Source organism: Dysidea avara, chromosome 7 (assembly GCF_963678975.1).
Source record: "Dysidea avara chromosome 7, odDysAvar1.4, whole genome shotgun sequence".
NCBI lineage: Eukaryota > Metazoa > Porifera > Demospongiae > Dictyoceratida > Dysideidae > Dysidea > Dysidea avara.
In genome coordinates this window covers 31,255,110-31,327,198 of record NC_089278.1, presented here as the reverse complement: position 1 = coordinate 31,327,198, position 72,089 = coordinate 31,255,110, and the positions used below count along the sequence as shown (strand labels likewise).

Here is a 72,089-nt window from a genome sequence, read left to right as displayed (position 1 = left end):
TTCGCGATTAAGAAAAGGATACTACAGGCAACTGACGACAAACATTGACTCGTATAAATTTTCCTTTTTCCCCTCTGCAATTAAACTTTGGAACCCCCTTCCCCCCTACATAATTAATTCCCCTTCCCTGGATAATTTTTGTAACAACTTAAGTAATTATATCTGTGCATTATAATCATTTGTGATTTCTGCACAGTAAAAACAAATAATAATAATAATAATAATAATCTGAAAGCACTGCAAGACGGCACAACACTATATAGTATGAACAGTAACTATTGCAATTCAGCATCAATACACTGATTTTTAATATATTTGTAAATATCTGCACCGTAGTTAGCTATCTGAAAATTGCTATATGTGTTTGTTGAGTCCGTGTATAGTCAGTCCAGTATACATCACAGTGGCGGATCCAGGATGGGGCATTTGGGGCAAATGCCCCCCCCCCCCCCCTTCACGAAATTGCATACAAGATCGAGATACTCTAATAGAGCAGTCAATTACTCTAATAAAGTAGTCACAATGTTCATGAGGCAGTGTAGCTTACCTATGAAGCTATAAATAGGATTTTATTTTACGTAACAGACGTGATATAGTTGGTAAGGATAACTAGCTATTATTGTTGCGACCTTTTTTTTTTTTTTTTGGTCTTCAACTGGTTTTCAGTATGTTTTTTTGGTCTTCAACTGTTTTTGAGAAAGGTGCCCCCCCTCTTTCCAAACTCTGGATCCGCCCCTGCATCATGTGTTGTTTATCTGTTTTAATATGATGAAATTTTGTGAAGTGTTAAAATGTGCGATATACATGCATACATGGAGCTAACTCACGCCAAATAACAACTGCAAGCGGCAACCGACTGAGTTATTGCGATTATTATTATTATTATTGATTGTTGTGCAGACCTCAAAAGAGTATGGTGCACAAAAAGGGTACAATTGCTACTGTCAATTACAAAAGAAAAACAAACGGATCACAACAAAAGTTATACTCCCGGTTCATCATACAGTGTTAATACAAAATAGTATAGGGGCATGGATTTACTTAGTAATCACTTAAACTGTTTACATGATTTGAACACTCAGGTTTTATGACAGAGGCAGAGAAATAGGATGGGGGAAGGGAGGAAACACTTTGAAGAATGAAATACCCTGCATGTCCAGTAATCAAAAGTACAGTTACTATTGTAGCCAACTTACTTGGCCTTGATTAAATATGATTTGTGCTACAAGTTATGTAAAATGGACAATAACTGAATCAGTATTGGCAAGAGTACGTACACTGTAGCAGTAGAGGAAAATGTCTAACACTCAATATAACCAGTACAAAATCACTGCACTTCTCTACTGTGTAAAACATAATAAATCAACAATATCTTCAAGTAACAGAAGACTCGTTGATACCATCTAGTCGAAGCAGTACAAGTGCTGCAACCCTCTTTCACAGAGCAGCACACATATTATGAGTCTAAGGGCCAGGAACACTATTCTCAAACTCTGAACCAAATATATAACTCAATGAAGATGGAAGCATACAATGGGAATGCTATGATGGCAAAGTTGTAATGCATTTTTACACTGCCAACAAATTAAGATTGAAAGTTGAAATGAGCCTGGAAACTGTGCTACATGCTGACTTTTTTTTGGCAAAATTATATTATCTTCTATTGATGCCCACTGTGGTGCTCACAGTGTAGGATATTATGCAACTCTCCCACACCAAACCTCTTCAGAGGACTGCTCTTTGTCGTAAGAGTGTATGAGCCAAGCCATTTCTGCATGTGATGTGTTGGTTTTCATAAAATAATTATACCAAGTTAAGCATACTAAATTCTACATGGTGCATGCATGCATACATTTAAATCTTTTAGACTCCAATTGTCCAGCTAAGTCTGCAAGTAGAAAATCTTGAGCTGTATCTTCTGTATTCATACAATAGATGGTGCATAAAACCTTTACACAGAAGACAACAAGCTACATTATTGCAGATAGCATTGAATGTCTAGTGGAATAACCCTAACTAGCACTGGGTATTATTTCTTGACTGCATTTACACAATTTGACTTAATAGTGCACTCTGATTGGTGCCGCTAGCTGTAATGATTGAAATGCATTTGGATTCCACATTAATCCACTGTACTGTAACTGTTAAAAGAGGTTACCTTGTAGAGTGTTCAGCTATGAACAAACCATCATGTAAAAAGTTCAGCTGCAAACAAATCATCCTGCAGAGAGTTCAGCTGCCAGAAGATTGCCTGATAGAGAGTTCAGCTAGAAGAAGTCACCTTGTAGAGAATTCAGCCGCAAAGAAACCACCATGTAGATAATTCAACTGTAAACAAATCATCCTGTAGAGAGTTCAGCTATGAACAGATCACCCAGTAGAGTTCAGCTAGAAACAAGTCACCCTGCAGAGAGATCAGCTAGAAACAAGTCATCCTTTAGAGAGACCAGCTAGAACAAGTCACTTTGTATGTAGAAAGTTCAGCTACAAAAAAAATTACCCTGTAGAGTCAGCTAGAAACAATTCAACCTGCAGAGAGATCAGCTACAAACAAATCAGCTTGTAGAGAGATCAGTTACACACAAATCAACCTGTAGAGAGATAGCTAGAAACAAATAACCCTGTAGAGAGTTCAGCTAAAAAAAGCACCCTGTAGAGACATCAGCTAGAAACTAGACACAATGTAAGGAGTTCAGCTACAAGCAAATCGCCCTGTAGAGAGTTCAGCTAAAACAAATCAACCTGCAGAGAGATCGGCTACAAATAAATCACATTATAGAGAGTTCAGCTACAAACAAATTACCCTGTAGAGAGATTGGCTACAAACAAATCAACCTGCAGAAAGATCAGCTACACACAAATCAACTTGTAGAGAGATCAGCTACAAACAAATCACCCTGTAGAGAGATCAGCTAGAAGTTAGACACAATGTAAGGAGTTCAGCTACAAGTAAATCACCCTGTAGAGAGTTCAGCTAAAACAAATCAACCTGCAGTGAGATCACCTACAAAAACGCACCTTGTACAGAGTTCAGTTACAAACAAATTACCCTGTAGAGATCAGCTAGAAGAATTCACCTTGTAGAGAGTTCAGCTACAAAGAAACCACCATGTAGAGAATTCAGCTGCAAACAAATCACCCTGTAGAAACTTCAGTTACTAACAAATCACCCAGTAGAAAGATCAGCTAGAAGAAATTACCTTGTGGAGAGTTCAGCTACAAAGAAACCATCATGTAGAGAGTTCAGCTACAAATAAACCACCATGTAGAGTGTTTAGCTGCAAAAAATCACCTGTAGAGAGTTCAGCTAGAAACAAATCACGCTGTAGAGAGATCAGCTAGAAGAGGTCACCTTGTAGAGAGTTCAGCTACAAAGAAACCACCACATAAAGAGTTCAGCTGCAAATAAATCGCTTGTAGAGAGTTCAGCTACAAACAAATCCCCCTGTAGAGGAATCAGCTAGAAGAAGTCACCTTGTAGAGAGTTCAGCTACAAAGAAACCATCATGTAGAGAGTTCAGCTACAAACAAATCACCCTGTAGAGAGATCAGCTAGAAGAAGTTACCTTGTAGATAGTTCAGCTACAAAGAAACCGCCATGTAGGGAGTTCAGCCTCAAACAAACCACCTTGTAGAGAATTCAACTACAACAAATCACCCTGTAGAGAAGAAACTACCTTGTAGAGAGTTCAGCTACAAAGAAACCACCATGTAGAGAGTTTAGCTGCAAACAAATCACCTGTAGAGAGTTCAGCTAGAAACAAATCACCCTGTAGAGAGATCAGCTGGAAGAAGTAACCTTGTAGAGAGCTCAGCTACAATAAAACCATCATGGAGACAGTTCAGCTGCAAACAAATCACCCAGTAAAGAGTTCAGCTACAAAAAATCACCCTGTAGAGAGTTCAGCTAGATGAAGTCACCTTATAGAGAGTTCAGCTACAAAGAAACCATCATGTAGAGAGTTCAGCTACAAAGAAACCACCATTTAGAGAGTTTAGCTGCAAAGAAATCAACTGTAGAGAGTTCAGCTAGAAACAAATCACCCTGTAGAGAGACCAGCTAGAAGAGGTCACCTTGTAGAGAGTTCAGCTACAAAGAAACCATCCTGTAGATAGCTCAGCTACATTTCAAGTCACCTAGTAGAGAGATCAGCTGCAAAAAATATCCTGTGGGGAATAATGGGCATGTAATAATTATATGTATATAATTTGTATAATTACTAATAATATCAAAAATAATTGAAGTATTAAAAATCTTTAAGTTCTTTTCTTCTTCCTGTGGTAAAGAAAAAACACATGGATTAAAAAAGCCCCAAAGCCAGCCATAGGCCGGTTTTGCAGTATACAAATACAAAAAGAAGTGATATCTAATCAAAAACAGCCAAGCTGTAAAAAAGATGCAGCCCCCATGAAGGCCATGGTGAAAAAAGATGTGAAATCCAAGGTGGCGGCCAAGAAATGGCTGTGATGGTAGGTTAATGGTTAAATTTTAATAACGACAATTCAGGTGAATTTGGTGCCAAGACAAAGCGGCACAAAATTCACCTGAATTGTTGTTATTAAAATTTAACCATTAACCTACCATCACAGCCATTTCTTGGCCGCCACCTTGGATTTCACATCTTTTTTTCACCATGGCCTTTATGGGGGCCGCACCTTTTTTTACAGCTTGGCTGTTTTTGATTAGATTGATATAGTTAGAGTGCAAATTCAGTCTTTGTAATGTGTCTGATTTCATTCTTTCCTTTGACGCAGTATGCATTGCCATAAATCATGTTGCAACAAAGTAAACAAACAAGTGTAAAGAAAAACATTAAATTAGAAATATTACAATTAAGCATATGGATCAAAGAAGTAAAAAGTGATGAAGTAAGGGAGATTATCTACACATGTAACTCTACTAGTGGACATTTAATCCTTACTTCAGTCATACTGACAAGCTGAAGTAGGAAATATATGTCAGCTGGTATAGCTGCAGGTGTAGATGACCTCCCTTATTTCATTGCTTTTTGTTTTTGTGATCCCTAAAGTTGCTAATTTTTCATACTGTGTATTTAGATTTGCTGACTAGCTCATCATCAACAGGAAAACCAAAAGGAAGCAAAGCAAACAAGGTAGGAGTTTTTAATTGGCCAGGATATATAGTACCAATACATGTAGCACACATACATGCTGGATTGGTGACTTGAATGCAACTATATGACTATGCATTCACAGAGCTTAAATAAGAAGATGTGTGCACTAAAATCATTATATAATAACCTGTATGTGTGTAGCTGTCTAGAAACTATCTTTGTGGCTTAGACGTTAGTTAGGGCTTAGCATTTTAGTCCAATGTTAACATTATCTAACGTATAAACAAACCATTGTAGCTCCATAGTTATGTTAGGGAGATTAGTTGATTCATGCCCCACTTCACTCTCCAATATTTGGCAAAAATATATACAATATAGTCTTGAATACGTGCAAAAATATATATATATATATTTTTACATAAATCTGTCAATGGCTTAAGAATTGAGCAGAAATATTATCAATTGTAATTTCATGTCAAAATTTGTAGTGAGCAATAATTTGCTGTACCTTCAGTAAAATGCAGCTACTTAGGTTAGTGACATGAGTTATCATCATTTACAATATAAAATATCACTTATCTATGGGTGTAATTGTAAATTAGCTTGGCACACTTAGGTCACATACATATTAATAATTAATACTGTGAGTTATAATATTGGTTAAGCTGAATATAACAATGCAATTTTGTGTTTTAGTCACCAACGAAAGTTAAAGAAGACACTTGGGAAGTTTTAAGAGATAATTACATGATGGGTTCAAAGATGAAGGACTGGGATCAGATTAGTGACAATGACTCTGCAGCTGGACAATTTTCTGATTCTGATACTTAACAGATTATTTATAATAAATATTGCAATTGCCATTAGGTGTGTTGTGGTTTTGACAATGCATGGTGGATCCAGCATGGGGTAAATGACCTCTCATTTAGGATAAGCTATATCACTTTGATATGCCAGTAAAGCCAACATCAGTTTATTTACATATTGAATACTTTTAGTTTGAAAGGCAGACATGTATCTTGAGTCCTTTACTGCAAATTTACCTAAGTCCAAACTAAAACTGTCACCAAGCAACTTTGTGCATAGTAAGCACTTCTAAAAATAATGATCATTTGGTAGGTATTTAAGCCATTATAGCTTTTGTAACAACTTTTAAGACTTCACAACTTTCTGCAATAGTTTAAATGGTAAAATTCAACAGTGAAACGCTATTGACAGGTGATTGTGGTTGCTGTGTATACACCCAATTATAACAGATTGTATAGCTATATGCTAATTGCTCAGAGTGGCCTCCCTTTTACTGTGGAGTTTGGGCCACTCCCCTAGCCAGCTCTTGGATCTGCTCCTGGGTTGGCATAGAGTTCTAAATGTGTTAATGACTTGAATTGACCCAGTGCTGATTGTCACTAAATTCAACACCATGCAGCAGTATTATGTAACATTGCTAGACTGTAGGTGTTTTGTAATGGCTTCAAAATTATTTTGTCCCACTAACTTGTTTTTTGTTTGTTTGTTTTGTTAAACTTGTGTCATACTTGCTACACAATGCTGAGATCAGCAAACTTATCAAAATTAATGAGTTTGTAAATTTATACAGAATCTGTGTTCGCACACCAAGAAAAGCAGAAATACACAATTAGCTATGTAAAGAAATTTGCTCCATAGAATAGTTATGTAACATTAATTATCTTGCAGATCAACAAGTCACATGCATACGTATAGCATTTATGCCTTTAAAAGAAATGCTTCAAGATGTTAGCAGAGATAGTCACTTTGAACCTATAACTTTTTAAGATGTTCTGCCAGTCCACCATGCATGCAAGTGTACAACTCTCCAAAAGTTAGCTAGGACATGTTTACACTCCAGAATCGAACTGCCAACCAAATGAATGTCACAACAGATAACCAACTAGCTACCTATGTATTTGAATATTTTTGCTAGCTTTGAGGGATCAGGCACTTTTGTATTGCTGCGTCATATCTGTATGTAGCTATAGTTTATATTATACTAAACAGCATATACCTTCAGTATTCCTGGATTACTTTAATTTAACGTCTTTGCAAATTGTAACTATAATCATCCATGCATTCTGAGTAGCTATATAAAGTTACTTCCACAACACATGAGAAGGAATGACTGTAGTGGTTATATGTATTATGTAACTGCATTGTTTGCAATGCAAACAGCTAATTAACTTATAATAATTGTTGACTATATAAATATTATTTAAACAGTGACAAATTAAAGTGTACCACTGTCAGAACTCATTTGACAAGATAACTGATCAAACTTGCAGTATATACAGCAACTGACATGTCTAGTGGAATAGTTGAAATGCCCCTCAACTATAGTTAAGCACCAGTCTAATATGCTTTTAATTTTACATATCAAGCTATGCTGCAGTGCTCAAAATGTCAGCCTATTATGCTCATTATCATGTTCCATTTTTTGTTATATATATAGTTCTCATGTTGTGCTAACAAATTTGCACTTTCAAGTAGATAATGCTAAAGTTTGGATTATGGCAACTGGTTAAATGTTAAGTGTTAATGCTTGTAAAAATTATGAATTTGGCTGCTTTGTGAACTCTTTCATTAACACATTCTAATAAAGCGGTCATGTCAAAATAATAGCTACCTGACTGAGATACTGACCAGTTCATTACTGTAAGTCAACCTTTTTCTGTGACATGCGTTATCACTAACAAAGATTTACAATATGACATTATTATCCTGCCTATTATGCTGGCATTATGCTTGATGCTTTCAGGTACCTATTATGCTCAAAATTATGCTGGCATAATAGGCTGGTGCCTAACTATGGTTGAGAGGTTAAATTAATAATCAATCAATCAAAATCACACACTATGTCTATGCCACTGCTGCTCCCGCCAACCACTCCTAATCAACTGTGGTTTTAAGCACATGTAGTAGTTAGTATACTTGTGTAGTAATATTATATTTCACTGGCTGTGGGTGTAGGCTCTCAGCCTACATTAAAAATATTTAAGTAAATAAATAAATAGTGAAGAACCCATACTTTTGACTGTATCTTATTGACCAATAATGTTTTCTATAATTCCATTTCTTTGTCAGTGGGTATTGTAGAGTTATCCTGTCCACTTGGCTAAAAAACAACACATTGAATCTACGTATTTGTACATACTGTTGAACATAATACAAAACAAAATGTTTACACAACTACTTGCAATTGCTCATGATCATGAGTTAGACTGTTTGAACATTTCTCACTGCTACACGTTTGTATAGAAGAAGTCAGCGTGTAGTATTGGGTCACTATCATATTTTGTAACTCCATCAAAACAATAATGTTACGGATGTAATTAGCTTAATACAGAAAGATTATTGTATCATTTTTTGAAGCCAATGTTAGAGACCAAGACCTAAATTGAATGGAAAGAGCTTTGATTTCTACATTTGGGTGACTGTTTTATTAGGGTAAGTGAATGCTCTACTGAAGTATCTTAATCGATTTTATGCTAGCAGATTTTGAGAGATGTTTCCAAGAGGATATTATTATATTTTAAAATCATCTTATTGTTTTGTAACTATTCCTGATTCTTTTTGCCACCTATTATTCCCAAAACTTATTCTGACATTCTGAGGGTCCCAAGATACATTCCCACAACTGACCCACAGTGATTTGTGGTATTAACATACACAATGATAATTTCTCTCTAGAATTTGAAGCACAGCATTTAGTTCATCATGTAAATCATCTATAGTCATCAATGGCCACCTGCAGGTGAGTTGAGACAAATCATAATTGTTTTGTAGAAATTTCCACTTCCCCAATGTGTCACACACAACTTTGAACTTTGACATTTATGATAGTGTGTATATTAATTATAGCTACAAAAAAAATAAGGGTGCACAGGATAGGGGGCAGAGTGTTTCCATAGTATGATGCTGGTTTGTGGTATGGTTTCCACTCAAGTGTTCATACCAGTTACTGGGGTATGTATGGTTAATGATTTTAGTAAAGTACTGATGGAGACCAAATTAATTGATGCACTGTTTCTAGAGCCTGTGACAAACTACCTCACAAAAGACATGGTCACAAATTGGAAGAAAGAGTCATTTAGCTACTAGAATGGATCAAAATTTTATTGTCGGATAGCACAATAAAACTCAAGCAGCCAATGCATGGGAAAAGCCTTCTACAGTATTAACTATCTGGCACGCCTAAGACCACGTTAATATTCAGCAAGGATGTCACATAAAACTGGCATCATTAAACTTTTATGTAGATGGTATCTTAAATTACAACATTATCTGTTGAGAGAGAACAAAGCAGCTATATAGCAATATGAAGTTATATTATTCATCAACTTCATTGGCTTCCCAGCAATTGATGACCTGCATTTAAGCAATGGCTTAATTTTATAACCTTAATTTTAGCTACTTTATAGTATGATCATTGTTATATATACTCTGTATGGAAGCTTCTTCTGAACAGTTAAAAAATACAATACAATAATATAATGATGAAACTCAATAGCTTCCCCAATTCTTGTGATGGTTATACTAAGAAAATCCATAAAAATATCAAAACATAATTTCTTTTCAAGTTTGTAATTTTGTGTACCTATTAATTATGGTATGACATCCAGTAATAATAATATCTAATCCAAAACAGCCAAGCTGTAAAAAAAGTGTGCGGCCCTCAGAAAGGCTATGGTGAAAAAAGATGTGAAATCCAAGGTGGCGGCCAAGAAATGGCTGTGATGGTAGGTTAATGGTAAAAATTTTTAATAACAACAATTCAGGTGAATTTTTGTGCCGCTTCACAAAATTTACCTAAATTGTCATTATTAAAATTTTTACCATTAACCTACCATCACAGCCATTTCTTGGCCGCCACCTTGGATTTCACATCTTTTTTCACCATAGCTTTTCTGAGGGCCGCACACTTTTTTTACAGCTTGGCTGTTTTGGATTAGATTTCATTTCTTTTTGTATTTGTATACCCCAAAGCCGGCCTATGGCCAGCTTTAGGACTTTTTTAACCTATGTTTTTTTTCTTTACTACAGGAAGAAGAAAAGATGAAGTAGATGTACTTTAAATATTTTATCAGTAAATGTACAAATTATATATATAATACATATATATGTGACCGGATTTGCGAAAAGGGGTCTTCCACACACATCCAATTTGCCAACGTTGACAATTGATAACTTCAGATTGGAAAGAGCTATTGCCTTGAAATTTGGACAGTGGTGAGCACCACTATAGCGCAATACATGGTAAAAGTTTCAGGTTAATATGTTACTTGAACACTGAGTTATGGTCTCCAACGTTTACGGATTTGGATGTGTGTGGAAGACCTCTTTTCACAAATCCGGTCACATATATTGATTACAGAAATCTCCATGGTGGTTTCTTTGTAACTGAACACTCTACAAGGTGACTTCTTCTAATTGCTCTCTCTACAGGGTGAATTGTTTGTAGCTGAACGATCTACAAGGTAACTTCTTCTAGCTGATCTCTCGACAGGGTGATGTGTTTGTAGCTGAATTCTGTATAGGTGGTTTGTTTGAAGCTGAGCTCTTTACAGAATGGTTTCTTTGTAGCTGAACTCTCTAAAAGGTAACTTCTTCTAACTGATCTTTCTACAGGGCAATTTGTTTCTGGCAGAATTTTCTACAGGGTGATTTCTTTGCAGCTGAACTCTCTACATGGTGGTTTCTTTGTAGCTGAACTCTCTACAAGGTAATTTCTTCTAGCTGATCTTTCTACAGGGAGATTTGTTTGTAGCTGAACTATCTACAAGGTAACTTCTTATAGCTGATCTCTCTACAGGGTGATTTGTTCGTAGTTGAATTCTGTACAGGTGATTTGTTTGCAGCTGAGCTCTTTACAAAATGGTTTCTTTGTAGCTGAACTTTCTCCAAGGTAACTTCTTCTAACTGATCTTTCTACAGGGTGATTTGTTTGTAGCTGAACTATCTACAAGGTAATTTCTTCTAGCTGGTCTCTCTACAGGGTGATTTGTTTGTAGCTGAATTCTGTACAGGTGATTTGTTTGCAGCTGAGCTCTTTACAGAATGGTTTCTTTGTAGCTGAACTCTCTAGAGGGTGATTTGTTTGTAGCTGAAATCCCTACAAGGTAACTTCTTCTAGCTGATCTTTCTACAGGGCGATTTGTTTGTAGCTGAGTTCTCTACAGGGGGTTTGTTTGCAGCTGAATTCTCTACATGGTGGTTTCTTTATAGCTGAACTCTCTACAAGGTGACTTCTTCTAGCTGATCTCTCTACAGGGTGATTTGTTTGTAGCTGAACTCTCTACAGGTGATTTGTTTGTAGCTGAACTCTCTACTAGGCGATACTTCTAGATGATCTCTCTACAAAATTCTTTGTTTCTAACTGAACTCTCAACAGGGTGATCTGTTCATAGCTGAACTTTCTACTGGGTGATTTGTTTGCAGCTGAACTCTCTAAATGGTGGTTTCTTTGTAGCTGAACTCTCTACAAGGTAATTTCTTCTAGCTGAACTCTCTACAGGGTGACTTGTTTCTAGCTGATCTCTCTACAGGGTGATCTGTTCATAGCTGAACTTTCTACAGGGTTATTTGTTTGCAGCTGAACTCTCTACATGGTAGTTTCTTCGTAGCTGAACTCTCTACAATGTGACTTCTTCTAGCTGAACTCTCTACAAGGTGACTTGTTTCTAGCTGATCTCTCTACAGGGTGACTTGTTTCTAGATGAAATCTCTACAGGTGATTTGTTTGTAGCTGAACTCTCTACATGGTGGTTTCATTGTAGCTGAACTCTCTACAAGGTAACTTCTTTTAGCTGATCTTTTTACACTGCATATTTGTTTGTAGCTGAGTTCTTTACAGGGTGATTTGTTTGCAGCTGAACTCTCTACATGGGAGTTTCATTGTAGCTGAACTCTCTACAATGTGACTTCTTCTAGCTGAACTCTCTACAGGGTGACTTGATTTTAGCTGATCTCTCTACAGGGTGACTTGTTTCTAGCTGAACTTTCTACAGGTGATTTGTTTGCAGCTGAACTCTCTACATGGTGGTTTCTTTGTAGCTGAACTCTCTACAAGGTAACTTCTTCTAGCTGATCTTTCTACAGGGTGATTTTTTTGTAGCTGAATTCTCTACAGGGTGATTTATTTGCAGCTTAACTCTCTACATGGTGGTTTCTTTGTAGCTGAACTCTCTACAAGGTAACTTCTTCTAGCTGATCTTTCTACAGGGTGATTGATTTTTTTGTAGCTGAACTCTTTACATGGTGGTTGCTTTGTAGCTGAACTCTCTAAAAGGTGACTTCTTCTAGCAGAACTCTCTACAGGACGATTTGTTTGCAGCTGAACTCTCTACATGATGATTTCTTTGTAGCTGAACTCTCTACAGGGTGATTTGTTTGTAGCTGAAATCCCTACAAGGTAACTTCTTCTAGCTGATCTCTCTACAGGGTGATTTGTTTGTAGCTGAGTTCTCTACAGAGTGATTTGTTTGCAGCTGAACTCTCTACATGGTAGTTCCTTTGTAGCTGAACTCTCTACAATGTGAATTCTTCTAACTGAACTCTCTACAAGGTGACTTGTTTCTAGCTGATCTCTCTACAGGGTGACTTGTTTCTAGCTGAACTCTCTACAGGTGATTTGTTTGCAGCTGAACTCTCTACATGGTTTATTTTTTTGTAACTGAACTCCCTGCAAGGTGACTTCTTCTAGCTGATCTCTCTACAGGGAGATTTGTTTGTAGCTTAACTCTCTACAGGTGATTTGTTTGCAGCTGAACTCTCTACATGATGGTTTCTTTGTAGCTGAACTCTCTACAAGGTAATTTCTTCTAGCTGATCTCTATACAGGCCGATTTGTTTGTAGCTGAACTCTCTACATGATGGTTGCTTTGTAGCTGAACTCTCTACAAGGTGATTTCTTCTATAGCTGATCTTTCTACAGGGTGATTTGTTTGTAGTTGAACTCTCTACATGATAGTTTCCTTGTAGCTGAACTCTCTACAAGGTAATTTCTTCTAGCTGATCTCTCTACAGGCCGATTTGTTTGTAGCTGAACTCTCTACATGATGGTTGCTTTGTAGCTGAACTCTCTACAAGGTGATTTCTTCTATAGCTGATCTTTCTACAGGGTGATTTGTTTGTAGTTGAACTCTCTACATGATAGTTTCTTTGTAGCTGAACTCTCTACAAGGTGATTTCTTCTATAGCTGATCTTTCTACAGGGTGATTTGTTTGTACCTGAACTATCTATATGATGGTTTCTTTGTAGCTGAACTCTCTACAAGGTAACTTCTTCTAGCTGATCTCTCTACAGGACAATTTGTTTGTACCTGAACTCTCACATGATTGTTTCTTTGAAACTGAACTCTCTACAAGGTGATTTCTTCTAGCTGATCTTCCTACAGGGAGATTTGATTGTAGCTGAACTCTCTACACATGATTTGTTTGCGGCTGAATTCTCTACATGATGGTTTCTTTGTAGCTGAACTCTCTACAAGGTAACTTCTTCTAGCTGATCTCTTTACAGGGTGAATTGTTTGTAGCTGAACGATCTACAAGGTAACTTCTTCTAACTGATCTCTCTACAGGGTGATTTGTCTGTATCTGAAGTCTCTACAAGGAAACCTCTTTTAACTGAGCTCTGTACAGGGTGAATTGTTTGTAGCTGAACTATCTACAAGGTAACTTCTTCTAGCTGATCTCTCTACAGGATGATTTCTTTGTAGCTGAACTCTCTACAAGGTAACTTCTTCTAGCTGATCTCTTTACAGGGTGAATTGTTTGTAGCTGAACGATCTACAAGGTAACTTCTTCTAACTGATCTCTCTACAGGGTGATTTGTCTGTATCTGAAGTCTCTACAAGGAAACCTCTTTTAACTGAGCTCTGTACAGGGTGAATTGTTTGCAGCTGAACTATCTACAAGGTAACTTCTTCTAGCTGATCTCTCTACAGGGTGATTTGTTTGTAGCTGAATTCTGTATAGGTGATTTGTTTGCAGCTGAGCTCTTTACAGAATGGTTTCTTTGTAGCTGAACTCTCTACAAGGTAACTTCTTCTAGCTGATGTATCTACAGGGTCACTAGTTTGTAGCTGAATTCTCTACATGGTGGTTTCTTTGTAACTGAACTATCTACAAGGTGACATCTTCTAGTTGATCTTTCAACAGGGTGATTTGTTTGTAACTGAACTCTCTACAAGAAAACTTCTTCTAACTGATGTCTGAACAGGGTGAATTGTTTGTAGCTGAACTCTCTACAGGGTGATTTGTTTGTAGCTGATCTCTATACAGGTTACTTATTTCTAACTGATCTCTTGAATTCTGTTCAGGGTGACTGCTCTATTAGGATGACTGCTCTATTAGAGTATCTCGATCTCGCACTTGCTACACCAAGTTGGATTTCGTCAGGGACGTAGCCAGGATTTTTTGAAGGGGGGTTCCAGCACCAGCATTGAGTTACTAGAAGCAGGGGTCTGGGGGCGCAGCCCCCAGCCGCTGAAAGACTTTCAATATTTTAATAAATCAAATTACTATATTTTATGCAAAAAGTACATTAATTATGATGCATTAAGTGCCCCAGGGATGAAGGTAGTACTAGATAAAGTCACCTACTGGAAACAGACAGCATAACACATAGAGACACATATAGTAATCTGTAAGTGATGGTTATATCTCAGTGTGGTATAGGAGCCATGAATCCACTGATACAAATGACAATCAAAATAATATAGCTAACTATACAAATATGCATAGCATGAATTAATTTTGCATAACAAAAGTGATAAATTACTGGAGCTCTATATCTTTAAACATTGCACACCAAAGCTATAGCAGTATAAGGTCATACTAAGTTTTGCATTTAATGTTGGAATGTCTGAAAAACTTCATATGGACATGGATATTTATATGCATGTTCTATTAGAGTATACCTGACTGCTCTATTAGAGCATATACCTGACTGCTCTATTAGAGTATATCGATCTTTTTAACAAGTTTTGAAGAGGGCTTATGTTACCTCTGTAAGTCCTTCCCTGAGAGGTGAATGTAAGTTTTATCAACTAACTCATTTTGTCCTGCCACACTAAATGGTGTGTTAGGATCCTGCTTGCAGAAGTCTAAATTTTACAGGGGGGGGGGTTCCTGAACCCCCCGGAACCCCCCCCCCCCCCTCCCTACGCCCCTGTTTCGTGTTATAACTCCGTGGCTTTAAGTCTGATTCTTCTACACCATTGAAGAGCCTTTCTAAGATGATAACTCCATCTGTACAGCGATTTTCAAAGCATTACCCCAAACGGTTTATCTGGTAGACGTGGCAAGCAGTCGTTTTTTATTAGCTAATCTCGATTGCATAATTGTTACACACTGTTGATTTTTTGCTGTATCTTCCTGGTTTTTAGCTCGATTTCTTTCAAACCACAAAAGGTTTGAGGTTCAATAGTTAACCTATTCACCCACCGATTTTCAGCTTCTTCCCATACGCAGTTTACCCTGTAGGCGTGACAACATATTGGTATTATTTTTCGTGCATAATTGCTCATAACTCTTTGCCTGTTTATGGTATTCCAGCCAAAGTTGGTACCGAGATGCGCCTTTATACACCCCTTCTGTGTGCCAACTTTCAAGGCAATCGGATAACGCGTTCGCGTTTTATAGCAGTTTTTGTAAGTGTGCAAAAAGAGGAAGAAAAATAAGAAGAAAAAAAACGAAGAAACTAAGCCAATTTTTGAAGTCGCATATCTCAGGAATGCCTGAATCGATTTCGCTCAAATTTGGAATGTGGAGTACTGAAGTTGGTGGGAATGTACACAGCAAAATTTGTCTTGTTTCATCAAGGAAGCACAGAGCTACGGAGGTGTAACAATTGCGTTTTCTTTCTTCCTGTCAATATACTCACGGGGTTGCGCGCCGGCTTCTTGGGCCGCACGACACACTACCGTGTGTCTTGATGCATATGTGCACTGTAGCAGAGAAATGTATGATGGAGTTTACTAGCTGAATTGTACACTCTCGCATACAAACTGTTAACAATCTTTGCTTGCTTGCTGTGGCCATTTTTTATAAATCATTAAAATCACAATTTAAGTAATGTTCCAAACATCATGATCATACACTGCATGGGATGAATATTCAAAATGCTCATGTTCACTGTTAATGGAGAATGCATAACATCCAAGTTATGCATCTCTTGTTAGTTGTACTCATTGTATGTAATTGAGAAAACGTATAATACTTCTATGATAAATAGGGTGCACATGAAAGTTGAGTTTGAACAAAGCACAGAACAAACAGGCATGGTATGCACATGTGCTTGCTAATGCATGTAGACATGCACAAGTATCAAAGAACAGTTGGTAAAACAACAAATTGGGAAAACTTTAAGTACACTGCATGGTGGTCCTTTTGAAGATAGTCTAACTGAATAGTTGTAAAAGCCACAAAGGCATCACATGACACAAACAATGATTGTTACAGATAAAGCTATATTTTATAAGCTTAGTATAAAATTATACACCCTGAAACATTCAATCCCACATGTACTCATATCCTTCATTACATGCTGGGAGAATACCGCTACATTTATCGGTAGGAAAAGCAAAAAATGCTCAGAAACTTATACATAGCTAAATTATTTGGAAATGAATGTTAATAATCATGGCAGTTCAGTTCATTGGCCTTTATTGTTGTCGTTGCTAATCAATTCAGCACAATTTCAAAACTATAGGGATTCAATATTACCCTGATATTACTGAAAACTCTTACTGTAGTTAGTGAAACAGTTTCTGTGTAAATGATAGACAATGCATAGTTTGTGAATCATGTACAGTGTATGCAGCAATATGAAACAAGCCAGAGAACACTTGTAATGTGATTCCATAGTAGAAGCCATTGATATGGTAATCTACAGCTATATTTGTGTATTGACACTCAATTCTGATTTATGTAACTATATGCACTTGTGTCATTCCAAGCTGACTGTAATACGTCAATTCCACATCATGTACTTCCAATAATGATGTAGAAGAGTTCAACACCTGCATTGTGTGTGTAATATAAGAATATAGATATGTATCATCATACAGCTGTTATCATGTGTGGCTAAGGCTTCATACATGATTTCATATGCACTCTATGAATAGCAGAGTGGGAAGTTGAAGTTACTCAGTTGTGATAAACTTTGCAATTTTTTGTTGTGTGATATTTATAAGTGTAAGTCATAAAACAGAATTTTACATGTACTCCCCTTTACATCCTTGCCAAGACAGTTGCCTTATTATCACTTGAAATTCTATAACTGTCTTTCTACCAGATATCATTAGGAGTTTAATTGGTCTTCAGTTTTGAAAGGTAATTTGTGGGTACAATTGGAATGTGCATCTAGGGAGCCACTGTGAAAATCTTACATGTTTTAACTACCTTGTTTGATTTCATATGTCTTAGGAATATGAAGTCAAACATGACACCATTTTATTGCTAGAAAAATGTTTAGATAGCTATACACATAGTTGATTGCATGTGCGTCCCTGGATGTATATGGTGTACACACACACACGCACGCACACACACACACACAATACACAGAGAGAGAGAGACACACACATATCTAACAGTACTTTCTTGCCTACAAAATGCAAAGTCTGCATGGTATGAAACTATTTCATTAATAATAGACTTCACATTTACGTGGCTGTATAATATGTATAAGTATGTATGCTACACTAATGGTTGTGACACATCAAAATATTCCTAAACTTTTAAATGGTTTTGAAACTGAACATTGAAAGACTTCTTTTAAAGGCATTTTTATGTAGCTATGTAATTGTAAACAGAAAAGCCTGAAGTAAAATTATGCTTATAAAAAGAACTGAAAAGTCTTTACAAATTGAGTGTAGCTATGTGTATAAATCCACAATGTGAGAGAATCCATATAGCATAATATATAATAATTATGTAATTGTAGATTTTTTAAATTCACACGTGCACATATATACAAGTGTGTATAGTGTGTGTGTGTGTGTGTGTGTGTGTGTGTGTGTGTGTGTGTGTGTGTGCGTGTGTGTGTGTGTACATGCGTGCATGTGTGTTAGCGTTAGCGTGTGTAGTGTAGTGTAACATGTGCATGGTGTGTGTTAAGACTCTATGCATGTTGATAATGGAATGAGATTGTTGGATTCTCCATTAGGTATATCATTGTAACAAATATAAACACTTCTCTATTATCTATGTATAGTTATGTACATACCTTTCATACTTACAGATTCCATTGTCTAACCTTGGTCACACACATCTGAAAAGTTGGACAACTAAAATGTATGGAACAATACTCACATGCTTTACTTTCATGAAATGTATATGCCATAGTACATTTGTACTCATTAATTTACTCATGATTCACTTGACATGTATACCTTTTCATTAGCTAACCCTATATAATATGTAAATTCTATGTCGTGATGAGGTTGCATACATGATAGTGTATTTGGTCCCAAATACCGTTCAATACTCAGCTGACCCTAATGTGCAAATCACAAATCACTCACACCTATGCAGGATATAAATCTGTAGGGTATATCCTTAGTTATGTAGCTTGTGTTTAAAATCCTTAGCATTGACATCAGAGATAGTTTTCTACACATGTCAACTTGAGCCAGGATTATGATTATGTAAGGGAAGCAAAGCAAGCTAAAGCAAGGTGGGAGGAATCCGCCTTAACAAAATTAATGAAGCTAATGAACACATGTAGTGCAGAAAAATGATTTAACCATGCATGCATGCATTATGGCTTTGTGGTTTGAATAATATAATATCATTTGTCCATATATATTGCTCATGCAAACACAGCCAGTACATACTGGCTTGAATACCAAATTTATACATACACACTATTATAATCACCAGTATTTTTATCATTTATGATCTAATGGCTTATGGACCAACTATCATATCTTAATAGAACAGTATATATGTACTTTTTTCATATAAACTGGTATTGCTGAGTATAGGCATGCAGAAGTACACACCATATTGAAGTTGTAATAAAGTATGATAGTTATTGCTGTGCATAATTCATAAAGTATATAAAAGACTCTTAATAAAAGTAAATATTCTCTAAATAGCCATCCACTGAAGTCATAGGTGATTTTAAGTGGGGATGGGGGGGCTGCCCCCCCCCCCCCCCCCCCCCCTGCTGAAAATAACTTTTTAGAAATCTTGGAGAAAGTTTCAGTATAGATTGGCATTGTTATTTTTAGCATATTTTATGTTTTTACCATCAATTTTCAAGCCTTCAGATTGCAAAATCCTGCACCCCAGACCCCCCTGAAATTCTACTTCAGTTATATTGGTATAGAATTGCCACTGACTGAAGTAGTTAAGGAAGATAGTTAGAAAATTTGTAATGTGTGGGTTATTTATACAAGGTATATAACTACGCACATAGCTATAGCTGTCAATAAATGATGACTGATCACAAACCACAGATTTGAACTTTTTTCAGTAGCTATAAATACTTTGACGTCACCATGATCCGCGTGGTTGCATTGGTGATGTAATTACACATTGATTGTGCAAAACAAACAGACAAGATGTAGCAAACCCCATACACTTGGTTGAGTTAAAATTCATTTGCAAGTTGTTGATATTTGGTATTTGCAGTTACGTGGCAAAACCATATGTTACTCCTTGCCAAATTAATGTCTAGTCATGACATATTGCAAATTTATTCAGATGTACCTTTACCGCAACAACTGATATCAGTGATTACAAATGCCATTGCTCCCTTGCAGCTGCCAGCTCCTCTACGCACAGTAAGCGTGTGTCTTACACCATTTGCTTAACTTTTAATCAATCCATATCACGTGACCTATCATCATGTGACACTATAGTTAATCAGAATAGTTCAGGACTGCTCTATTAGAGTATATCGATCTTTCATGATCTGTTGCTTTCCTCCATGCACTTTCTGTCTTAGATTTCCTGTTCGACGTTCAACCTGAAGGGGGGTCTCAAGACCCCAAAGACCCCCCCCCCCCAATCCACCCCTGGCTATTGAGTTGCGCTTGTCTGAAGGAATCAGTCAGTTATTTACTCAGTCAGTAGAAAATTCCATTAAATAAATTATTTTTAAATTCCGTAGCAACTTGTTGAAAGCATTTCGGGTCGATCTGAAAGCTTGTTTGGGCTTAGTTTCACCTAACCAATACTGCCTGATCATTGTTAGGGGAAATTGAGGCTGTTGTTTGGGTGATATTATTTAGTGGGCCACGCCTACTCCTTTGTGGTCCCCACTATACACTACTATCGTAGTGTATGATTAATGTCACTCCAAAATGCAGTAAAATCTGTAACATTAACTACTTGAACTACCCTTCACTCTGCTATTCATAATGCATACGAAATCATGTATGTCGCCATTCATAGTTGAATGTATAATATCAAGAGTAAATAATGGAAGAGAGAGTATCCAACTCCCATATACTGCATCAAAAATGAGCACCTCAAGTAGAGAAGCCATCCTGTAGTGCTTTCAAAGGCAGTGTTGAATGAAGTAATAAACACCTGCTAGCTCAGACTGTTTGAAGTGTCCAGGCATGATTTGAACTCAAACAGACTGAGCTAGAAGGTGTTTATTACTTCATTCAACACTGCCTTTGAAAGCACTACAGGATAGCTTCTCTACTTGAAGTGCTCATTTTTGATGCAGTATATGGCAGTTGATACTCTCTCTTCCATTATTTACTCTTGATAATATTAATAAGCATAACTTGTACACATGATATGTATACATATACTGTTACATACATAGTACAAGTGCTGAATTCTTCTACATCATACATCATTGTTGAAAGTACATGATGTGGGATTGACGTGAATTATAGTCAGGTTGGAATGACACAAGTGCTCCAGTACCCAATAACAAATGCAAGACCATATGAATGGCTTCTACTAAATATGCAGGTGTATCATATTACAAGTGTGTTGATTCATTCATCTGGCTTAATTGCTTCCTGTAGCTACAGGCATGTTAACTGCAGTTAACTTACATAGGAATTCAATCTCAATAATCAGTTACATCAACTTTGTATTGTTTCATTAGATAATGCTGAAAATTCTTATGAAACATTCATGCTCACAAGGAGTTCATGTATAAATGCTTTATGTCACCGATAGTTTTTAAATCCTTGAAGACACCTGTTGCAAGCATCCAAGTGTTTTAAGACAACAGCGTTTCAGAAAGGTGGTAAAGTGTAAGCATAATTTTTTAGAAAACTTTAGATAATTCTTGTAGTGCTGCTGTTTCCTTCCTTCAATAGTTAATAATAAAAAATGTAACACTTTACGTGGGCATATCAAAGGAATTTTTAGCATACACATCTGATATGAGGATATTATCTGCTCTTATAAGGCTTTCTTATCAAGCAAAAGTATACAAATCCTATATGAATAATATATTGTGGGTTTCAATGATCTCCTGTGCATGGATTACAATTGAGACTCTTGTGGATCTCATTATTGAGACCAACTGAATCCCACAATCAAAACTGTCTTGGTAATATTAGGTTACTGCAGCCCTCGAGCTTCAGATAGACATATTGGGCAGACCACTTGTGCCCATGTTACAACTATAAAACGACTGCCCACCCCACAGCAAAATTGAGGAAGTGGCTGATTAGCTATATTTATTTATTCTTTTAAAGACCTTTTGATGCAGTAAGTCCACTTTATAATATAATGGATGAGAAAATAGCAACCTACTTTGCCTGGCCTAATGTGAAATCCATATAACTCAAAAACAGCCAAGCTGTAAAAATGGTGTGGCATTAAAAACAATTGCTGGAATAAAAGGTTTGAAGGTGAAAAGTGCAAAATCAAAGGTAGTAGCCAAGTAATGATTACAATGACATTAGCTAACTATTAAAAATGCACAGCCATTAGCTATCAAAAGTTTATAAGCATTAACATCATTGTATATAGCCATTACATGCACATGCATGGTTGCCAACTTTGATTTCACAACCCAGGTGTTTTAAATGCCACACCTTTTTGTTTTTTTAGCTGCATGCATGGTCACTGTAGAGTGCTAATAATAATTATGCTAAGTTCTGAAAAACTATACCATATAACTATATTATTTAGTAGTACATAAACTGACCTGCATAATTGCACTTTAAAGTACTACTAAATATATGCCAAGGCAGGTTTGAAGTAACGGTCTCCTGTATTTAGTCTTTCAGACCATCATTGAAACTGGGTCACTAGCTACTGCATGCTAACCTGGGTGACCTAACCTGGATTAGTTATGTAAAAGTGAGGCATGTTCCAAGAGTTCATTTTGTATGCTCAATTAGCATGATAAGTAAGTACAAGGGTAGCTATGAGATCTAAAACAGGCAAAGTTTATATTAACCATCGGCCAGTCAGTGGTCATGGGTCTATGTAAATTTAACACATGTAATTAAGTGGGTGTGACTTTGTGCATACCTAGTCTTGCCCCCAGACCACATACCTAGCACAATTAAAGGTGCTCTGTATAGTTTGCGGTAAGCTTCCCAAGTCACATGGCGAAAAAGGTTATCTTTTACGTTCACGGAAATATTGTAGTTGTTAATTAATCTGTGGCTTATTACTGAAATTTAGCACCTGTGCATTAGGCAACAGGCACGCCCCTTGCTATTCTACACCCTTATGTTTAAAATAGAACTAGTTCATTTTTCACCCAAAAGGCATGAAAAAATTACTGTAGTAATTTTGCTAAAAAAGAGCATTTGCGGTTTTTGATAGCAACTTTGGGTGACAAATAGCATGGAAGTGAAAAGAAAGATTGGTGGCAGTGTCAAACTGGAAGTTGAGTATCTAATGATTGAGAAGCTAAAAGACAAAAATAAAAATACACAATAGTTAGTACTGTTTTGTATAGTGTATCATGAAGTATCAAGGCTCTAGTGTGTAAACTGTAAGACTAGTTCTAGTTTAAAGAGGAAAATTATAACTTGTATTCTACAGCAAATTAGGAGTTGGATTTGGACTAAAGTATGCTCTAGTGTTAGCTTATATCCAGTAAGAAAGTACAGTAAATTTTCCCAAACTATTTGTGAGTTATGGTAATTTCATGGGAGCCATACATGAACAGTACAGAGCACCCTTATATGCTTCAAATTTGCGGTTGCTTATTGTGTTATAAAATTATTTCTTTTTGGTGTGTTACATTAATTATTAGCCATACTGTGTCAATTTGAGACTTTTCACATGTAGGGGGGGGGGGGGGGGGGGGGGGGGAGAATCAGTACAATTAACATCATTTCTTATGCAAGTTCATTGATTGTAGATAAGTTAGTTCCTAATTAAATTGGTCAATGGAAGTAATCATTTTTTTTTTGATATGTTTGGTCCAAAGTAGAAGTTGTATAGGTATCAGCTCTTGCGAATGGTACTTGTACATTGTCCACTAGTTGTTATGGTGGGTATAATACTGTTGCTGAAATGATAGGTGAGGTTGATATCACTAAGTGAGACACATGCATGTTAATTAAGTTGTGAATAATCTTGAAGAAAAAACTTAAATGGGACCCGGAGTTTTGTCTCCTGGTTTCTAGTTTATTTCTACCATCCAAGTTGGTTAGTCAGGATGGATTCACTGCTGGTATGATAAAATTTATTGGTGACAAGCCTTGCTGCTCTGTGATGATTTTCTCTACATCTCTTAATTCTTTACTGCAGATCCATAGTGACCAAATTACACATGCTTATTCTAGTTGTGGTTGCACTAGTGAAAAATAAGCTGCTTCTTTGAGATGCTGGTTATTATTTTTACTATGACTATAGTTTTAACTGTGGTGTTGTGGATGTGTTTGGACCATCTTAGATCGGGGGTGTTGTGCAGATAATATAGTCAAATGTGATCTTATGTTGGTGGCTCTTGTAACCCTGAAGACGTGACATTTGGGTATACTGAATTTAAGTAGTCATGTACCAGCCTTTCCACAGATTTAGAGATCTTACAGTAGGTCTTCTTGGAGTTGTTGAACCGTTGCAATTTCTATGTACCAGCTGTCATCTACAAAGAAGCAGATTTTACTACGTTTTGTCAGCGTTATCAACTACATATCATTAATATAGATTATAAATAGTGTGGCCCCTCACAATTACTTAAAAGGATGAGATCCATTGGTAGGAAGCTATTACGTACCACACTATTGTAGATAACTTGTGTCTTAGCCTGTTGTGTCAAAAGCTTTAGCATCAGTCTGTTTTCCATTGTCATAACTTTGCGAAGTCATTAATATAACTGTGCTTTGCAGGATCTGTTGTGCATGTAAGAAGCCATGTTGACATAAAGTAAGTTGCATGTTATCTTTTAAATGCTTCATCAAGTGAGAAGATATAATGGGTTTCAATATTTTACATTGACAGCCACTACAATTTGTAGTTGCAGGTATTGTTTTCTTTATGTTGTAGCTAGCTAGTGGCTTTCATGTTGCATTGAGTATGGAAGAACGCTGGCCATTGGCTGAGTATTTATTTGCATTTTGTAGCTATTGATTTACAAATTAAATCAACCTCATTCAATCAACCAATCCTAGTTGATCAACGAGTTGTAATTGTATAACTGACAGACAATCCACTCAGTAAAAAGTATAGTATAACTATCTATCACTAACTTTCTATTAAAGGTGAATGCATGCAGGTATTGATGGTGTGGAACAACAAGAAGAATGTTGATAGTACTTGCTTTGAGAAATTATGAGTTTATATGTGACCGGGCCTGCAAAAACAGGGCATGTGGGCACAAACTACACATCATCACACTACTGCTCATATCTCAGTACTGCAACAGAATATTTGCATTCTGCAACTTGCATCATAAAGCCACTTAAATGCTGACTAAGAGTGAAAAATTGCATTGCTATAGCATAATGCTATAAAAAGTTATGGGTGAGGCAAGGTTTAACAAAAATCATGTGCCCACATGCCCTATTTTCGCAGGTCCAGTCACATATTTAGAAAACTTGAATAAATCTGTGACGTAATCAAATCATGACATCACTCAACATTCGTTCATTGATAGCTAATTTTGCCAGATAAAAGCTAATTGCATGCGCAGCAATGCAGTTGTTGATAATATATAGTTCAAAATGTGTGAAAGTGCGGCAGCTACCTCACAACAGCCTCCAAGCAACGTTCACGACTCGAATCCAGATGACCAAGAGAGGGTGGATGATGAGGAGTTAAAACCCATACTTCCGGGCAGACGATCTAAACGTAATCGCGTCATTTACAAATCTGCTACCTCCGAAAATTCAGCTCTTCAGGTTGACAAGCCACCGACGAGGAGTTTTTCGGTCGTGTTCAAATGGAGAAATAACGGAGACAATAACAGCAGTGCTGGAAAGAGCGACAAGGGTGGTAAAGAAGGCATGAAGTACCCTCCAGAAATAAGACGGCACAATACTTACTTGTGATCAAGTACATTATAGTTACACTTTCTTATTAAATTTGTTGATTGCCTGATGTGATTCTGTTGGAAAAAGACATAGCTAAGTACGTAGCTATAACACGTATAGTCTTGTCAGTCTTATGCACAGATAGCTAGCTATACTTATACTTAATTAACTACTTAACTTAACTACATACTATATTGCACGTATACTCTTTCAGAGTCCTGTAATTATTATAATAATATAAAAGCTATATATAATAGAGTCTATGTAGTCTATTTATGAGTATAGCTACGTATATACAGTACAACTCACAAAGTTATTTTATAGCTGCTATACATGTAGCTATCATTAAAAGTGAACATAAATCTTTTTAAAGTCCCGTCATGGCTCAGTTCAGTGATAGCTAGCTATAGTAGCCAAACACCCAGTCAATTGCTAACCATAACAAGCACAGTATAACTATACTACAGTTTGTCGAGGAAAAATGGGATGTGCACCACACACATATAGCCTAGCTATGTGTGCACTGCATGGCTGTATACTTGATAACTTAATTAAGTAGCTAACTGAAATAAGTATTAAGTGTCATAGGTATTTCATTATATTTCAAAACAGATGACCAGCAATTGCACTGCCAAAGAAAAAAAAAAGTATAAATGCATGTTGTGGGAGTGAATAGCTTCCTATACCATAAGCATGTGGGTAAGTTACTACTTTCCTACACAACTGCATGAACTAATCAAATTGTAGCTACCATAATCAGTTACAGATTGTCAATTATGTAATTGATCAATTATAGTAGTTACCAATATTCCCTTTCTACAATTCCTGCACAATGTTGTCCACTATTTATAAGAGTTCATGAACTGTCTTGTTATTGTGTAAATGCAACTATACATAAAGAGAGGGATGCCTTTGAGCACTTTATTCTAACTATTACAGTGCAAGATAATAATCAACCTCCATGGTTTAACCCAGATATCAGGCACCATATCAAACGTCTCCGAACTCTCAGACGCAGGTACAATAACAATCCTACTGAGCATAACCATGCCAACCTAGAATACTCTCAAAAGCAACTTCAATTCAAAATAAGTACTGCCAAAAATGTATTTGAATGTAATCTTTATCCGAATTTGCTAATAACAACAATTCCAAAATCTACAAATACATCAGGAACTTCACAAAGTCAGCATCTATTCCATCTACTATGTTTCATGACTCTTCTCCTGTAACCTGTGACAATGAGAAAGCTAATATTTTTAACAACTATTTTTATTCCATTTTTACAAAGACCATGCATAATACAGTATCTATTAATAATCATCCCACAGTTCTCTCTAATATTATCATTACTGAAGAAGATGTCTATGATGCTTTCATCAATCTCGACACATCTAAGGCAATGGGTCCAGACGGGATATCCCAAATTGTATTGTCCAAATGTGCCTCAGTACTATGTAAGCCACTTCATCATCTTTTTTGCTTGACTCTGAAGTATGGATACCTACCTTGTGAATGGAAACTCCATAAGATAATTCCTGTTTTTAAATCTGGAGATCGCACTCAAGTCAAGAACTACCATCCAATCTCTTTACTGAGTAACACATCTAAAGTACTAGAAAGAATAATCTGTAACAAAATAACTAATCATATTGTATGTCAGATTAATCCAGCTCAGTTTGGTTTCTTACAAAACAGATCAACAGTTCAGCAACTTCTATCTTTTCTATCAAATGCTTTTAATGATTGCAATCAGCTTGATGTCATTTACTTAGACATTAGCAAGGCTTTCGACACAGTCTCCCACCCACATCTTCTCACCAAACATTCGTCCTTTAACATAGGAGGTGAAGTTTGGTTGTGGTTTCAAGCCTACATTACCAATAGAAGACAATATGTATCTATTAACAACAGTAATTCCTGTTTACTTCCGGTGGAATCTGGAGTACCTCAAGGCAGTATATTGGGTCCCCTTTTATTTATCATATACATGAATAACATTCCAGATTCAGTGTTCTACAGTAATATCTATTTGTTTGCTGATGACACCAAATGTTTCAAACGTATAATAGTAAAAAATGAGATGGATCTCTTGCAAAGTGATATCAACTGTCTGTTCAATTGGAGCTCAACAACCCACCTGTCATTTCATCCTTCTAAAAGTTGCCACCTGTCGTTCAACCAGAAATTTCCAACATCTTACACAATAAATGGAACCACTATCAATTCACTTCCAATACACAAGGATCTCGGAGTTTTAATTAGCAATAATCTAGAATGGAGTCCCCATCAAGATTTTGTCCTTACTAAAGCCTACAAAACACTAGGTCTTATTCGAAGAACTTTTAGCCAATCAATTTCATCCTCAGTGAAAGTCAAACTGTACATCTCACTAGTAAGATCTCAAATCATGTATTGCTCAACAGTCTGGCATCCTCCCCTTATGAAGGACATTACTAAGATCGAACAACTACAACATAGAGCTACTAAATGCTTCAACTCTGTTACTCATACCAAGTTACTACACAAAATAAGATCTTTTGGCATTACTGGAACATTATTTAATTGGTTTGTAGCATATCTTTCTAATTGTGTACAATATGTCTGAGTCTACAACAGTCTCTCAGAGTTTCTACTGGTGTTATCTGGGGTTCCCCAAGGAAGTATCCTAGGCCCATTATTTTTTGTTCTATTTATAAATGATCTACCTAAGTGCCTTAAGTTTTCTAGTGCATTTATCTAAGCTGATGATACCAAATGCCTGAAACATCGAAGTGGTCTGAATACAACTGAAATGAACCTCCTTCAAAAAGATCTGGATAACCTCTTCCAATGGGGCATAACATCTGATTTATATTACCATTTCAGCAAATTTGCACACTTACAATTCTGGCTAAAGAGCTACATGACTGCTGCCTCCTATTTTATTGACAACAAGCCGATTGCTACTGTTGATAGCACTAAAGATCTAGGGATAATAATAACACAGAACTTAACATGGGAGAACCACTACAAATTAATATCAGGCAAGGCCTACAAAATTCTTGGATTAATTCGTAGAAGTTTTTCATGTAATGGACCAGTTGAGACTAGAAAAAGGTTGTATATCTCACTTGTTCGTTCACAAATCTTATATTGTTCACAAGTGTGGAGACCTTATCTAATTAAAAATATCAATATGTTAGAAAGAATACAGAGGCGAGCTACAAAGTGGATTTTGAATGACTACCAATCATCATATAGGTCACGCCTGGTCACTCTACATCTATTACCACTAATGTATGTATATGAAATGAAAGATATTATGTTTTTCATCAAGTCCTACAAGCAACAGTCATCACATTTCAACATTACTGAATATGTCCAGTTTAGTACCTCTAATACACGATTTGGTGCATCTGAAAAAATGGTTCATCATAGATGTTCCTCCAACACTGCTTAAAACTTCTACTTTTATCGTTTACCACGTCTCTGGAACTCATTACCAAAAATAGACCTATCTCTGTCCACAAACATTATTAAACACAAACTGTACAACTACATGTGGGAGCATTTCATGCGGCAATTCAATGCTACAAACATTCATACCTTCCATTACCTCTGTCCCTGCTGCCACTGTTCAACAGCGTCACCATCACCAATATATGCAGTACTGCTATAAGTAATTATTTACTGTAATTAATTGTAGTAGAGTCACTGGCAGCACTTGTCAGTGGCACACCTTAAGTTTTAATATCACTTCCTATGTATCATTTTCAAACAGCGGAACAAGATCCTCTGCTCTAAAACTTAGGCACAATACATCTTTCACCAACAAACAACGTCACTTTTATTTTAATCGTATATGCAGACTATGGAACTCTTTACCAATCATTAACATGAATTTATCATCTTTTACCATAAAAAAATCAAATAAAATCGTTCTTTTGGAAACATTTCACTGCCAACTTCAACCCCACTGATTCTCACAGACTGCATTACCTATGCCCTTGTGGCTCCTGTATAAACAACTCCTTCATGAACTTTGAACATCTCTAGTCCTGATCACTACAGTCAAGTAATTTTCAACCTGTAACTACAAATTATGTAATTTATAATTTATGTTAGGTGTAATTTGTAAGTTAAGTAATTATAAGCTTACTTAAAGTGTAATTATAAGTAATGTAGTTTGGGTACTGGCACAGGATGCCAGTATTCCGTCAGTGTAACAACTCTTAAGTTATCTATGTCAACATGTCAATTCCCCTGTACATCATTGTTGTTTACACTGTAAAGTTTTAAAATAAATAAATAACTAACAGCTGTGATGTGGCTATAATGTCAAAGAGAAATAGTGACACTCTACAAAAGACATCCACAGACCAATCAGTTATGCAATAAAGTGTGATAAAGCCACATGTAGGGAATTTCACACTTGAGTCATAGCAACCATACATGCAATCTGTATAATAATTATGTTATGATCACACAGAGATCTGAAATCTTTTGAATGTAACAGTAACTATGTCTTAGCCTTTATTGTGCATGCCAGCATGTCATGACTTTAACAACTGCATACAGCTACGTTTGTACCATGTATGTAGTCTGGATAATTGTATTTCTAGTTTGGTATATTACAGTTATGTACATAAATGAGTTTGACAAAATGTGTGAATTCTTACCATTGAGATTGTGTATTCATTGCTTGGCTGGCTGTTTGCTGTACTGCCTATGAACAAGACCAGATAAACTGAAAACAGCAAAATACAGCAGTAACATGCATTTTGGTAACTGGCTACCTGAACCTTCTTCGTCTAAAATTAGACAGAAATGTTTGTAGTTAATATCCCTCCTGTGGCTGATAAATTGTGACTATAACAGGCAAATGCATTTGTATATCAATACATGATCTGGCATCAGTAAGTAGTTGCATGCATGGAGTTTCATATAATAGTACTATAAGTAGCCATGATTGTATGTACCAATCTATCTCCCTGGTTTGGCTTCTACAAACAGTTCTTTCTATCTGTAGCTCTGTGAATTAGAACATTAATACATGTGTCTGTTCCTACATGTACTACTACATTGAAGTTTCAATCAAAAAAATTTGGCTGTTTACAGTAATAGTTAATAATTTATGTTATTCCGATTTTATAAAATGTTATTCTGATACAATAGAATACAATTACCATTATAACAAATAGTAGATCATGTAGTGTACAACATGGGCTCAGACATAAATATTATTTTTTCAAAGTCTTTTGGAGTCCCATATAAATGGCTCATAAATAAATTTGATCACTATGGCCTATTTTACAACTGGATACAATATTTTTTGGGGAACTGTTCACAGCAAGTTGTAATAGAGGGTCAGTAAGCTCTTCTGTGAAAGTTACGTCCTTGCCCCCATTATTTTTTCTGTACTACATAAATGACTTCCCAGATCAAGTAAAATCAAAAGTGAGACTGTATGCAGATGATGTTCTACTGTACACCACAATCAATCTTACACTGACTGCCTTACTCTACAACGGGATTTAGACTAGCTTCAAAGATGGGCTGAAGATTGGCAGATGCAATTTAACTATGCTAAGTGTGAAGTTCTAAGAATATTGAAAAATAAACACCCTATCCTGGCTACCTATACTATCGGTGAATGCTCCATACAAGAAGTACCCTACATTAAGTATCTAGGTGTTACCATTATATTCTCAGCTGACTTGGAATGACCCTATAAAAGAAGGCTAATACTGTTATGGACTTTTTTTGCATAGAAATCTGTCCTACTGTCCAACCAGGGTTAAACTCAACTGTTACAAAAGTTTAGTGAGACCGATCTTAGAATACACATCAATAGACAGGGAACTGCACATCATAAGTGGTATTACAACTGGTGGAAAGTAAAAAGGTATGCGGCAAGATTCCTCTGTATGACTATTCAAGATACTCCGGTGTGACCAATATGTTACAGTCATTATCATTACCCACACTAACCAGTGGAGAGATATAGCAAAGGTTGTCTTCTTGTATAAATTACTGCATCATGCTGTTAATGTACTAGTACCAGATAGTTAGTGCAAAGGAACACTCGTGGTCACCCATTAAGATCTATTCAACTACAGACAAATATTGATGCCTGCAAACACTCTTTTTACCCTTCAGCAATAATAGACTCTGGAATGCTCTTCCAACTCAGGTGATTGATGCTATCTCTATAAATAATTTCCAAAGATACTTGTTTAGTTAGAAATGTTATTTTGTTTTTCAGTCCACATTGTAGTCTTTTGTGCACTTGTACACTCTGTACAGAGGCCTGCACAGTAATTAATAATAGAAATAATGATAAAAATCATGTCCAACCACTGTAACTGGATGGAGAGAAGGGAAAATCCGTGGAAGAGGAGCAGGATGCACCATAGAAACCTGGGGAGCCACAGCCAACTACTGGAACACACAGCGCTTGACTTAATCATTCTTTACCAGCTAGCACCAGTGAATCAACTCACTGGGATCTTTCCAAACTCAGTGAACCAACTCTGTTTCAAACTCAGTGAACCAAAAAATTACCATCATTTTTTTCTCTGTGGTACACTAAATTATGCTATGAAGGTGCACACAGGGTGCTACAAAGGTGTATGTGTCCCTTGGTGGACCACCATGTTGCCAACCCCAGAGAACTAATGGGCCCCAAAACCAAGGAGTGTCCAACATTAATGAGGTCTTCAGCCTATGTACAACGCAAATGATTTCTAGGTACAAAAAATATACAAACTTTCTAGTGTGGCACCCTGCTAGACTGCTACTGACAATATACATATGTAACTAATCACTTTCACTGTAATGCTGTATAATATTCTGACAGCTTTGCTCAATGCACTGAAATGGTGCATCTCTCTAACAGCACAATACTATATCAGGGTACAGTACCTTTATGTACAAAATTCTCAATTTAATTAGTGCAAATAGGTAGCTGTTAATGTTTGATTCATCACTGATGAGAAACGTATTGGTTCTCCTACATCCACACATACACTGAGCTGCTCGCATTGGGCACAACACAACTGCTTGGAAAGAATTCACCGGGCTTGTTGTTTGGACAACATGCTCAACTTTGAGTTTGTACAATGATAATGAATACTTTCCAATTAATATCTACCGTTCTATACTACCTCTAGTGCTAGCTGTGATGTAGGTGTCCTACCTGTACATACATACATGCCTTTAAATACCTCATTATTTTATTATTATTGTTATGGGGGGTACAGGTAAGAAGGCACAACCTGTAAAAACCTGATCAAAAAACTACTACAAAAATAATTATGTTTATTATTGTTATGGGGGTACAGGTAAGAAGGCACAGCCATCTAGGTGTCTATCTAGGTGCATCTTAAACAAATTGGTTGAATTAATATTAACTGAATCATTTGGGAGTCCATTCCAATCATTTATAACTCTTACTGAAAAAGTGATGGCATGGCAAGCAGGTAGCATGTGGTTTGTAGATCTTTAAAAATTATGATCTCTTGCTATAGAAGATGATCGAAGGGCATATAAAGATGAGCTATAACATGTCTAGTATGTTATGAAATAGTCTGTATGTGTAAATTAAATCTCCTCTACAACGTCGATATCTGAGAGGTGGTAAATTTAGGTGGTTTAATCTGTCAACATATTGTAAGTCTTTAATTTCACTCACTAACTTGGTAGCTCTTCTTTGAATTATTTCAATTGACTGCTGATCAAGTATGAACTGTGGACCCCATATAATATTTCCATATAATATTTCCATATGCATATTCTAATATGGGATGGACAAAAGATTTGTATAGCTGGAGTAACACATTGGTGTTCAAATACGCAAAGGAACATACTTGCTAGCTGCAATGTTACTACACAAGCATGCATAAATCATCTCAGTCACATTGTTTAACAGGTTAAACTCCACAGGATGATATGTAATGCAGCTGAACTCTCTGCAGGATGGCTTGTGACATAGCTGAACTCTCTACAGGGCAATGTGATATTTGTAGCTGAACTCTATACAGGATGACTTGTAATGTAACTGAATGACTAATTAAATTTCATGTAACTTGTAACTTAGCCAAACTCTCTACAGGGTGCATATGTAGCGAAACTCTCTACAGGGTGACTTGTAATGTAGCTGAATTTTCTAAAGGGTGACTTGCAATATAGCTGATGAACTCTCTACAGGTTGACTTGTTTATAGCTGACCTCTCAATAGGGTGATAGCTGAACTCGAGCTCTCTACAAGATACTTGTTTGTAGCTGAACTCTTTAAAGAGTAACTTGAATTTTTTGTGAATTGTTTGCAGTAGTTGAACTCTTTATGACTGAATTATTTGTTTAAGCAATTGAAAATGATACATGTACAATAATATCCTAACAAGGCTACAGGGTTTGATGGAATTGGACCTAAAATATTAAAATATTGTGCAGCAGCACTTTTCAAACCTCTTCAATACTTATACTCACTTATTCTCCTTAAACATACTTAACCACTGGAATGGTGCATTTAATGCATCATACCACACTAAAGTCATTGCAGAATAATTTTCCACTGCAGTTTTGGATGTTCAGCAGTTACTTATCCTTTTGACAATATACTAGCTATATACCAGCCACCAAGCAGATGTACTATACTTAGATTTTTGCAAGGCTTTTGATAGTGTCCCCCATAATGAACTCTTAAATAATTTGAAAGCGGTTGGAAATTCAAGAAATCTGTGGCTTTTCTTCAAGTTCTACCTCTTAAACCGGCAACAATGCGTTAGGGTCAGCAATCAGTATTCAGACCTACTTACTGTCCTGTTAGGAATTCCTCAAGGCAGTATACTAGGACCACTCCTATTTTTATTTATATTAATGACCTCCCTAGCCAAGCTCTGTTCTCACTTTGCAGATGATATAAATCTATTTGTTCACAATCAACTTCAAAATTACCTTAATTCACTTTACAGTTGGAGTATAAGTTCAAATCTTCTGTTTAGTATATTTAAGTAAACTCTTATTCATGTCCTTTAAATCCACCATTACAATATCGTATTCCATAGGAACTACCATCATACCTAAAACAGAAAATCACCAATGTCTAGGAGTTATAAGATCATCAAACTTATCATGGGAACCACATTATCATCATATTCTTGATAAAGCATATAAAATACTAGGTACATCATACCTTACATTGTACATAGGTACATTGTACCTTTTCTATATAAAATACATTGTACCTTTTCTGATAGCATTAACATCAACTGTAAAAAGCAACTATACATTTCTATCATCCGATCACAATGAATATTTTCTTTTGTTTTATAGAAACTGTACCTAATCAAACATATTCAATTACTGAATGCATCCACTGCCCTTGACATTAATGATATCATGTTTTTTACTCTCAGCTACCAACTTATTCAGTATTAAATACCATTTACACTTCACAATCGGATCAACCCATCAAGTAACTAGCAACAAATTACAGCATATAAGAAAATCAGAGAATCACAGTCGCAATTTCTTTTTTTATAGGTTACCACACCTCTGGAATACATTAATAAGTTATGCCCTGCTACAATCAAATATAAACTTCACAATTATTCTTATGACCACTTTGAGCAAAATTTTGTATCAAATAATCCGTGTAACTACTCTTTTTGATGCCCATGCAGTAGGTGTAACAAATCACCAACTGTGCCATATTTTGATTACTTATAGTTTAACTAATTCAATTGTTAATTTGTTTAACATTATACTTAATTAACTTGACCACCAGTACAGGATACTGATGGACCTTCAACACACTTAGAACGTACAACCTATAAAAATAATAATGTAATAAATAAACTATTGTAATTCTGTGGGTTGAAAGACATTTAATAAAAGTTATTAATTTTTGTATAGAGAGCCAGGTACATAAATATATTTTTGAGGTTACTGGAGCTGGTACTGTAATAGAGTGCTTCAACAGATAGAAGTGATTACTTCATTTAAAATGTTATTTAGACTACCGTGCAGCATTTTGGAATCTGCCTTTTTACATTTACAACAAAGTAAAATTACAAGTCTAAAATATCAAACTACAATGGTTCAGATTCCCATAAGGTGCAAATTTACTAAGCAATCAACTTGTCCAGACTTATAGAAAGGGGGGGTCAAAAAATGAACTGAGGCACTACATTGTCTCTGGTTTGATAAGGTGAGACCAAAAAAAAAAAAAAAAAGGTCACAACCAGCTGACAATAGCTGCCCACCTCACCAACCACGCATTTATAGCTGATAAAGTACATAAAAATCCTTAAATAGCTCACTACACACTGTTCTAATACTGTGACTGCTTTATTAGAGTGACTGCTCTATTAGAGTATCTCGATCTTAGTATACTAAAAATTTTTTGGAGGAGGGGTCAAGAGCCCCCTTTGACCCCCCCTGTATCCGCCCCTGTTGTCTATAGCTGTTATCAATCAATAGTTGTGAATGTAGTGACTACCTGGCTGTTCTAGGATTGACTGTTCTATTAGAGTATTAGCTTGCTAAGGCCTTTTGACTTTAAAAAAAACTCAAGGATTGATCACATTCTGAAAACCTCAGATATTTTCTTCTGATTTAAAGTTCCTAGGAAGACAGTTTGTCACTAGTAGTAGTAGGAGAAAGACAACCCACCAAGAAGATCTTTACACCGGAAATTTTACCTCTGCCAGGCAGATGGTTAGAAAGGTCATCGCTCTTTCAAACATGTTGTGTAAAATATTTGCACATTCAACTTCATTACCATCTCATGATAGGATTGGCTTCTCTATTTTGCTTGACCCATCCACAGAAAACCAGCCTTCATGGAAAACACAGATAAAGTTTTACTCACTTCTTTGTGTGGATTGATAGACCAGCAACACTTGAAATCACACTCCAAATCTGGGTGCTCTGGATGTCTTATTTGGAGCATATGAAATAACCAATAACATGAGACATTAAGTTACTCTCCAACAAGAGAATCAATAGTGACCAGATGTCTCTTCCACCATCCTCGACTCTTTATCTGCTTCAATTGTCAACATCCACTCTGCTACATTCAGCGCATACAATTTGTATTCTACTCATGTTGATTACTGGGAATCAAAATTCGAGCCATTAACTGTTCAAAATAAATACTTAGATATTGTCACTCTGGAACAAGCTTTTCCTTTGTGGAATATGACCTCCCTGAGAAACAACTGTCCCTCTTGCTATGTGGTTGTTGTGACACTCTACCAATTATTTTCACCTGCCTCCTGTACTGACCACCCTGTAGCTATCAGTACATGGTACCCCTGTGTTTAGGCCCCTAACAATATGTCTTTCAACACATGAGGCACTAAGGGTGATGGTCGAGGTTTTGTTTCTTGTAGCTTCATTTTCACGTTGTGGACCCTATACTAGAATGCATGCCACCTTCCCTTCTGACCATACAAGCACACTGATACTAGATTATTCACTGTTATGAATTTGATTTCTTCCTTTTACGCAAAGCCTAAAATAGATTTCCCTCTACCATATTTCCCGCTTTATTGTTAGTAACCTCTGTAATTGTATTCTTGGTGGAGTTGCTAGCTACAGAGTGTATAATTATATAACACAGAGTGTATAATGCTATAGAGATTATATAAATGTAAGTAAAATCTAATCCAAAACAGCCAAGCTGTAAAAAAAGAGTGCGGCCCTCAGAAAGGCTATGGTGAAAAAAGATGTGAAATCCAAAGGTGGCAGCCAGGAAATGGCTGTGATGGTAGGTTAATGGTAAAAATTTTAATAACAACAATTCAGGTGAATTTGGTGCCACCAAGAGTACATAATATATATATATATATATTTAGGTAGATATATATTATGAACTCTTGGTGCCGCTTGGTCTTGGCACAAAATTCACCTGAATTGTTGTTATTAAAATTTTTACCATTAACCTACCATCACAGCCATTTCCTGGCCGCCACCTTGGATTTCACATCTTTTTTCACCATAGCCTTTTTGAGGGCCGCACTCTTTTTTTACAGCTTGGCTGTTTTGGATTAGATTTCACTTCTTTTTGTATTTGTATACCCCAAAGCCGGCCTATGGCCAGCTTTAGGGCTTTTTAACCTATCATTTTTTCTTTACCACAGGAAGAAGAAAAGATGAAGCAGGGTGTTTTCTTTGTAGCTGAATTCTCTACAAGGTGATCCTTCTAACTGATCTCTCTACCGGATGACTTGTTTGTAGCTGAACTCTCTACAGGGTGATTTGTTTGTAGCTGAACTCTCTACAAGGTAACTTCTTCTAGCTGATCTTTCTACAGGGCAATTTGTTTATAGCTGAACTCTCTACAGGTGATTTTTTTTGCAGCTGAACTCTCTTACATGGTGGTTTCTTTGTAGCTGAATTCTCTCAAGGTGACTTCTTCTAGCTGATCTCTCTACAGGATGATTTGTTTGTAGCTGAACTCTCTACAGGTGATTTGTTCATAGCGGAACTTTCTACTGGGTGATTTTTTTGCAGCTGAACTCTTTACATGATGGTTTCTTTGTACTGAACTCTCTACAAGGTAACTTCTTCTAGCTGATCTCTCTACAGGGCAATTTGTTTGTAGCTGAATTCTCTACAGGGTGATTTGTTTGAGCTGAACTCTCTACATGATGGTTTCTTTGTAGCTGAACTCTCTATTAGGTACCTTCTGAACCCCACCTTCAGCCTCTTTCTGGTGAGACCCTTCAATACAAAACAGCTAATCGTGATGATAACGCAAGGCTTGACATTGCAGCTAATGGTTTTTGGGGAGGACGATTTGAGAGGCCATACTTTGATGTCAGAATTTTTAACCCTAGTGCACCCTCAAATCAACCCCTACACTCTGCATACCGACGTCATGACAAGGAAGATATAGTTGTTTTTTTGTGTATTGTAATTTAATTTACCTTTAGTTAATGTAAGTCTTGCCAGGGCTCCTGTACTGATCCATCAGCACATGGTACCCCTGTGTCTAGGCCCCTGTATGCTTGTAATGTATATTTTGTCTTAATCATTAAGACGTTTATTCACTCAGAGACATGAATACCAACAACGGGTTCATGAAGTAGAGAATGCCTCATTTACTCCCTTAATTTTTACTACTACTGGTGGAATGGGTGATGCTGCTACTCAGTTTTATAAGAGATTGGCCAACCTTTTGAGTGCAAAGCACAGTCTTTCCTATGGAATACTTGATGGGATGGCTGAGATGTAAATTGAGCTTCTCTTTGTTGAGGTCTGCAATTATGTGCATTCGTGGTGCCAGGTCCAGTTTGCGCTGTCCCATTGCTGAGGCACCGATTGCTGTGCAGGTCGCTGAGGCCCATATTTAAGATAATTTGTTTTTGTTTATTATGTACTGTTTTATCTTTTAAAAAATATAAAAAAAATTTGGTAGTCTATCTTCTTCTAAATGATCTGACTACAGGGTGACTTGTTTGTAGCTGAATTCCCTACAGAATAACTTGCAATGTAATAAATTATAAATGCAGCTGAATGATTTATTAGGGTGACTGTTCTATTAGAGTATCTCGATCTCGCCTTTGTTACACGTAGTTGCCTTTCGAATCATAACTCAGTGGTTTGTAATTAGATTCTTCTGTACTACTGCAAGAACGTTCTATGATGATTATTCCAGCTACATACTGATTTTCAGCTCGGTGCTCTAAGCGGTTTGCCTGGTAGACACGAAAACTAATAGTGGGCATTCCAGACTGATCTTAAGATTTTGGAAAAACGGGCTTTTTATATGCTCAATAGATAGAGTATTGATTGCTGATCTCAGAAATATATAGTTTGTTGGGTTGGAATTAGCTACTTTGACATGCACAGTGCTTAAAAACTGAAAAAAGGTACATTTTTTCTCCAGGGCTCCCCATACATTTTACAGGGGAAAATGGCACAATTGAATCAGGAAGCCATCTAGCAATCTGGACTATCTTGAAACTGCAGTTGCTTCTAGCTGCAAGTTTGTACATGTAATGAGAGTAACTTCAGGTCTTATTGGATCTCAGCGATCTTTGTATGCTTTGTGGTGAGCAAATATGTTTCACCTACTGCACACTTCTCAATACAATGGTGTATGCTCATAGGCAAGTGGCTATCTCAAGTTGGTAAAAACATCAAGTTAACAACTTATAAAGGTAAACAACTAAAGTGGAGGTGCCACAATGATGCAACAATACCTAAGGTGGAGTTGTGGTTTCAATTATGGCATTGTTATGCCGACTTTGAAGTGGTTTATACTTTTGAGCTGATGAAACAACCATCAGAAAATTGCTCTGGAGCTGAAAATCGCTAACCCGAGCGAAGTAACTACGCACTTTAAAGTAAGCACCAGTGACTACCTTCCACCCGACCGTACGTTTTTTAAAGTTTTAAGGTATTCTGCATACATTACAAGGCTTGAAAAGATTACAAAACAACACAAAACTTACTTATATGTAACGCGCACGATAAAACTAAGATTTTCATGATGATCAGCGTGTGGACAAACCCCACAGCGATTTTCACCCTCATTGGAGCTCGGACGACGGAGCAATCCCAAGTTAAACACGAGTTGTCATTTTGTGCCAGGGTTCTATTGGGGAATATACGGAGAATTTTTTAATTAAAAAATCTCGGATACTGGAATGCCTACTAATAGTTCTTTTATTCATAAAAAATCGATCGCGTAATTTTTACATAGGTTGGATTTTGTGTCATATCTCCATGGTCTTTATCCCAATTCCTTTCAACCCACAAAAAGGCACTCCTACGATGGTTGTTCTATCTATATATCAATTTTCAACTGATTCCTCCAAGGGGTTTAACCTGTAGGCGTGACAGACCTTCGACCTTATTTTACGCAAAAAATTCGGTCATAACTCCGTGAATGTTCATCGGATTCCTACTAAAGTTGGTACGGAGATCCGCCTAAATGAGCCCTTGAAGTGTGCCAATTTCAGCCCGATCCGAGCACGCATTCGTGTTTTATGGCGGATTTTGCGAAGTGTGCGAAATGAAGATGAAAAAAAACGAAGGATTTAAAATGAAATTTTGTTCGCTCGTATCTCGGAAATGGCTGGAGCGAGTTTCTTCAAATTTGGTATGTAGACTCCCCTAACTGGGCCGGCACTTCTCTAGCAAATTTGGTTCCAATCGGATTAGGGATCACAGAGCTACATAGGTGTGAATATTTCGTTTTCTTTCTTCCTGTTGATATACTCACGGGTAGCGCGCCGGCTTCTTGGGCCGCACGACACACTACCGTGTGTCTTGATGTCTAGAATAATTTTTGCTTATCCTATTGTTCTTCCTTTTCTAAGGTCCTCAAACTTGCAGACAGACCTTTATTAGTATGGCATGATCAAAGGCAAAATACCATATCTCACTTGTTTTGTTGCTGTTGTCAAAACACTTTTGATAGCTAGCTAAACTGCTCCAGCATAGCTTCACAGTGCTTCAGGAAATTGGTCCATGTAAAAAGAGTTGTTTAGGATGAAAAAAGGGCCAGGTCAATACAAACTGACTATAAATTGCAAGTAGCTAAGTAATGCTAGAGCTGATCCAAAGTGATTGAGAGCTAAAAATCACTTTACTAGACTGTGTACGCAAAACTAATAAATAGACAGCTATATGTTCAGCAACTGGCATAATGAATAATCTGTTAACATGTGGATACACGCACACCACAAGCTATAAAATGTATAGTATGAATAATCAAGCCTAACTTCATAACTGTAATAAAATTTGTGTACTGTACAAAAGTCATGTGTATAATGGTGTACACATCTAACAGTGACTATATACTATATATCTTTTGGTTGCATCACTCAGTACACACCACTTGTGCTAAGCAACCTGCTGACTCTCTTTGTTAACAGTTTTATGTCTTTGTACTGCAGCACAAAAAGTAAATTGACAATATTAATCAGAGCAATGAAAGATGTAGCTAATAAATCAAATACAAGGACAGGAAGCAAATGCTGATTCAATTGTTCTCTATATTTGTCACACTCAGGTTGGTCACCACCAGCAACACACAAGGCAATTCTTGTTACGTTTTCAAGTGTAGTGTTGATGCCACGTAAGGTAACTGCTAAAGCTATTAATATTAATAGATTTGTGGTAACATAAAATAAAGAAGCAATCATCAGTTTAGCTTCTGGAGTAGAATAGTTTGCACATGCCATAGAAGTTTTTTCCTTGTAGCTGGTAGTCTTAAAAGTCTATGGAAACAAATACAGATACTAGGTAACTACAGTGGTACACATGCATGCACACATGCACACACACACCATCGTATATACATGCACACGTACAACACAGTATATAGTACACAGTATGTGCTAGCATGGCAGCTTACAGTAACAGCTGCACTGGTTGTTATACACACTTGTTAATAATGCTAATCCAATCTTGTCAACTTAGGAATTTTTTGTCAACTTCGGTGCTGATTAGCAAAATTTTGGTATTATGGTGGTACTACTGTTTCAGTTTTCTTTGACAATAAAATAAATTACTTACACTCTAATGCCATAAGTGTACTTTATATTTTGAGTGGGAGAATCATCATAGTGCCAAAATGCGATGTATATCTATAACTGGCAAGGGTTTTGACTGAGTGAATATAGTACAGTTACTGTACACTTATGAGTGAAAAGAACATTAAGGTATTCTAGCTCCAGTTGATCACATGAGTGACATTTTAGTTGCTATACTATAACTGTTTATTCTATGATTAAAAATAGATACTCACTGATTTTACTAAAGCTGAAAACTGAGTGCTTTAGATGAATGCCTTAACTGTTAACAGTATATTATAAAATTCCCAACCTATTCTTACATGTTAGATAACACAATAAGCCATTGGATCAACACCTTTTACCACAAGAAATGGGACAAATTTGAAGGGAAGACGATGTTAAGTCATACATGTGTTTTAGCTGCTATACAGTTGGCAAAGAGGCACATCTCAGAACCAAGTGGTAAATACATAAAGCCCTTGGTGTTAGCTATACTGTAGTGAGATGCATTTGTCAGAAAGCATTAGCAAGTAAGTACATGTAAATCAGCCATAATTCTGTTAGATAATTTTTTACAACTTGGTAAAACAATAGAGAGTTTTGTGATCATGAATTACTTTGCACTTTGAACTCATCATTATACAGGATAGGTGAGGCTGGTGTTTTGTGTAAAGTAGTTGTGTATCAATCTATGCTATTTAAATAGCTAATAGCTAGAGCATATAATTATTTACATTGATATTTACAGTAGATTATAGTACATCTCTACAAGTATAATTATAGCCAGTGTTTAGCTAGCTATGTTAGATGTAACCAGAAAGGTTCATAATTTAGTAGGTATTATGTGACTGTTCTATTAGAATATCTTTTTTTCATCAGCTTTGCCATGTTATTTTATTCTTGTTGTAAGTTGATAGCTACAATAAAGTAACAAGCCACACAGTTAAAGCCTTAAAACTTTGAGCCTTGCATTCAACAAAGACATGAACTTGCCTTGTATTAGGGCTGGGAGATTATATTGATTATGGGATTAATCGTGATTATGTCTAAACATCGTGATGTTGATATGCATTATATGAATATTGTGATGTTGTGACATCAAATGTAAATAAATTCAAAATGGTGCACATACTATTGTGGAAGAAGAGCTTGATCTGGAAAACAAGCCTTCTGAGACAGTTCATTGTGTAAATAAATCTTACTACTGAAAAAGCTTACCTGGTACAAACCGTTGAATTTCTAAGGACACTATTATTCAGTATACTGTTTGTATTGAACTACAGCTGGTCTGATGAGTTGTACACAATTTCACCTTGTTTTGTAATTTATATGAAGTTGTGCATATACAATAGTTTGATGCATGTAAAGATATAACATCATGATTATTATCATAATTGTAATAGTGTTGTATTCTACAATTGTGAAGGTAGCAAAATTTCTTAATCGCTCAGCCCTACTTTGTATGTTTTTCATAGAAAATTCTGTTTAATAAAATAAGAATTTTTGTTGCATTGGAAACATTTATATTGACCTGTCTGCTATACAACCAATGGTGCTGTGAAGATAAAGTGAGAATGACTTCCAGTCAATATAAAAATGTAAGTCGTCATGATCCATACAGTTTACTATTGTCATGCTAAGTCATAAAACTGCAGTCTCAAAATAAATTCATTTAAAGCATACCTTATGCAAGATCCACAATGATGCCAATAATATACACAGACCAAATGTTGATGCAAGGGCATATGGTAATGTGAATGTATAAAACAGCACATCAGTATCTGAAGCATTGCAAGTTGGTGGAAATCCTGTAAATGAATATCCTGAGGTACTGAGGATGGCAATACTTGGTATGAATCCACATGCTATTACTACCACTACTTCAGTCAAATGAGAGATCTTCCTAAACTGTACAGATTTCATTAGTTGTTGTGATCTGAATGGGTAAGCTAAACTGAAAAATACGTGACAAAGATGACATAGCCAAAATCCAAGAAAGATCAGCCCTCCAGTGTGTATAACAACTCCTGGAATAAGAAGCATTTGATGTTTATTTATTTTACAAATTAATGTGACCATTCACATACCTTGAATTTTACAAAATGCTGTTGGGTCAGCACTTGCCACAACTAGGCTAGGATGAGAGCACAGTAAACTATCTGTTCCAAATACGTAGGGTGCCACCACAAAGTATGCTATAGACAAGAAGAAAAATGTACGTTATATGGTTGTTTTGGCTGTATATGAATATAAAAATTAATTGTAAGCAAACACATACACGGGTGTATGTATAATGGCTATACTACAGGCATGAGTGCTGTGTCTGCTGTGTATGCTCAGGCTTATGCAAGCACCACATGCAAGGGTCAAGAGCAACTCTTGGCAAAATTATTTAATCTGTTAGACATAGTCATTAATAGTCCGGTAGATATAACTGAAAAAAGGGGTGAACCAGAAAAAATTCAAAGAAAGCTGAATTTGGTATCATTAGAAAGCAAATTTTCCATAGAATAACACATTCAAAATCCTCTAAAATCCACCTTGGGGAAAATTTTTTATGGCCGATTTAGTATTTAGCATATATGACTAGATTCAGGAAAGTGGATCTTCCACACATATCCAATTTACCAACTTTGACAACTCGTAACTTCAGAGTGGAAAATGGTATTGACTTGCAATTTGATCAGTAGTGAGCACCAGCATCACTTATTAGGTGGAGAAAATTTCAGATTGATATTCAACTTGAACACTAAGTTGTGGTTTCTCAATCGGATGTATTTGCAGACCCATTTTTGCAAATCTGGTCATTTGTGACCAACAAAAATGTGCTATCCTTAAATTATTTTTTCACAAGAAATAGTTTCCTTAGCACTTCTGCAACTCTCTCCTCCACATTTTGCAACACATTAATAATCCATGTTTGCAACAAGAGCATAATATTGCTACCACATGGATTTACAGTGGAAAGCTGGAATTTATATTGTACAAACTTAATTATATGATCTATGGGACTGGTCCCATGTCTATCATCATCGGTTGCAGCCTTAGTCCTTCTAGTTTCCAGCCCCATATTAAGTTCCCTCCAATGAATGACTTCTTGCATCAGCTAAAACCATTGATCCTGAAAGCTCCATCCAACTGTAAGGGTTAGCACACTTTCACAGCTTGCATGTGTAATAACTTTCTGATGCCACCATTTCCATGTACTTTGTTTTGTATACCTGAGACTCCTCAATAAATCAAACTGATTCCCATCAAACTCCAACTTTTTCAACAGGTGCAATTGTTGCATTATATAATCCATCATTAACTTTTCAATTGTTTGCACATCATTTGATTGCTGATTAGGCCAACTTTACCTATTCAAATGTTGCGGACATTGTATCACAGCCACCCAGGAATGTGAAAAGAGGACCTACATAATTATGTTCCCAATAACTTCATCATTTTTCCAGATCTTCAAATGTTTTACAACCTCTGAATGAAAAGAGATATGTGCTTGTCATGTTCTGCTTCCAGCGTGCACCAGTGACACAAGAACTTCATTGTTGTCATCAGCTACAACATTCAATCTACTTCCTTCAATTGCAAAATTGAAATGCGCATTGGACCATCAGCATGTCAGAATCTCCATGTGTGCAATCAGTGTATAGGGCTGGCAGCATCCCCAGGTACGTTATGGTACGTATGTGCAGGTGTAGATATTCAGTCAAGTGAATCTATGGAAGCATACAAAAACCAGGAAGTTTGAGCAAACATCAATTGATTGTCCAATATCTGAGAGATGATGGCCAGATTGTGCATCAGAGTAATTTGGATACTGACAAACTGATTGTTCAATGTGCACTTCAATTTGCAATTGAAGGAAGTAAAGTGTGTTGTAGCTGATGACACTGATGTTCTTGTCCTTCTGCATGGTGCACCAGAGCATAGCAAGTATATATTTTCTTTCAAAGGTTGGGAAACATTTGAACACTGGAAAATTGATGACATTATTGGGCACATAAGTCCTATTGTAATGTCATAATTACATCTTCTCTTTTCACATACTTGCATGGAGTGGCTGTGATACAACATCTGCAACATTTGAATGGGATAAAGTTGGCCTAATCAAGAAGAAAATGATGTGCAAATGATTGCAAAAACAACACACTTTCACAACTTGTATGTGCATCTACAAGTTATTCATTAGAAGGAACTTAATGACTAACTTGATCCATTACCATAATGGAGCTGGAAACTAGAAGGATCGAGACTATATGCAACTGATGACAACAGACATTGGACTAGCACCAGAAGTCTTAACTTAAATTTGTACAATCTAAATGCAAGCTTTCTACTGCAAATCCATGTGGTAGCAACATTACGCTCTCAGTGTAATCATGGATTAAAGTATGTTGTAGCATGTGGCAGTTGCAGGGAAGAGAGTTGCAGAAGTGCTGAAGAAACTGTTTACAATAATCGTGACAAATATATTTGTTCAGAACTTACATGATTGGCACCTTTTTATTTTTATAACTAGTCTTATCCTTATTTCATACAGCTAATATTGATTGCAATGAATTTCTTATGAGAAAATATTTTAAGGATAATATGCATTTTTGTTAGCCACAAATGACCAGATTTGCAAAAATAGGTCTACCAAATGCATTTAATAAAGAAACCACAACTTAGTGTACAAGGTGAATATCAACCTGAAGTTTTCTCCACCTAATCAGTGATGCTGGTGCTCACTACTGATCAAATTTCAAGTCAATACCATTTTCCAATCTGAAGTTATGAGTTGTCAAAGTTGGTAAATTGGATACGTGTGGAAGAACAACTTTACTGAATCCAGTCACATATGCCTCAATACTAAATTGGCCATAAACATTTTTCCCCAAGGTGGATTTTAGAGGATTTTGGATATGTTATTCTATGAAAAATTTGCTTTCTAATGATACCAAAATCAGCTTTCTTCGAATTTTTTCCGGGTCCAACCTTAAATCTACCAGACTATAATACCTACAAAAGTACAAAAGAAATTTGGAAATTTCAACTAGAGTAGGGACCAAAGCATATTGACAAAAAGTACTGAAACAAGCTGGAGTAGTGCGCAATATTAAATCACAGTAAAACAATAAGAAGCGTTACATCCCTACTGTGCTTAAGATACCATAATGAAAATGCACAGTAGAGATATAACGTGATTTAATATCGTGCACTACTCCAGCTTGTTTCAGTACTTTTTATCGATATGCTATGGTCCCTACTCTTAGTTGAAAATTCAAAATTTTTGTGTACTTGTTTGTTAATTTTTTGTAAAATAAAATTATTATGACTGGTGAACCCATGCATATCACATTAAAAAAGAAATAGCGTTGTGCGCCCCAGCTATCAATTATCATCTGAAAAGTGAAGTATCCATTACGCTTCATTGTCAGCTATGTTCAACCCATTACTCAGCATTACGAATTAAACACTGTTTGAAAAGCACATCGCAATCAAAGTAACCACTATGAAAGATACGAATGATTCCATTATGAAGGAGAGCTATCCCGCACTACTGCCAAATTGACACCTTTCACTGTCAGCAAAGACGAATGGGACACAAAGAAAGACACTGGTAACTGTACATACTGCAGTATGCCAAAAGGCATGTGTCCTGCTGAAGTGATGTCAAACAATGAAAAATTCAAGCCCATAGCCTTAGCTGTTATTGAGGTAGTAGCTACGCTTGTCTGAAGACTTAGTCAGTCAGTCAGTCACTAGAAAATTCTGTTTAATAAATTTTCATACATTTAGCAATGTGTTGAAAATGTTTCGGATTGATCTGAAGGCTTGATTGAGCTTAGTTTTACCTAACCAATACTACATCATCATTGCCAAGGAAAAGTGAGGCTGGTTGTTGGGTGATGTTTTTTCATGGTCCCTACTATACAGTACTATCATACTGTATGACAGTGCTATTGTACTGTACAATACTGTATGAACCATGCCTTAATTACCCAATTGCAACAACCATAATAACTAACAGGTGGTTTAATGGTTAAAGCAAGAGACTTGTTAACATGATGTACCAGGTTTGATTTCTGCATAAGGTAAACTTTTCTGCGTACTGTTTTGATGCAACCTTTTTCTCTGCAGATGTACTGAATATGTGATTTGATTGGTAGGCATTATATTTGACAAATTGGTAAATAAAGTATATTGGCAGATAGTTGAATGGTGAATAACTGCTTCTAGGTCATATGAGATGATAGGGAAAGTAAATAAGGGTAATTTTATTTGGTGAACATATATCTAATCCAAAACAGCCAAGCTGTAAAAAAAGAGTGCGGCCCTAAAAAAGGCTATGGTGAAAAAGATGTGAAATCCAAGGTGGCGGCCAAGAAATGGCTGTGAAGGTAGGTTAATGGTAAAAATTTTAATAACTACTATTCAGGCGAATTTTGGTGCCACTTGGTCTTGGCACAAAATTCATCTGAATTGTTGTTATTAAAATTTTTACCATTAACCTACCATCACAGCCATTTCTTGGCCGCCACCTTGGATTTCACATCTTTTTTCACCATAGCCTTTTTGAGGGCTGCACTCTTATTTTACAGCTTGGCTGTTTTGGATTAGATTTCACTTCTTTTTGTATTTGTATACCCCAAAGCTGGCCCAAATAGGCCAGCTTTGGGGCCTTTTTAACCTATTTTTTTCTTTTCCACAGGAAGAAGAAAAGATGAAGCAGATGAATACTTTAAATATTTCTGATTTTATCAATAAATGTACAAATTATATATAATGCATATATTTATTACAGAACTCTACATGGTGGTTTCTTTGTAACTGAACACTCCACAAGGTGAGTCCTCTAGCTGATCTCTCTACAGGGTGAATTGTTTGTAACTGAACTATCTACAAGGTAACTTCTTCTAGCTGATCGCTCTACAGGATGATTTGTTTGTAACTGAACTCTCTACAAGGTAACTTCTTCTAGCTGATGTCTCTACAGGGTAATTTGTTTGTAGCTGAACTATCTACAGGTGATTTGTTTGCAGCTGAACTCTCTACATGATGGTTTCTTTGTAGCTGAACTCTGTACAGGGTAATTTTTTCTAGCTGATCCCTCTACAGGGCGATTTGTTTGTAGCTGAACTCTCTACATGGTGGTTTCTTTGTAGCTGAACTCTCTACAAGGTGACTTCTTCTAGCTGAACTACGTAGTTGAACTCCCTACGAGGTAACTTCTTCTAGCTGATATCTCTACAGGGTGAATTATTTGTAGCTTATCTCTATACAGGCTACTAGTTTCTAGCTGATCTTTTAAATTCTTTTCAGGGTGACTGCTCTATTAGGGTGACTGCTCTATTAGAGTATCTCGATCTCGTACTTGCTACACCAAGTTTGATTTCGTGTTATAACTTCGTGGATTTAAGTCTGATTCTTCTACAACATTGAAGATCCTTTCTTAGATGACTGCTCCATCTGTACAGCGAATTTCAAAGCATTACCCCAAGCGGTTTTTCTGGTGGGCGTGGAAAGTAGTCGTTTTTTTTATTAGTTAATCTCGATTGCGTAATTGTTACACACTGTAGGTTTGTTCGTTGTATCTTCCTGGTTTTTAGCTCGATTTCTTTCAAACCACAAAAGGTTTGAGGTTCAATAGTTAACCTATTCACCCACCGATTTTCAGCTTCTTTTTGTAAGTGGTTTACCCTGCAGGCGTGACAACATATTGCTGTTATGTTTCGTGGATAATCACTCATACCTCTTTGCCTGTTTATCATATTCCAGCCAAAGTTGGTACAGAGATGCGCCTTTATACCCCCCTTCTGTGTGCCAAATTTCAAGGCAATCGGATATTGCATTCGCGTTTTATAGCGGTTTTTGTAAGTGTGCGAAAAGAGGAAGAAAAATAAGAAGAAAAAAACCAAGAAACTAAGCCAATTTTTGAAGTCGCATATCTCGGGAATGCTTGAAGTGATTTCGCTCAAATTTGGAATGTGGAGTACTGAAGTTGGAGGAAATATTCACAGCAAAAATCATCTTGTTTCATCAAGGCAGCACAGAGCTACGGAGGTGCGAAAATTGCGTTTTTTTTCTTCCTGTCAATATACTCACGGGTGTTGCGCGCCGGCTTCTTGGGCCGCACAACACACTACCGTGTGTCTTGATAGCTAAATTTCACTAATTCGCCAAACTAAAGTCCTCGCAAATGATACCATGCATACAATACTTTTCATCTTGAGATTATTTCAGTTTGTGTGCATGATGATGTGCATGTGTGTGTGTGTGTGTGCGTGTGCGTGTGCGTGTGCGTGTGCGTGTGTGTGTGTGTGTGATGGCATGCTGATAGTGTGAGCACTCTACAAATCTTGCAGTAAACTTACAAGACAGTTATTAAAGTTATACTCTGAGGCATATACTTTGCGTACCAATTCACAATACTGCATTTCTGAATACAGTGTGAACAGCTTTCATAATAGGATGTTATGACAACTGAAAAATGACAATTTGGGCCTTGCAGACTACTGGGCAGATATTGCATATCTACTGGGCAGAGATTGCATATCTCTTCACATTAAAAGGGGGTTGTATATCAAAAGAGAAATGAGCAGACTCACGGCTTTGTTGAGAAGAATACATCATAGGCAAACTATAAGACAGTTAAGAAGATAGTTTTGAATGTTAATTGTGGTTTGTTCAAGAAGCAGTTCCTTAGCAAAAAATGGTAATTATTACATTACAAATTAATTAATGAATTACAAAATACATAGAACTGTGATAAATAGCATGTGATAACATAACTCTAATCCACAACAGCCACAGAAAGAAGAAAAGATGAAGCAGATGAATACTTTAAATATTTCTGATTTTATCAATAAATGTACACATTATATATATAATGCATATATTTATTACAGAACTCTACATGGTGGTTTCTTTGTAACTGAACACTCCACAAGGTGAGTCCTCTAGCTGATCTCTCTACAGGGTGAATTGTTTGTAACTGAACTATCTACAAGGTAACTTCTTCTAGCTGATCGCTCTACAGGATGATTTGTTTGTAACTGAACTCTCTACAAGGTAACTTCTTCTAGCTGATGTATCTATACAGGGTCACTAGTTAGTAGCTAAACTCTCTACAAGGTGACTTCTTCTAGCTGACCTTTCTACAGGGTAATTTGTTTGTAGCTGAACTCTCTACAGGTGATTTGTTTGCAGCTGAACTCTCTACATGATGGTTTATTTGTAGCTGAACTCTGTACAGGGTAATTTCTTCTAGCTGATTCCTCTACAGGGCGATTTGTTTGTAGCTGAACTCTCTACAAGGTGAGTTCTTCTAGCTGAACTACGTAGTTGAACTCCCTACAAGGTAGCTTCTTCTAGATGATATCTCTACAGGGTGAATTGTTGTAGCTTATCTCTATACAGGTTACTAGTTTCTAGCTGATCTGTTGAATTCTTTTCAGGGTGACTGCTCTATTAGGGTGACTGCTCTATTAGAGTATCTCGATCTCACACTTGCTACACCAAGTTTGATTTCATGTTATAACTCCGTGGCTTCAAGTCTGATTCTTCTACACCATTGAAGATCCATTCTAAGATGATTACTCCATCTGTACAGCGAATTTCAAAGCATTACCCCAAGCGGTTTTTCTGGTGGGCGTGGAAAGTAGTGGTTTTTTATTAGTTAATCTCTATTGCATAATTGTTACACACTGTAGGTTTTTCGTTGTATCTTCCTGGTTTTTAGCTCGATTTCTTTCAAACCACAAAAGGTTTGAGGTTCAATAGTTAACCTATTCACCCACCGATTTTCAGCTTTTTTCCATACGCGGTTTACCCTGCAGGCGTGACAACATATTGGTGTTATTTTTCGTGGATAATCGCTAATAACTCTTTGCCTGTTTATCGTATTCCAGCCAAAGTTGGTACAGAGATGCGCCTTTATACCCCCCTTCTGTGTGCCAAATTTCAAGGCAATCGGATTTTCAAGGCAATCGGATATGGCGTTCGCGTTTTACAGCGGTTTTTGTAAGTGTGCGAAAAGAGGAAGAAAAATAAGAAGAGGAAGAAAAAAAACGAAGAAACTTAGCCAATTTTTGAAGTCGCATATCTCGGGAACGCTTGAAGCGATTTTGCTCAAATTTGGAATGTGGGGTACTGAAGTTGGAGGGAGTGTCCACAGCAAAAATCGTCTTGTTTCATCAAGGCAGCACAGAGCTACGGAGGTGCGAAAATTGCGTTTTCTTTCTTCCTGTCAATATACTCACGGGTGTTGTGCGCCGGCTTCTTGGGCCACACGACACACTACCGTGTGTCTTGAACCAGAACAAATTGACTGAAATTAATTAAAAACACCACAGTTCCACATTCAATATTAGGGGAAAGTATTTATCAACTTGTTTTTCCTTAAGTTTGCTTGCCAACTTTTAAAAATAAAATTAGTCAACTTTTTCAAAATACCACACACATTAAAAAAAGAATACAGTGGAACTTGTCTAAGTTGTTCACATTTGGGTCAAAAGTTCATGTCCTTGATAGGCAGGTAGCTGCTTTTGACAGTTGTATTTGTGCACAGATGCCTCATTTAGAGAATTTATAGTTAGCCTTTATAGAGAGGTGGCCTTTCTATACAGGTGGTCACTAAGACAGGTTTCACTGTAGCACCAGATGTATGAAACAACATTAATAGCATTTCAAGAATCATAATGGTTGCCCTTATAGCAACCTTACTATTGTAGATGAGAATGTCTAAAGCACACCCCCCCCCCCCCCCCCCCCCCCCCAAAAAAAAAATTTTTTTTTAAAGGATAGCATATAGGTCATGAGATGTGATACTTTTTAATTTGTGGCTCTCGCGGTTTTTCCATACATTATGTGTGTGATTGTAATTACTAACAGTTGCCCCTTATGGGCAATTGCATGCATAATGTATGGGAAACCAAAAATTCAAAACTGCTATATCTTGTGATCTATAGCCATATGCTATCCATTTTAATCTTGAAGATAATACTTTACACATTTATACCTACTAGGCTTGAGCCAATTATGCTTTAGAAAAATTGCCTATTATGCTTTTGAGCAGTAAATTTTGAGCAGTGCTCAAAAATCCAGCCCATTATGCTCTAAATTATACTCTAAAAGTCAAGATTATGCTTGAGAGCTGACTGTTTTATTAGAGTATATCTGCATTTCCTGACTGTTGTATTAAAGTAAGTGGCTGCTCTATTAGAGTATCTTGATCTTGTTTCCATAAAGTGTGAATAATCTGTCAAGAAATAGTAAAAATAATAACACTGCAAGGTTTTTGATATGAAATGCAATAATAATGTGCAGTGTGTTCATGTCGTGCAGTATTATTGGTGCGCGCATTGCGTGTTTTAATTAAAATTCTTGAAAATCGTCCTATTATGCTGGCATAATGCTTGATGCTTTTGCTAGCCTATTATGCTCGAAATTATGCTGGCATAATTGGCGCAAGCCTAACACCTACAAATAACATAAATTTTCAAATTGCTGAGATAATGGTTATTATTCATGCATTAATTTATTTTATGGCAAAACACAAACCACTATACTAAGTACTTTTAAGTAGATGGAAAAATTAGAAATTTAAGTTGAGTTAGGGATCAAAGAAAAAAAAAACATTGAAACAAAGGAATAGCAAAAAGTAGTGACACAAGATAGGTTGCCTATACCTGCAGATATACTAATGGACACTAGTCCCTTTACTCCAGTCTATGATGACTAAATTAGGAAATTTAATGTCCATTAGTATATCGGCAAGTATAGGCAACTTTTCTTGTTTCACTACTTTTTTCCCTAATCCAACTTAAAATTTCTAGTTTTTCTTTCTAGCTATACTTGTTTGTTTACTTTTTCATAGCATAGTTATGATTGATGGACCTGCACATACCACATCAAAAGACGGAATGGTGCCAAGCATGCCAAAAAATTAATCTTGCATCTGAATGCATTCCCCAACAATTGATTACTGTAAAGTGTAGTGAACATTACAACTACTGTCAATTTCATGTCCGTTGAGAAATTGCATATTGAATAATGAATTTTAAAATGTGATTGGGATTTTTCAATGGGGGTGAAATCCACAGTATGTTCCACCCATTACATAGTGATATAAACTAGATGAATAAAAAAATTGAAAATTTCAAATGGGGAATAGGGATCGCTGAAAAAAGCTACAAAACAAGAAGGGATAGCTGGGGTGGTAATGTAAACCACAAATCCCTATTTTGACTTTGTCACAGCAATATTTTGCTAAATTAGTTAAGTCAAAATAGGGATTTGTGGTTTACATTACTACCCCAGCAATCCCTTCTTGTTTGTAGCTTTTTTCAACGATCCCTATTCCCCATTTGAAATTTTCAGTTTTTTATTCATCTAGTTTATGTACTTTTTTCTAAGGATTAACTTGTTAGACATCTTGGTATAGCCAACAGAGATTTATCAGGGAAAAAGGTTAACCAAGCAGAGTGACAGATTTTATTATTCTTGTAGCTAATTTGTGTTACATAGACCTAATATATAGCTAAAGACGGCACCCTGACTTGTAAAAAGCACTAAGGCAGATACCACACATAGCAATTTATAGCTATTGTCATGATATGTACATCATAAGGAAAGCTTCTGGAATAATTACTTAAAGAAGTGGACAAAATGTCTTTACATATATAACTGTAAAAAAGAGTGCAAACATACAAAAGAACTTTTACAATAGCAATCCCATATTGATGCTTGCAGTACAATTGTAAACTTCTTACATTCTCTGTGAAGATATTTTACATAATATGCTTTACGCTATGTTTAGCCAACTCTACAGTTATATCAGCTAGGCAATCAATTAATAAAATTAATGTCTCATAATTTTTTTGTGCACTAATATAAGGAGAGCAGGCATTATAATTTAATTTTTAGCTCTGACATTATGATTTAATTTTTGCCACTCTCCTCTATTATTAACTCTTCATACTGTAAGTAGCTACACTCCTTAAATGAAACTTACATATGATCTGAAATATAACTGTGTAGTACACCACAAATATCAATGGATGGTTGAACCTATAGTAGCAAAATACAATCATTAGTATATGACTACATAACAGGCACATAATTTATTAAATCTCATAGCAATTGAAGTTCATGCATAATATATATTCCTCACATTTTCGGTTTTCTATATAGTGCACAGAAATTGGTCTTAAGAATAATTTTAAAACTATGTGAGCCTATGACTACATTTTTAGAGTTGGCACTTCAACTGATTATTTCCTTTTATCACATATGCATATTGTGTTGACCATTCAGGTTTTGTTCCTTAACAGATAATTGTTATAATTATACCTCCCGTACATCTATTACAGCTCTCACATTATTATAATTTAAGTCAGATGGATTTTTAAATGAAATAAATATAAGACACAATATGAATAGGTCGAACTGCAATTTCAACTTACATTTTCTTTCTGTGATAAATACAAGCAACAAAAGTGATAATTCCACTAATTATGGCTATGCCATGAAATATAATATTCAGTACCCGATAAGCAGTAGTGGCTGCTTCACTAAATGAAGAAACTTCTGCACATAATGGTTGACAGATGGACCCACATAAGACCCCATAACCATCAGGACATGGTAAAATTGGAGCTTTTGCCAATGAAATGTGTTCAGTGGCATTCAAACTGTCACAATCCAACAATGTTAGGTTAAATAATGTCTCAGTTATTCTCCACTCAGAGGCACAGCTACTGTCTCTAACTTGTATACACTCTGTATCCAGACTGATGTTAACCATATCATCATTAATAGCATTGAAGAAGAGGGAAACAACAGCTTCACTACATTGACTGTTTGCTGTGAAAAGGCTGAGGTCATATACCGGTTGTAAAAGATGAAATACTGGTGAAGTATTGTTGATGCAATCATTAGAACATCCACTTGTAATGCAGACTTCAAGCAATGATACACTGGGTGCAGCAGATTGAAATACCTCTACATTGCTAAGCTGAAGAAAATATTATATCATTTATATATATTTATATATGTGTATCACATAATTGTTATACTGGCTCAGGATGTTAATGAGATATATGCACTGCTTTAATGAGGTATACATATATCTTGTCAACTCAAGATAAAATTATTTCATAGTTAGGTGTACACATATCAACATTAATTCAAGAAATTATCATTCCTATGCTATCTATAATATATAGTCACACTTGTTGAGATCAATTGTGGGATTAGGTTTACAGCAATGTTGTGAAAGTATACAGAGGGAGCCCTTGAATTAACAGGTTAGATTTATAATATTGTTTTGATAAATCCTAGATACTTGGCTTGATGATATCTAGTGTGAAATTAACTGATACATTGAGCCATTAGTGGTGAAAGAGTATTTGCACGTACACATGACTACAATTTATAATTTATCTGCAATTATTATTATATAGTAAGCACTTTGCTACACTTAAAACTGTTATTAACTTTTGTTTCGATGTCCTGTGCTTACTTGCTCACTGTATAAACCCACAATCAATATTTTCATATGCTTTCTTTGTTACAGATACATTTGAATCCTCACTACCATAGTGCATTGTCATTATTCTTGCATCATTACCAATGTTCACTATCAAAATTCACATGATCCAATAATGATACATTCATGAAGTACAAAAAGTGAATAATTTTTTCACTTAGCTGCTTTACTATATGCATGACTCAAAATGATTTTTAAATGCAACTTTTATGTCAGCAAAGTTTAGAAGTGTATTGTAACTTTATGATAGTATATACTCCTTCCATGCAAAATAACATTCTAAGTTTGATTTGCCTTGTTAATTTACTGCTTATGGTTTGTTGCAGCTTTCAGTTCTTCTTCAGTTACTTGAGAAGACACTCTTGAAAGTACTACAGTTACAGTTGGCAATTTGGCTCCATTAATGACAATGTATAGTGGAAAGCAAACACTGATAATTTCAATTGCACAATGTACCAAGCATCTGTTTATTATACCTCAAATTTTACTATTCCATTTTGAATACAGGACAAAAGCCCACAATACTACTAAATAGTGTCCATGTCAAACCAACTAGCATAACTTTCAAAAACCAGATTTACATTCAGAAGTTAAAGATGCATGGTGTGGCACTAGTGGCCAACAATTACAGCAGTTGTAATGATGTTAGAAAGTTTGTATTCCTGTGTACAATGGCAGTTGACAGATAATCAGTGAAAATGAAAGTTAGCAATTAGGAATTGATTATCTATTATTATTATTATTACTAGGACCGCGTCACATACAACCAAGTACATATACCAACGTTGCAACCTACCAATTGGGCAAGTATAAACAGTGGCATAGGCAGCACTCAGCGTAGTGTGCGTGTACCGGTGGAAATGATACATATGCATACGTACACAGGTAAGGGAGTTTAACTGGCATCAGAAAACCACAATACTAAAACACAACCTACACAAAAACCAAGCTATATTGAAAGTAGCTATATATTGTAGGTGTGACGTGACTCTCAAGATGACTCAGCAGTGAAATGAGGCTATGCAGAACAAGGGACATGGTGAAGTCACAATTAACAATTGATCCCAATCAAGCCAATATGGCACAACAGACTCTGTTGTAACTAGAGGCCACAGGTGATGTGCCAGTAGCTATATCAACGGTGTGGCATTGGCACAGTGATCACAGTCTATAATATTATGCATACAGCCATGCACAACATACAGGAGATAGTTACACATTGTTGTATATACTGCATCGGCTTCTTGTTTAGCTATTATACAGACTCACAGTAGAGCAGTAGATAAGGCGTCCAGTGGAAAATAATTCCAGCCGCTAGCAAGCCAGATGAAGGATGAAGATGTATAATACAACTACCACCGGTACAAGTATTACATTACTCATTACCTTGTTGTTCCAGCTGGTTGTTTATTAGCATATCAGCTGGTATCCCAACTGGTCATCAGCTGGTTGTTCATTGCATGATGCCTGGAGCGCATATCCTACACACAAAATACACAGTTACAAACATTTAAACATACTTGTAATGTTGTTGTTTACCAGTAAAGTGGCCTCTGGCCTCTCCGCGGACGTTTACTAATCTTCTCCTTCAAGCAATCTGGGTTTGGTGCCGGGAGTTATACAGAATTACACGTATGGTAAAGTCATCAGCACGAACAGGCGTACTTATTATACGGTTGTACCTTCATTCACAGGCGAATCTATCCCTGCTTAGTTCATGTCTCTAGGCCTCGTAGTTTTCTCAAACATTATTTATTATTTATTTATTCATTATTAATGAAGTAATTTTAACCGCATTTCGTATTATTCTTAGTATTTGGTTGTATAATTATTATTGGGAGTAACAGGGAGTTGATTGCATCTACAATTAGGTAATTGGTAGGTAAGAACTTAGATTATGGTTATATAGAGCAAAACAATGGATTAAGCAACTTATTAGCACATAACGCAGAAGTCAGGTGGCCAGAATAATGTTATTATAGTTGATTTAATGCATTTGACTTCTGGTGTTTAATACTTATCAGTCTTGGGTGGTTTACTATGTACCTTCATTAATATCTTGATTGTCAAATGAATGCTTTCATTTATTGCCCACTTGTTATGAAAAGCAGAGCTTCACTGGTGGAATGTGGAATAATGCTAAAGCATTAGCTATGAAGTTGTGTAGTATTGTTTATCTCACTTATTAAATAACATTTGCATTGAGGACAATAAATTCTATGGTTCAGCATCTTATGTTAGAGAATCAAGATGAGTGTATGAGACTGCCAAAAAGCATTAAGCAAGTCAGTGAACAGAATGATGTACATACACTGTGCTAGCTACTTGGGGTGAAATTGTGTGCTGTTTGTACTTTGTTTGCCTTTGTGAAAATTGAATTACCTCCTATACAATAATAAGACAAAAATTTGGTGTCTACCTAGGCCAAGAAAATGAGCTTCTACTTGCAAAACATTCAAAGATCAATTATCAAGAAATGCTCAAAATATACATAGAAAGTGACCAAAGACTGTCCAGGTAAGAAGGCAACATATTAGGCTCTTTACACATCCAGTCTTCATTTTGTGTATCCAACAAATACATTTATTATACTAGTATAGGCATATGTACATGATTGAACTTACAGTGCAAGTTTCAAAGTCAATACTGCTGAGTAGAGAGGAATCTTCTGTAGATGGAGGTGTAGTGTAATAAAGTATGGTAGGAATCTGTAATATGATTATCACAAGAGTCATCAGTACAATGACCAAGGCACATGAGACAATGGGGTTGTCCTTTGATAAACTTTTGAGCAGACCAGCCATTTGTTTCTTTTGATGAGTGGTGTTATCTTGAGTAGATTTTGGTTTTGATGTTATCATTATCAAGCCTGGCTCTTCACACATTTTGGATGATTTGACTTTAATTGTTATCTTATATTCTTGTAAAGAATCAGCAATATGGAAATCATCAGTACTCTTTCTCTCCTCTGTCATTTCCATTGTTAAATCCATATATAGTAATAAACGTACTCTTTTGAAAACAACCTTTATAACAATGGGAATGGAGATTGCTATACAACAAAACAATAGTCGAATAAATCAATCAGTATGTAATATCATGATGGAGCAAGTCAAACCCTTTAGAAAACTGTCACACAGAGAACTCTATTTGGACTAAATGGGTATGGTAAATTCTCAGTTTTATGATCATTTGTATATATCGTTGGATAAGTGGAAAAGTTTGATGAGTGCACAGAGATTACCGCCACACAATTCATATTGCTAATTGCTTGCTAAGGATAGTGTAGTAGTCACCTTCGTCATACATATTTAAAATGCCAAATATAATTACACAGGAGCATTTGCAGTGCTTATCCACTCCTTAAGTTTTATAAATCCAATAACATTTTTCTGTATATACTCTCTACAGTATCCATGATCTGTGTGTGAAAGTTTCAGGTGTTAGTACTTTAGAAGGATTTGACATGTTCCATTGTAGTTTTAGAATGCTGACTTGCTAATTTAACCCCCATTGTTGATTTTTTGCTTGCAATCTCAATTCTGACATTCTAGTTTAAAATTATTCTTATACTTATGTTGTACAGATTCATTTATGTAATAGTTGTAACACGGGCACGAGGGCTTTCCCTGATATGTATGCCTGACTGCCTGAGGGCCACAGGCATGAGGGCATACATATCAGGCAAAAGCCCAAATGTCCCATGTTACAGCTAATATGTAACACTTCTCATCCATATCAGCCTGATAGCCTGCACAGGGTGATCAATCACTCAAGCCAATATTAATGCAACCACTGCATGGACACTACATAATTACACATGCCTAAAAATTTCAATTATGGGTCAGCAGCTACCGTACAGTTGGCTGGTTATTTTCAAAGGGTTTTTATTGTCGGATGTTTTGAAGAGGCCTTTCTCTTTGAAAAGAAATTCTCTGTTCTTCAAAAATAAATTCCCACAAGTAAAAATAATGTGCTTTCACGTGATCACTGACAACACATATTCACTCGTGTTTAAGCTCAGTATTATTAATAAAAGTTGAACAGTATCATTACTGCATCAACAGCCAGTAACCTATCCATAATGGCCATTTTTGGGAATCAATGCTGTCTGCTGCTGCTATACTCTGATCGAGCCGATTGCCTCGCCCGTGCCAGGCTGTTAACTACTCCACTTATAACTCAGTCTTGTTTCCAGTGTACAAAAGTGGAGGTTATTCCGTCCTCGATTCCATTGGTAAAGTGAGCACACAAGTACATGTAGACTACGTATTTTTGTAATTTGTGACACGAATTTCTATTTGCTTGAAATCCACCTGTACATCTTCAGATTTTACTGTTCCTACAAAAATTTCTGGTTTGAAAATAACCAGCTAAATGGTAGTACATTCTGGTTACGATGAATGGACAAATCCTAGAGATATCGTATCATGGAGAATTTCATTTACACAAGTTTAGAAAATAATAAATAATGTTTTAATCAGTGCTATTGAATCATTTATGGAATAATTACGGAGTTTAAAGGCCTAGATAGGTAAGCCATAGATAATATATACCTTTTGGTAAGGTATATATTTATCTATGGGTAAGCTTGCTTATACAGTGATTTCATGCAGAGTGGTAACTTTGAGATGGGGTGTGTTCTGTGTGCAGAAACGATTGGCAAATAAGCTACATAGCACTAGTTCACTTCTTAGCCCAATGTTTTTCAACTCATGGGATAGTGAAGACCTTGAGCGAAGAAAACAAAATGCTCTCCATCTGAGTGGTTTTCATAGCGAAATCAAAGTCAGTGCATACTATACTCATTAATCTATCCCCACAATCGATTTCGGCTTTAACGTCTATATAATCGCTTCCCATATGTAGCTATAGCCCAGTCTACATTTCATATGTAGCCCAGCTAGGAATTTAGCCTGGGTGGTTTCTTTGATCTGAGGGGTGAAAGTGTTACATGAATAGATGTCATATAGTATAATAGTTACTGTATAGTAGGGACCACAAAGGAGTAGGCGTGGCCCACGAAATAATATCACCCAAAACAGCCTCAATTTCCCCTGACGACGATGAGGCAGTATTGGTTAGGTAAAACTAAGTCCAAACAAGCTTTCGGATCAACCCAAAACGTTTTCAACAAGTTGCTACTACACTGCTCCTCTGAAGAATACTGTGACTGCTCTATTAGAGTATCTAGATCTGACTGCTCTATTAGAGTATATCTATCTTTTAAACAGATTCAAGGGCCCTTCATGGGGCTTCCTGGTGCCCCTTTTAGGCTGGGGCCCGGGCGAAATTCCCCAGTTGCCCCCCCACCCCTGTGGGCGGCCCTGGGCTTCCCTTTGTAACAGAAATCATCCGTATTTGTCATAGTGGCTATTTTGATAGCAGAGGTGCTTTTCAAACAGTTCTTGATTTGTACTGCCATGTAACGGGTTGAAAATAGCCGACAACGAAGCGAAAATGGATACTTCACTTTTCAGATGATAATTGATAAAACTGGCGTGTGCGGCACCATTTCTTTTGGTATGCGTGGATTGCAGAGGTGCTTTTCAAGGGACAGGCACTCACTGTAAGTAGATCTGCGACCGCGGTAAAAGTCTAAGTCAAAAGTCAAGGCCACCAAAATCATGCCAATTCAACGGTCAAGGGTAAAAGCTTCCAACCCACAATCGAAAAGTGCTGAAATAATGTCACTAAGTCACCGGTAAAAGGTTGAAAAAAGGCTCTTAGTCACAGGTCAAAGTGAAATTTCCTCCGGTAAAGACTTTGACCGCGGTCACAGATCTACCTACAGCGCATATCTATGTGACACCCCTTGCTTTTTAAACAGTTCTTGATTTGAAATGCTGCGTAACGCGTTGAACATAGCTGACAACGAAGCGTAATGGATACTTCACTTTTCAGATGATAATTGAGGCATGGCGCCATTTCAGATGCGGTATGCGTGGGTTCACTAATCATAATAATAATATATTATTTACAATAAAAAGTTAACAAACAAGTACACCGAAGATTTGTAATTTTCAACTAGAATAGGGACCATAGCACATCGATAAAAAGTACTGAAACAAGCTGGAGTAGTGCACAATATTAAATCACAGTAAAAAAAAAGAAGTTTTATATTCCTATTGTGCTCAAGATACCATAATGGAAATGCACAGTAAGGACATAACACTTCTTATTGTTTTACTGTGATTTAATATCGTGCACTACTCCAGCTTGTTTCAGTACTTTTCATCGATATGCTATGGTCCCTACTCTGGTTGAAAATTCCAATTTTTTCTGTGTATTTGTTTATAAACACATGCACCAAAGATGACACCATATAGCTCTATATTTAATTTTACATGAGAGAGTAAACCATCATATGTCAAAAACTCATAGTATATACAATTACATTTACATATACCTTTGACACATGCGACAATATACTTATATACAAAAAGCACAGTAGCAGTAGGCATGGCAAGGAATTAAGCTATAAAAATAATAAAGTCACAGTACAACACACACAAACAAACAAGAAAAGGACAATTTAAATGTTTCATTCAGCACGATCACATGCCAAAAAGACGGGATCAGGTAAAACCAGGATAAGGACAGGCCAAGAGGGGTAAAGTCAGGATGGGAGCAGTCACCTTAATAGTGCAGTCACCCTAACCCTAATGATAATAGGGAGTCTAATTTTAATGCTTCCCAAGGATCATTCCCCAGACTCCTCCTGTAGATTTCTCATGCACAATAATGCATGCCTTCTATTCTACATAATCATGGCTTCGTAGCTTTAGGCCCTGGTAATATGGATTGAAAACCATGCAGTTATCAAAAGGTCTTTTGCTACTTATAAATGCAAATTATGTGTAAACAAGGCCAAAAGATCCTGTAATAGTATATTTATGAAATATCCCAATGAAAAAAGCACCACCCTGCTGTGAAAAGTCAAGTTTTCGTTGGGTGGCCCAATGATGCCGGATCCTTCATATATTATTTTGCTTTCGGATTAGGGTGGCTGCTCTATTAGAGTGAATGTTCTATTAGGGTATCTCGATTTTGTTTGACCAAATCCTGGAAACCACCCAGAACCAGGTCTTATACATCCACTGTCACTCTGCATGTAGCTTTAGTGGGGAGTCCTGACTGTAGCCTTCATTTCCCTGTCCCTAGTAATGCACTTGTCAATTTCATGCCCCACCCCCCACCCCCGGGCATCCCCACACCCCATGTGGGGATTTGACATTGCTTCTTGTCCCCACCCCTGGGGCAATTGACATGCAGTTCTCCAATTCACTGACCGATTTTCGGTAGTTGCATTTCTAACTATAATTTTATTAGCTACAGGTGTATACCAGGTTAATTATTAGTCGTATGCATGAAATATGCGGTTATCCTTGAGGTGTTGTCAAATCCCCTACTAGGGGGTGGGGACATAGTGAGGATTTGACAGCCGATTTTGCCCCAGTAGTGGGGAATTTGACACCACGATTTGTCAAATCCCCTGTATTCCCCCACCCTCCCCGGGGTGGGGCATGAAATTGACAAGTGCATAACTATCCACTGTACTGTTTCTTCTTTTTTTTTGCACTGTTTCCGTCCCGTCCCGGTTTTACCCTTCTATTATTATTATTATATTGTTTAATTAGCAGAGCCCGCCTGGGGCATAAGTGCTAATGTACATTAAAATTAAAAGTGATTGTATAATAATTGTTCTTGCATGGTCTCCGTCCCCGTCCCCGTCCCAGTTTTACCCCGCCCCAAAAAAGATTCTCAAGGCATTGAAAACAACTGATTGACTTAGTTATAAAGTGTACAAATAACTTCGTAGCTAGAGTAACTCACCTTATATCGGACGGACTCCAGAATCGGACGCGATTACTCGAGCTAGCTACACTGAACCGCACTTGATTATTCAGTCAAACAACTTACGTATATGTCTTTAGATAGTTCAAGGCTGTGGGACTTTGTACACCTAGTATCGGCTTTCTCGGCTTTTTTTGTCTGGTGGAAGCAGTCCTGCAAAGTCATTTCCGATTAATACGTATAAGCCGAAAAAGGTCAATTCACCGACACTCACAGTTTACAAAATCACACTTACATCCCATCAACAGCCGGTTTTATATCTTCACTTTGTAGAGCAACTCATCTACTTTCTAAATAACCCCTGTTATTTAATCCTTTTAATTACGAATTACAATTTTTATTATTATTATTAACACTTTACAGTGACCAGCACTGAAGGTCTACAGCAACATGTGCTGTAACCTTAGGATTACCTAACCTAAATTCAAGGACTTACACTTAATGACTTAGACTTAATGATTTATAGCTGGAAACAAGAGTTAATAATAGTGGAGGGGCCCTCCACTATTATTAACTCTTGCTGGACTATTATTAACTCTTGCTGGAAAGGTGTAACAGAAAAGGGGCCAAAGTGCCGAGTAAAGAAAAAAAATCCCTCCAGCCCCAGGATTCGAACTGCAGGTCACCCAATGTCTAGTCGGAACTGCAGGTCACCCAATGTCTAGTCGGGGCCACACTCAGTTTTCCTCCAGGAGGGATGGATTTTCTTCCATAAACCTAAAGTATTTATTATTAACACTTTACAGTGACCAGCAAATCCTGAAACATCATTGGACAATAATCGCACCATAAATTAGAAGATGTATGCATTACATTGTTTGAGATGTCTCTGTAAAAAAAATGAAACATTTCTGTAAAAAAAAAATGTTTGAGATAAGTTTACAGAAAATGTGTACCGTATACTTTTACAAACACCATGTACTTCCGTACACTTAAATTCATGGTACGATTATTACTCCAGTGACGCCTCATTTTATTTGATTTGTAATTCGTGATTTGATTAAAGGGGATTCCAAAATAACTTACTACAATTACAAACAACTATTACAACTACTTAAACTACAGCTAGCTACAGGGGAAAACTATTACTAGGGGAAAAGGGGATGATTAAATAAACTGGGGATGCGTAGAAAGTAGATGAATTGTTCTACAAAGTGAAGATATAAAACAGTTGATTGGAGCGATATAGCGTGATTTTTAACTATACTTCGCCGGAGTGTCCGTGAATCGATCCTTTTTTTCCGGAAATGACTTTGCAGGGCTGCTTCCACCAGACATAGAAGTCGAGAAAGTTGCCACAGCCTTGAACTATGATAAAGTTGTTAAATTCCTGTTGTAGCTCGAGTAATTGCGTCCTATTTTGGAGCCCATCCTATGCTAATCAATAAATGTGAACGGATTTTATATAACAAGGCTTCCACACACACAAAATCAAACTTACGATTTTACCAGAAATGGATTGCTGGTCTAATACACTATCATATTTCACACTGTACTTCCTTCAGCACTGGCAAGTCTGGTTTCTGTAGCAGCTTTCTTCCGACCCTGTCAAAGCCACGAGTGTGAGATTGGCACCATTAAATGGCCATGGCTTTGTGATAATGGTGTGTAGTGAGCTGGGACTTCACAGAGAGCTCGCCAATAGTGTTCTCAGTCAATTTGGAGTAATTTGAGGGCCATGGAGGGCCATGGAGGGCCATAGAGAGCCCAAAACTTGGCCTCTGGATTCCAATCGTCTTCTTACTTCATTTTATACCCATATGTTAAGACCACCGTCCACCCCCACCCTCCCACCCTATTACTACCACTCTATTACTACCACTCTATTACTACCACCTGTGATATTATTACCCGCTCGAAAAAAGCTGCTCAAAACAGGGCAAATTTTGGGTATCAGAAATATATACACCCACTCAGTGATAGCTAGTGAACAGATGAGCAATTAGTGCAAATTTTGTTTGCACAGCTGTAGGCACTGGGAAGTTATTACACAATGATTCCTTAAAATCGCCATATCTCCTAACAAAGCTTTGTGCGTCGAAGCTTTGTTTTGTCAAATTCAGTCACAAATAAATAAATAAATATAGCTATACTGCATGGCACTCCATGCATGCATATAATTATATATATATATATATTTCAGGTTACTATATAGTTTGGTCAATATCATACTCACAGAGTCACTCAGTAGCTATAGACTAGCTGTTAATCCGTTTTGTATTTATATATTATTCAGGTTACTATATAAAATAATAGTTTGGTCAATATCATACTCACAGAGTCACTCAGTAGCTATAGACTAGCTGTTAATCCGTTTTGTATATAGTTAAGACCAGGGTGTAGAGGATAGTTGGCAGGCTGCTATTATACATACGGCTACAGTCCGCTAGGGGTTTGTAACTGGCTGGTTACCAGTATGCTTACAGCTAAATACGTCTCGCAAGCCAGCATTTACAGACATTCTTTTGCTTCCGTTTGAACGCGTACCGTAGGCGGGAAAAGTTACGCGTGGGAAAAGTTTCGTGAATTTCGTGATTGCAGTAGCTATCGCGAAACTTTTACGCCGGTTAGCTTCTACATGCTTGTATTTGTACATTAGTATGCAAAGTCAGCATCGCGAAACTTTTACGCCGGTATGCAAAGTGGAGTGCAATTCGCGAAACTTTTCCTACGCGTAACTTTCCCCGCCTACGGTATTGCGGTAACGTGATTACATTACGTGTTACGTGGTTTACTCAGTACACAAGTGTTCAGCAAAAAAGTCTGTACTGAGGATTTCATATCCGTTGAGAAATTCCGTACTGCGATCGCGTATTGCGCAAAGAATAATTTCCAAATTGTGGTTGCGTAGTACCGGCGGGATTTTTCAACGGGCATGAAATCCACAGTATCGTATAACAAGACCGCGGACAGAGTAAGAAAAACGCGGAAAACAATAATCTGGAAAGTCCTGCACATGTACAATCATTGAATGTGTACACGTGGGGCTTTTCGGTACTGCGTATATTACAGTATTGCTTCCGGAAAGAAAGGAACCTCAAGTTCAAAAAGGGGCTATAGTTGTAGCCAAAAGGCTTAGATTTTCGGCTATAGCTATAGTTGCAAATTATGATAGGGACTATAGTTGTCAGTGACAAAAATTATTTTTTACCAAGCCTAAAGAGTGGGAAGATGTTATGATATGTTGTCATTATCTTGCATGTTCAAGCAGTTGGTATAGTGAAGTTATACGTATGTGCAGACGAAGTGCCAGTGAGGGGGACAGGCTGAGGGAGTTCTCAGCATAGCATGTTCCAACTATCAGAGGGTATCTGGGGACATGCTCTCATAGGATTTTAAAATAGCTGTGACAACATTGAATCTCAGTCAGCGGATTAAGCATTTGAAAGAAAAGATGATAGCTAGAGAATCAAGGGAACAAAATTTAATATATATATATACATGTAGTTAGCTACAAGCCAGTGTTGGGTTTGGATTTTGGATAGAAAGAACCATTGTTTTTAATAATGGACTATAAACAAAGAAAATTGATAGTAGCCATGACCATATACATTGGATTGTAAGGCAATTTTTTAATTAACAATAAATATATTATTATGGACCACTAAAGAGAACTATAGTGTTTAAAGAATATAGCTAGCTACAAGATTATTTGATCTTCAATATTTCTAGTAGTAGACCTTAAAATACACAGGTACATTGAATGTATACATAACTTTAACTCATACTTTTCTTCGTGCATGCATGTAGGTTGGATTTTAGGCTGACTTTTACATCTAGTCCTATATGCCACCATTCACAACTAGCCAAAAGTCACTTATAACTAGCTCCCTGTTTTGCTCCTAAAAGTACCTCAAGATCCGATATAATTTTCTTCTTGTGTGTCAATCATGCGAACCATGCAGTTGAATAGCTACAATCCAACCTATGGTCCTTTTAATTTTCTGTTCACCACTAAAATTTAAGTTGCCTTTAATCCATTAGTTTATTCTAAAAAATTGCTTTCCAAGTAACTGCACTAGTCTAAGATATACATAACTAGTACTAGTGCTGTTTTTTTTTTTTTATCCCCTTCGATTCAATTACTTCCAGCTCCCTCTCTCTCTCTCTCTCTCTCTCTCTCTCTCTAATCACTTCCAGATTCAATCTCATCACAGCTATTTTTCATAAGTTTTCTAAGGTAGTATGCCCCCAGATCATTAGTTGATGGGAACTCCCTTCAGCCTTCTCCTCTACTGCTACCTTGCCACACAAACCCTCTCTTTACTTTAACTGTTTGCATGGGTAATCATATATACAACATAGAGGGCAAAATAGAAGGCAAACTAAAATACGTTTATCAAAACACAAATGCAATTTTTGTTTAGTTTCAACTATGTAAACAATCTCCCCCAGTATCAGGTTAGGGATAGCTGTAAAAAAATAGTTTTTATAGCCATGGGGAAGTCTACACAATCACTGTATAAATTCCATAAATTATTATTTTCCTAACCACCCAGCACTCCACATTTTCCTTAACAACCATTCACCACCTGACTGCAGTAAAACCATGACTTGTTCCCGTTCTTATAAATGAATGTACAATACATAGCTAGCTATAATATTATGATTAAGATTTTGAATAATAATTGGAGCATATCTACCTTACACCTAGAGCTAAAACAGGTCAGGTTTCAACTACATAGCTACATAAATTATCATGGCACCTGTGTGTAATGGTTATCTGTGATTGTGTAAGTATGTGATTTTGTGTAAATACAGCTACCTGTTAATTGTGTTATGATATGTCACATATGTGCATTGCAGTAGAGAAATGCATGACAGAGTTTAACTGAACTATACGCTCATGCATGCAAACTGTTAACAATCAAGTCATGATTTAAGTAATATTCCAAACATCATGATCATACACTGCATAATATATGATGAGAATATTCAAAATGCTCATGTTCACTGAAAGACCAACAGAGAATGCATTACATCCAAGTTATGTACAGTTGAGAAAATGCATATATTTCTACGATAAATAGGATGCATGTATGCACATGAAAGTTGAGTTTGAACAAAGCACAGAACAAGCAGGCATGGTATGCACATGTGCTTGCTAATAAAGCATGCAGACGTCCACAAGTATACAGTTCGTAAAACAATTAATATGCATATAGCGAATTGGGAAAGCTTTAAGTACACTGCATGATGGTCCTTAAAGATTACAGTCTAACTGCATGAATATTTGTAAAAGGTGCAAAGGCATTATATGACACAAACAATGATTGTTATGGATAAAGCTTTATTTTCTAAGCTTAGTATAAAATTATACGCCCTGTAAATGAATCAAACATCCGATCCCACATGTACTCATATCCTTTATCACGTGCTGGGAGAATACTGCTACATTTCTGGGAGAATGCTGCTACATTTCTTGTGTGAGAAAATCCCTAAATTAAAAATGCTCAGATTGAAACTTAGAAATTGCATATTAAAAATTAAAGCACACAAATGGTGTACAACTACAATAAAAACAATTTGAAATTCCATGTTGATAATCATGGTAGTTCAGTTCATTGGCCTTTATTGTTGTCATTTACTGTAATATTAGAAGCTAGCTAATCAAGTCAAGTACAATTTCAAACTATAGGGATTCAATATTACCCCAAAACTCCCACTGTAAATATTAGTGAAACACCCACGATGAGTTTCTGTGTATATGATACAGTGCATAGTTAGTGTATCACATATAGTGTACACAGCAACATAACTACAAGGAACAAGCCAGATAAGTGAATCATTCCTCTTGTAATATGATCCATTTGCATTCATGGTAGAAGCCATTGATATGGTCATTTACAGCTGTATTCGTGTACTGACACTCAATTCTGATTTATGTGACTATATGCACTTGACGTGTCATTTCATGGCTGTGATTAATGTCAATCCCACATCACGTACTTCAACAATGATGTAGAAGAGTTCAGCACTTGTACTGCGTATGTAATATAAGAATACATCATCATGCAGTTTTTATCATGTGTGGCTAAGGTTTCATACATGATTTCATATACACTCTATGAATAGCAGAGTGAGTAGTCACTGGCGGTTTGTTGAGAAGTTGAAGTGAACAAATTTTACAATTTATTATTGTGAGATATTTATATAATGTGCAAGGCTTACAACAGAATATTTCAGTTACATGTACTGACCTAGTGACTGGGTTGCACATAACCAAGTAACATATAAAACAACCTTGCTTTGTCTAATTGTGATGTACAGTATAATAGTACAGTGGGATCTCCATTATCCGTATGCTTTAAAATCCACTTTGTATTCCCAATAACTAATACATTGTAAATACAATAAAAATTAATGTGCTGTTATATATTATCAGAGTCCAACTTATAGGTGGCCAAGAAAGAAACGCCTATAGTTTTGAGTCAATGTTACAGATGTTAATAGTATTTTGATCGGTAAATGAAAACTGTATGGAGGTCAAGATACCTTAATTAATTATGTGTGACCTAGTCAATGACCCAATGTTGAATCAGTGGATCATATTCAGAGCAGTTGTATAGTGTTATTGACCAAATACATTACAAAACAAGGCACGATAATGTTGCAAGACTGATCCACTATGAGCTTGTAAAGCTAGGAGAATTTCCTGCAAATGGGGGCTTCACAATCCGCCATCTGTACTGGAAAACGCTACTATGAAGATCTTGTGGGATTTCACCCTGCATGACCAACATCTATCTCATAATACTGAAACCAGATATTGTGTGTGTCCACCATCAACAAAAGACTGTCTTTATAATTGACTTTGCCATACCTGGTGACAGCAGACTGACCCAAAAGTTAATGAGAAGTGTGAGAGATACACAGATCTGAAGATAGAACTACAGAGAATGTTGAATGTACATGCTAAAATAATACCACTTGTGATGGGACTGTTTCCACATGTCTAGTTAACATCTTAAGACTTTGAACATTTACCACAACACATTGGTTTCTAAATTGCAAAGTGTGTCCTGCTAAGTTCTTGCCACATTTTAAGAAGATTTGTGACTGAGTCTATGGTATAGATCCAGAACAATTTAATTCTCATGTATGTATAATTTATACTTTTTATATGATGTGTTTGCCACATAATAATAATAAGGCCAAGCATGAGATTGGTGCGTAGTATGCAAAAAATGGTTATGTATATAGCCTAAGGATGCCTGGGTGTATATTGAGTTTATGTATAACGTATATACCTAACAGTTGTTTCTTGCCTTCCATTTTTTACAAAATGCAAAATCTGCCACGAAACTATTTTATTAGTGTATATACCGTACATATATAAATATAAGCACTATTATTATAATAGATTTCATGTAGGTGTATAACTACATGTAAGTGTTTACATGGATAATAACTAATAGTTACACTAATGGTATGCACTTATAGTTGTGACACATCAAAGTTGTGAAACTTGAATGGCTTTGAAATTGAAAAAAATTTTATGTATGTAATTGTAAGCAGAAGTCTGAAGTAGTCTATGCTTACAAAAAGTGAAAAGTCTTTACAGATTGGGTGTAGCTATGTGTAAAAAATCTGCAATGTGAGAAAATCAATATAGTTTGATATACTTGTAGTTATGAACATACCTTTTAATACTTGATGA

The 72,089-nt window shown here is 36.4% G+C and overlaps 1 protein-coding gene across 3 annotated transcripts; it reads right to left on the bottom strand.

Moving 5' to 3' along the window:
- Positions 1 to 41,149: 41,149 nt before the first annotated feature.
- LOC136261389 (uncharacterized) lies at positions 41,150 to 66,806 on the bottom strand. 3 transcript variants are annotated; one of them, XM_066055391.1, is made up of 7 exons: positions 66,707 to 66,806; positions 59,197 to 59,624; positions 55,488 to 56,038; positions 55,037 to 55,092; positions 44,124 to 44,231; positions 43,720 to 44,063; positions 41,150 to 41,739 (listed from the first exon to the last, which is right to left on the bottom strand). In XM_066055391.1, exons 2-7 carry the CDS (start codon positions 59,563 to 59,565, stop codon positions 41,344 to 41,346), a joined length of 1,824 nt encoding a protein of 607 aa, XP_065911463.1. In that variant the 5' UTR covers positions 59,566 to 59,624; positions 66,707 to 66,806; the 3' UTR covers positions 41,150 to 41,343. The 3 variants fall into 3 exon arrangements, with proteins under 3 accessions (XP_065911463.1, XP_065911464.1, XP_065911465.1); XM_066055392.1 differs by lacking the exon at positions 66,707 to 66,806 and adding an exon at positions 64,409 to 64,531; XM_066055393.1 differs by lacking the exons at positions 59,197 to 59,624; positions 66,707 to 66,806 and adding an exon at positions 56,546 to 57,470.
- Between the last annotated feature and the right edge of the window lie 5,283 nt (positions 66,807 to 72,089).

Coding starts and splice junctions, on each gene's coding strand:
- LOC136261389 (XM_066055391.1), bottom strand. CDS start 59,565: ATGGATTTAACAATGGAAATGACAGAGGAGAGAAAGAGTACTGATGAT. Junction 56,039..59,196: donor TTGACTTTGAAACTTGCACT/GTAAGTTCAATC, acceptor TATTTTCTTCAG/CTTAGCAATGTAGAGGTATT. Junction 55,093..55,487: donor ATTTATCACAGAAAGAAAAT/GTAAGTTGAAAT, acceptor TTGCTACTATAG/GTTCAACCATCCATTGATAT.